This window comes from Bufo bufo, chromosome 9 (genome assembly GCF_905171765.1).
Source record: "Bufo bufo chromosome 9, aBufBuf1.1, whole genome shotgun sequence".
NCBI lineage: Eukaryota > Metazoa > Chordata > Amphibia > Anura > Bufonidae > Bufo > Bufo bufo.
This window is the reverse complement of record NC_053397.1, coordinates 211035081-211090411: the sequence shown is the minus strand read 5'-3', so window position 1 is coordinate 211090411 and position 55331 is coordinate 211035081. Positions and strand designations below refer to the sequence as shown.

Genomic DNA, 55331 nt, shown 5'->3' with positions numbered 1-55331 from the left:
CCACCAAACATGCACAACCATTTCACTTCCAAAATTTGGTGTCATTTACACATGCTGCAAACCAGTAAATAATCCCTGCACAAAATGCATTTTGCTCAATATTACAGTCCTATTTGTCAGGAGCTAAATATTATGCAACAGAAAAAAAAAAAATGGAGACAACTTCTGAAATGTCACTCAACTCAGCAATCATACATAGCGTAGAATATTGAAAAGAAGAAAAAAAAAGACAAACAATCTAAATTCTGTCTTCTCAACTGAAGAAATGCAATCAAATTCAGTGCACTTTAGAAAGAAAAAAAAAAACAATACAACAGTCCTACACTCAATTTCTAGAAAATACACGTCTCAGAAATCAGGCTCAATATTGATTATATAAACCATGAGAATATGAACACTACTGCACAAAAGGATAAACTTTTCAGGGCAAAAATATCAGTTGAAAAGCATCAACAGTGATAAAAGACAGTCTGCACTATAATGCATTATTACGGTGTTACCTTCTACATGAGCCCTTCTAGGTCCATGCTCATCGGCTCACCAATGGCATACACAGAAAGGATTCCGCCTTATGGGTGGGAACTACCTCAGGACCTGATATTAAGAGCTATGATTTGCAGCATCTTCAGCACTGTGTGTGAAAATGAAGGTAGGATTTTGAAACTTTAAAAAAAAAAAAAATTACAAATTATGCAGGACTAAATTGGTACAGTTTGTTTCAGAAATTACGAAACAAATGATCGTAGGAATGAAAAAAAGACAACAAGATCATACTTGGCTCGTTCGACAATTTGCATAAAAACCACGAACATCATGTCTGCCATCATGTACTGTATAAAGAAAGCTAGCAGGAGAACATTGCGGTGCCTTTACTACATAAAAAAAAAAAAACAACCCACAAACCTCCCTAACACATGACATTTCTTTTTTTTTTTGGGTGGAGCAGATTTTAGCATAGAAAAAGCACAAACCTTAAAATAAAAAAAAAAGGGACAACATGATAATGTGAGTTTTGCTTCCTTAGGTTGTGCTTACCTGACACATTGTGCAGCAGAACCTAAGGTGGAAGATCAGGGAAGGCACTGATGCAATATTATTTCAACTCTTTCCAACTATATAGAAATTTTAGACCTGAAATGAATTAGACAGCCTCCAGTTGTAAAGGTCATAAGCAGAATCTGAATGGTATAGAAATAAACTGGTGACTTATCAAGACAAAACGTTATGCAGAATGTCTTTCAACGCCCCACCTGTTTCATAGACAGAAGTGGAGAAATCAAAGGCAGGAAAAGTAAAAATAAAAAACCATTGCCTACACAGTCTAAACTGAAATATCAATACCGTTCTTCATTTTACGTCAAAAACAGACAGGTAATTAAAAAAAGGCAATGGACTACCTGAAATCATGCCTAGTAAGAGTCACGGTGCCTGGCAGCTAAATTCACATTAAGGTTTCCTGTTCAACTAAGCCTCTGTGCGCATTGCATTTGAGCCCTGTCTGAGGTACAGGCCAGGAAGATTTCCTGACTTGCACCTCCGATGGAAAGCTCCAATGTACGCCGCGTTATAGGCATATTCGTGGCAAACCTATTGACTCAAATTAGAAAAAAAAAAAAAAAAAGATTCTATGGCTCTCTGATCTAAAAAATGAAAAGTATACCCATGTACCCCAGCCCAACAGAGGCCAAAAGAATGCCTGTCGGGTGAACAGAGCGTTGTAAGGCCTCCTGCACACGAACGTCTGCTACCCGTCGCCGTATTGCAGACCGCATTTGCGGATCCGCAATACACGGGTGCCGTTCTGTGGGCATTCCGCATCATGGATGCGGACCCATTCATTTCAATGGGTTCGCAAATCCGGAGATGCGGAATGGTGAGGGACGGAAGCACGGAACAGAACTCTACAGAAGCACTACGGAGTGCTTACGCGGGGTTTCGTCCCGTACTTCCATTCCGCAAAAAGATAGAACATGTCCTATCTTTTTGCAGAACAGCCGGATCGCTGACCCATTAAAGTGAATGGGTCCGCGATCCGCTGCCCCACGGGGTGCACACGCTCATGCGCAGGAGGCCCAAATACGTTTGGTGGTTATGCCGGGAGCTATACTGGGTGTATTTGCCAATAGAGGGCTCAGATGCCATGTGCACAGAGCCTAAATTATGTATTACATTCTCAAATATGTTAACTCCTTTAGCTAAACCCACATGTAGATATTTACCTACAAAACAGAAAGCCACATAATTATGAGATAATATACAGCACTGTATATAAAATCAGTACGGTCCATTATAATACTTACAGTGCCGTATAACAGATGCAAGACCTGCTTTGTACCACTAGTACTTGGGCAAAATTATTTGGGACCCAATCAATCAACTAGAAATTGTGTAATATGAGCGCTGTACTACACACAGATGCAAGAAATAAATACATTTGCACTAGCCTGCAGCCCCCACCATCTGCAATTTACTGCACTATATTGCAATTTAGAAATAAGGGTAGACCCTATCAAAATACTTAAAACTACATTTTGAAAATAAAATAAAACAGCACACAGTCAAGTAAGTAAATAAGTCAATTTATGAAAAAACAAAAACAAGCGCATAAAAACTGAAACTGGTTTGAGGAGAGACACCTTTACAAGTGTGAACAGTGGTCACTAGATAATGCAGTGGAATTTGTCTGCTATAAAATTATATACATGCAAGTAGAGGCAATGCTGTCTACAAGTCATAATCGTAAAACTCAACTTTCTAAGGAAATAAGTCAATGAAAAAAATTTAACCATTGTTTTTAGTTATAAAAGACTTCAGACTCTTCCTATGCAATACGTCCTTTTTAAAGCATTCAAAAACGGAAAGAAAAAAAAAAAAAAAAAAAAAAAAAAAACAGGTTCTCATTTAAATACTCACATATCCAACTTACCGACACAGGAGGTTTCATATTATTTATTGTAAAGCACAAAACAGGCATTTTAAAAGTGATAAAGTATACATTGAAAAAGTACATTTGTATCACAAAGCATTGACCACATAATAATTGCAAATACATTTGCTGGAATGTGTACATCTACACTAATAGACTAAAAACAAACCAAATTTTTCATTTCTACACAGAAATATAGCCTCCTGTCAGTCAGTAGTGATAGTTTATGTACATTTTTCAAAACCTTTTTTTTTTTTCTTAAACCAAACAAAAATTAAGATCTTCATCAAGGCGTCTGCATCCAAACATTTAACAAAGGTTTTCCCCAACACAATGAAGCAAATACTGTACTGTCCGCTTCGCATTATTGGCCCTGTGCAGAGGAAATACATAAGAGATATACAAAGTGTTAAACTAGAAATTCCTTTGTAAGGAAGCCAGCTCAGGAGAGACCCTAAGGAGAAAGGGGTTAACAAATGTTGGCTGCTTCCTGCATGTTTTCATTTGCCCTGAAAGGGGAAAATGTTGTGACCACACAAACATTGTGCTGAACAGGAAAGCTTTGCAACAGATTTTGGTTTTGCAAGGGTTGATAGACTCTCCCAAAATACAAAATATGCAAAATAGTATTTTCAACTTCCTACCTGTGGTGCCGGAGGGTGCTGTGGCATTGGTTGTGGACTTGTCTGAGCATAATATGCTGCCTGTTGTCTGTAGTACTCTGCCCAAGCAGCACTGTAATCTGGTTGACCAGCAGGTGGAACAGCACCTGCAGCTGGAACCGCTTGCCCTAAAAAGTAACAAAAATACAAAGGGTTGTTTAAAGGGGTTTGCCCATTTCAGACACCGATGGCATACTGTTGGGATAATCCGTCAATGTCAGATAGGTGATCTCTCTCCAGAACGGGGCTTCCGAAGTGAAGGAGAGCACATCGCGTATGTGTGGCATGCTATCCATTCACAGTTATGGGAGTTCTGAAAAAGCAGAGCGAGTCCCATAGCTATGAATAGAGAGCGCACTGCACATGCACGGCTTCCTCTCCTTTCACCACTATCGAACTGTCGGAAATGGGCAGGCCAGCACACAGCTACTATTAAAATGGAGGGTGGCAGCATTTGATCCACAAAAACAAAAAATGTCCAGTATTTCATGTGCATAAACTGCCATGTGTTAGGGTCCATTCACACGTCCGCATCCGTTCCGCAATATCGGGAACAGGTGCGGACCCATTCATTCTCTATGGGGCAGGAAGAGATGCGGAGAGCACACTATGTGCTCTCCGCATCTTTTACAATACACTACGGACGTGTGAATGGACCCTTAAGCTGGGCATACACAAGATAACTGCCGGCTGAATGATCGGTTGGCTGACAGCCACCTCTCCCGATGCTCCCATACATATGAATGCTCAGCTGAGCATGCATCTGTAGTGAGTGGGGAGAGCAGAGAAAGTTTTTGCTAGACACCTCTGGCATTGGTTTACCTGCTAAGAACAAAAAGATCATGGAGCTAAAATCTTCCCCATACTGAATAAATTGTTTGCTGGCAGCAGATCATGATTAGACAGGTCTGCAAATAGTTATTTTTAAACTTGTTGAAAGATTTGGTGGCGGTATTACACTGCCAGATCACCGCTAACAAGTGTTACTACGAACAATCTGCCTGTCTAATACAGCCTTGAGAGGCCCCATACACACTATATGACCAGCTTAACACCTAGGTTCAGAGACTTCCCAACATACTGATCTTACAAATATTGAACATGGTTTCACTTGACCATTTAGACAGATATTTGTTAAGATGTGTGCAATTCTCATGTCCTTATTCCCTATAATATTCCCATATGCCGGTTACACATTAGAACTGTGGTGAGAAAGATTTTTAAGCATGGTCAGACAGCTTTTTGTTCAGCTGGCCATACCAAATCGAAAAAAAAAAAAAAAAACACTTTAGTCGAGGGCTCTCTTCGGATTCCCCCTCCCCCAACACACATGCATGCTTAGCATATAGGAAGAGGTGTGAAAGAGGTCGATAATGACATTTATCAAATGCGTACAACCAGTATTGGATGAGAGTTCAATCAGATCCACTGCCCAATTACACACCAATTTAGACAGCTGGTGTGGCTGGATAGACACTGAACAGATATCATTTACCAGTAAGGGTAGCCTGAGACTTTCAAGTTGATATTTAAATATGGGAACAAAATGTGACGCTGTACAATATACTTGCCTTGCTTTTTATAGTATTCTTCCCATGCTTTGGAATAATCTTGTTGTGGTGCTTGCTGACCTATTTAAGTTATTTGGTGAAAAAAGGGCAAAGTTATAAACTTTTCTAAGATATTAATACCCTAGAAACAAGAACAAACTTAATAAAAACCAATTCTTCCACGTAACGAAGACTGGTACGTAAAGCAATCACTTTTCACATACCCATTTTTTTGTAATACTCTTCCCAAGCTTTTGTGTAGTCCACTTGTCCAGCTTGAGGAGCAGCTGGGGGTTCAACTAAATAAAAAGCATTAGATAGAGATAAGCTGCATGAACATAACAGAACTTTAGAGCGAAAAAAGCAAACACGAGCAGTTAAAGTGCTCCACATGAGTGCATGCAAAGCATGTAAGGTGTGTGCAAGAAGGTCAACATGCCACCTAAAAAGGGGGCGATCCTTAGGCTATCCTTAGGATGCCTACATCAGAAAAGTGTGACGGATGGCGCAAACTATAAAATCTTCATGAAAGCCAAATAAAGGGAGATCCATGTATTAGGCCAGGACCTTGGCACACTGAGGCCAATTTAAAAAAAATATATATATCACAAAAAAGGAGTTTTGCTACCTTGTCCATTAGTTTGGGTTGCAGTAGGTCCAGCAGATGGAGCTGCAGGTGGTTGGGGTGCTTGCTGTTGGTAATAGTGAGCATAATAAGCTGCCCAAGCTGCAGAATTGGGGTCTGTTCCTGCTTTACCTAAGAAATTAAACATCACACTCTTAAAGTGTACTGTATAGCAATCTATGTCTGCATAAAATTACCTAATGCCCAGGGTCCCCGTTTGTAAAAGGTTGAGTAATTTAGTCATAATAGCTGAATTTATAGTATTCTCAGACGCAAGAGCTGAAATCTACCAGCACTCGACTCAAAACAGCTGCGTAAGAAACAGGGAGTTGTTGCCCAGGTCCTGCTGGTACCATTGGCAACAACTACACTTTTCTTTTGTACCAGTTTTGCTAAATCTCCCCCCCACTGCCTGTAGAGAGTGCGCTCTGACGACAAGCAGCAGTTCTGTCCCCAAAGAATACAGGATTCTCAGGACACTGCAAGGGAAGTAATTAAATGTATTCCCAAATGATTCCACCTTATGTGTTTTTTTACATTTCAGATGGGAATATACATTTGATTACCATAATACAGATATCAACTGTTAACACGGTAGCAGCCGAAATGAAATGCCTACGTTGGTATACAAGCACCTCTAGTTTTTATTGTAACATTTATAGGAAAAGGGGGTGGGGGGGGGGGACCAAAACATCTAGCGCATTTGGAAACCCTAAAGATCACTTGCTTGATAACCTTTTCCTTTACCAAGTGCAAATTTGCACTAAAACAGAATCTATAGAGCAAGAAGGGTCAGGTCTTACCAGTGGAAAGAGTACCTGCTATAATGTGAAGAAAAACATGCTCATCAAAGGGACGGCATTGAAGCATGTTAAGAAACATGTCAATGACTACCAGTATCCACCAAATGATGCACATGAAACCCATGAAAGGGTGAAAAAAGGGACATGATCACAGCAATGAAGCACATGCATTAAAATTATACTTCTGGCCAAACTCAAAATTTGACAAAACCAGAGTATCTGATGAGTGGGGGTAAAGAGGACCGTCAACATAAAATGCAGTGCAACCTGCAGGCATTTATGTTTTTTTTTCTGAACGTAAGACAGCCCCCGTGAACAGCTATCAGTGGCTGACCGCTATCTCTCTATACACACACAGAATACAATCACTGATCCCTCCCCCGGGCCACAGTTCAAAGTGTATGAAATACAAATTTTACTGAATCTTATCTCACAAAACTATATATCAATCTGCTCAGCTCCTCCTGCTCTATAAACTACTGCCTACAGATTGCACCACATTTTGTGGTGACAGGTTCTCTAAGAACACCCATTTATGCAACTTTGCATACATAATTTGTATTATGTCTTCTAATACCCACAAATGCTACCATTACAAAGCAAGGGGAAGACCAGAATACTTTAACACAACACTTACTTGGATCTGCTGGTGCTGGCTGCTGCCAGTGGGGGTATGTATTGCCCCAGCCTTGAGGTGCGTAAGGAGCAGGAGGACCACTTAAAACAAGAACAGAATAAACATGAACAAACAAATACAAATCCCGTATATAATGTACAAGGAAGGTCCCTCAATACTTACTGGGGTGCTGGTCCTGGGGGACCAGGAGTATATGGTGGAGGGTTGTAGGGTCCCATTGGTTGCCCGGGGCCGGGGGGTCCTGGAGGTCCATGGGGTCCAGGTACACCACCTGGTGGGCCATGAGGAACTGGAGGACCTAACGGATTTACTGGACCCTGACAAAATGAAAAAAAATATAAAACTTTGCAAACCTTTGACACAATATATCACAGACAAGAAGCCACTAAACTGAAATACTGAATAAAAAAAATAAAACGAAACGCATTACTTACGCCTATCTTTTCTTCAATAAGTTGCCTTGCATAATCTATCTGCTGTGGTGTGCCACGAATAGTAAACATCTTCATGTTTGGGTCAGAATTGGGTGGAGGGTTCCTTTGAAGCTCTATCCTGGCACCTGACTGTTGGCTTATACCTTTAATAGTTTCACCACCTGTGAAGTACATGATGCATAAATGACCATTAAATGCTGTCGTTTCCAACTTGCTAATTAAAAAAGAGTTATGAGTCCACTATGTGTCAGCATGTAGAGCACTGCCCGTTCTTGGGCTTAGGGTGAATTCACACGACCACATTCGTTTCCGCATTTTGCAGAACAGAATGTCCAGCCCTATGATAGAAATGCCTTTTCTTGTCTACAATTGCAAAGTGTGTGTGTGTGTGTGTGTGTGGTCGGGTCACAACAGAAGTATGGATGTAGACAGCACACAGTGCGGCCTAATTGAAATCAATGGGTCTGCATCTGTTCCACAAAACTGCATAACGGATGTGGACACAAACACGGCTGCGAGAATGCACCCTTCGGCCCCATTTACAACGGTATTTTTGGTCCGCATCGGACATGCATTTTTTGCGGATTGGATTCGGACCCATTCACTTCAACGAATCTGCAAAATAATGCGGACCGCATCCGTGGTTCTGCAAAAGATAGAACATGTCCTATGCTTGTTCGTTTTGCGGACAAGAAAAGGGATTATTACAATGGATTTGCAAAATAAAGGTAGACAACACTGACGCCATCCATATTTTTGAGTGCTCCGCATTTGGTGGACCGCAAAATACATATGGTCCAGTAACTGCACCCTTAGCTTGTATATATATATATATATATATATATATATATATATATATATATATATATATATATATATATAAAAATTTACAGTGCAGGAGTTTGAATATATATTTTTTTTTTTTTAAATCGCATTAAGTTGCACTGTTATTGGAGGTGAGTGCCTAGACACCCGTCCTGCACAGACTTCTAGTCTACGGTGCTCTGTGTGGGATCCAGCACAGTAGCCACTTGTGCAGTTAGAGTAATTATACTGCAAACTCCTGCACTACAATCATTTCTTTGTAACTGCAGGTCCTTCATAATTGGGGCAGATCTTACAGACAAGCCCTTTAATAGGGCATAGAAGTAAAACATTACAGGTATATTCTGATCTTCAAGGAAGTAAAAATAAGGAAAAAATGTCTAAATAAAAATCAGATTAAAACCTTTTCCAATGATGAGTCCAGTTTTTACTGTCAGGACAAAGAAATTAAATTCCTGAAGTCCGCCTGGAGGGCCCATGTTCCAGTTTCCTTGTCCTCTGCCCCTTCCCCTTCCACCTGGACCGGGACCACCACCATTTCCATACTGGAGGTGTAAAAGAAGAAAAACAGATCAATACATTTGATAGTGTGACAATGGGGGTTTGCAAGGGCATAATATTTAAAGGGTTATTCCTATCTTGGACACTTCTGGCATCTGCACAGTAGATGTCCAATGGATGTAGGTCCCACATCTGGCTCTTGCACACATCTTAATTGGGGTCCTCAAAGCTCACTGATGTTAACGGATTTGTGGGACAAGCGCTGGTCCCTTCATTCACTTATATGGGAGCTCAGAAAATATCGGACTAGGCATGCGACTTAACCATTAAGGTCCCAGATGGGAATAACCCTTTAAACACCAACTCCACTCAAGAGAGTCAACAATTAAAGGGGTATTCTGGTTATAACACGTTACCCCCTTTAATTACCTTGATAGGCGATATCATCAAGTTGGACAACCGTTAGTAAAAGAAAACAAACCTGGACATTACGGAGTAAATCTGTTATGATATCTGCTGCATGCTGACACCCGTCTGGAGGACCAGTAATTTGTGCTATTCTTTCTGGAGTTGATCCATCATCTGAAACAGAAAATAACCTGTTAGAAGACATGCGAGATCTAGATAACCTGACCATTGCCAAGAAATACACTTACCTGGTTTAAACTGTATTCTAACACCTGCATCGTTCTGAATTTTCTTGATCATTTCACCATTTCTACCAATAACAATTCCAACTGCAAATCGCGCTATTGGGACCTGAAAGAAAATAAACGCAATTACACATAATTGACTCAATTTTTAGACCCACTTCATACCAATCCCTGCTGTTATGTGAATTTTTTGCGGTTTTGGAACATCTCTTAAAGTGGTATTCCCTTTTGCATATTATATGCCCCTGTGTTATCCCCTGTCTCTTATACCAGGTAACTTCAAGGCTTTTACATTCTAAGCAGACTGATACATTTGTTATTACTAAAATATCGGCCATTTATGAAGGAGTTGGAGCCAGAAAAGGATGGAAAAAAATAAAAATAAAAAAGGGAGTCAGAACTTTGGCTTTCTGACTCCATAACCTTGGATACACCATAAAGGTTTCATAGGAGGGTGGGTGGCCGGCATCTGCTTAAAGCATATTTTTCAAGTTTCCCCAAGACAAAGTAAATATAAAGCATACTTACATCTATGCCTTCATTGCCACCGCCGCCGCCACCACCTAGTCTTGAACCGTACTCATTCCTTGATTCCCTGAAACCTCCTTGGTCACGAATTAATTCTAATACCATATCTTTTGCTTGCTGTGAAGAAAAATATACTGCTTCAAATCTGTCATCCAATGTTTCATGTCTTCTAGGTTAATTTTACATTCTCCAGTTGATTACCTGTACTTTGTACGGATCCCCAGTAATTCTTAATGGCTTATCTGCTCCTGTGTTCTGAGGTCCATCTTGAATCATCACCATTTTAACACCTGTGCGCTCCTGTATTGGGTTAAACCGTAACGTTTAATTCATGTCCAAAACAAAACCCCTCAAAAAGCCAGGAAGATGATACTATTATACTATTACAGTCGTACCTGCAGCTGCTTAATTGTCTCTCCTCCTTTTCCAATAACCAAACCAGCTTTACTGGCTGGAATCATAATTTCCTGAACTGAATTTCCTGGGCCGTCTCCGTGATGGTAAGGTGAAGGCCGTCCCTTTTCCACTATCTGATCCAGTAGTCTCTTTGCAGCTCTGGAGAAAAAAAAAAAAAAAGGCATTAAAAAACATTTAAAAAAAATGTTTTCCAACACTTCTATACCGATTCCCTATCCTTTGATTGGTGGGAGTCCGACACCAGGGACCTCCGCCGATCAGCGGTTTGAGAAGGCACCGTTGCTCCTGTGAGCGCTGTGGCTTTTTCTCTGCTCACCAAGCACAGAGCTGTACATTGTATGGCGGTTTTGCTTGGTATCACAGCCCAGCCCCATTCAAAAAGACGTGCGCTTAGGCCAAAGTACAGATAAATGTAACGTCACACAGTAGCATCGCAGCCAAGTGTCTTCTTAAACAGCTGATTGTTGAGGGTCCCAGTTGTCAAACCCACACTGATCAGATACTGATGACCTATCCAGAGGATAGGCCATCAGTATAAAACTCCCAGAAAACCCCATTGTGCCAAGTTCAATTGTGACCGATTGGCTGTGGATTTATGGTTGTAGATTTTTGTGCGGCAAACCTGCAGCATCAGCAAAGTGAATGAGAATTTCAGAATTCAAATCCATATGCTGCGTTAAAAAAAAAAAAAAAAAGAAAAGTTGCAGTATTGTGAATCTGAAATATGCATCGTGTTGATTTGTCTATGGCCTTCATATTTCCCATTGCTTTTCTGCAACAAAAATCACAATTTGTGAACGCACCCTGCGGTCTTTTTTCTGCCGCAGATTAGAAGCAGAAATGCTGCAGATTTTCTGTTGCAGAAGATCTGCAGCTAATCGGTCCTTAAGAAAATGGTGAGAGTTTTACTTACTGGACAGAATCAGGAGAGCCTGTTAACATGCAGGATCTGTCGGGCATGCCTCCACTATCTGAAACAAGACAAAAACAAGATTTTATTTATTAATATGTCAAAGGAGTTTTTCTATAACTGGATGTGAAGCAATTAAAGAATAAACACTGATAATACCGCTCACATCACATGGGTTTCAATCAATAAGCTATACTGAATCTTTCCTGTTCCTCTATACCAAGCTACCTGTGGCTCAGACGCCATGTTCATTGTGCCAGGATCCATTGTTGCTCCATAATTCTCATTTTAAGTGTGACTGTCAATGCATGAAGGCTGTTTACCATCATTTAAAGGTCCTGACTCCATGCCAGCAGGAGATAATGGGGGAGATTTACCAGGAAAACTGTTTTCGTAGACCATAGCAACCTATCAGATTACACCTTTTAGGGCTACTTTTAAAATTAAAGGTGGAATCTGATTGGTTGTTATGGGCAACTAAACCAGTTTTCTTTTACAAGAGTTTCATAAACGTCCCCCCCAAGTTCTTGACAAGTGTTCAATCGAACTTGAAGGAATGTCATTACAAATAACCCAAATGCTTAATAGAAATTTACAGCAGACTTAATTTTAACCATTTACAAGCAACCTGCACATTTCCTAACTTATATGGAGCACAAAAGCTCCAATAAAATAACTTCGCTCAGAATGCATCAGTTTGCCTCCGTTCAGTCTCCATTCCGCTCTAGAGGCGGACACCAAAACGCCGCTTGCAGCGTTTGTGTCCGCCTGACAATGCGGAGGCAAACTGATCCGCCCTGACACACAATTTAAGTCAATGGGGACGGGTCAGTTTTCACCGACAATAGAAAACGGATCCGTCCCCCATTGACTTTCAATGGTGTTCAAGACGGATCCGTTTTGGCTATGTTACAGATAATACAAACGGATCCGTTCTGAACGGACGCATGCGGTTGCATTATCTGAACGGAAGCGTTTGTGCAGATCCATGACGGATCCGCACCAAACGCGAGTGTGAAAGTAGCCTTACCTGGTGCAATCTGTATCTTGCATCCAGAATCTTGCTGAATGCGGGATATCTGTTCACCGCCTCTGCCAATGACTAAAAAAGGCAGAACAGAAAGTGTAAATCACAACATTTATAAGAATCACACAATTCGGTTAGGATGGGATACACAAACAGATATACGACAGTTTGCTGAAGACGACCTGAGGTATGGATATTAAGTGAGACCCATTTCAAGTCATGCCGCAAATTTCCACTGCCGATTGCACCCTTGCAGTGCAGAAGGCGTAATCCGCATAAAACCTGTGGATTTTACTGTAGGTTTGACAGAAAATCTGCCTCCTGAGACATTAAGATACAGTGCACTTACTGAATCCAACCATTCCATCTGGAACTTTGTACTCCTCTGTTAGAACAGCCCTAAAGTAAATAAATCAACATTTTACAACACGGGAAGAAGCAATTAAACATTTTATTCACGCGTGTGAATTATGCCTCTATGAGAGGTGCAAAAAGTAAGTTTGTTTAAAGTGTACTTAAACTTTCAATACTTTTTTTTTTATAACTGTTTCTTTGCTGATTTTAGAGTTTTAGAGCAGCCCTCCGCAGAATCCTCTGCCATAGAACACACTCTGCGCTGGTGTGCTATGCCTGGCTTTAGCAGAGGACGAGCCGAAGCAGCAACGCGGCTCCTGCCTGCTTGTAAAACTATAAATTCAATAAAGTATATTAGAAAATTAGGGAATTTGACAGTTAAAAAAATTATTGAAAGCCTAAGTTTCTCTACAAGAAGCTGCATTTATGATCGTAAGGCTGCAGGGCCATACAACTCACCTCTGTTGCTGGTGCATGGGAGGCATTGCTTGCTGGAACGCTATAAAGAGATGGGGGAAGGTTTACATTAAAATCTTTACTAAATAACAAATTAGTCTTCATAACAGGCAGATATATTGGACTTACAATCATTGGTAGGAGCAACTTTCTTTGCTTCTGGTTGATCTAAACAGGGAGGAAAAAACATTTAAGAGGCAACCTAACGGATGGAAATGTCTAAAACAATACATGACAAGTACCACAGCATAAAGCAAAGAGTGTGGCAGAATACAGCAGGGACCAAACACCAGGCCTCTGACTGTATGACCGACTATAGCTCAGGTTCACAAAGAACAGTTTTTTTCTTCTTCAACAGGAGACCAGTATTAAAGAAGTTCTATGTTGAGGATCCAATCCCAGTCCAGGGCTGTAAAAATACATCAAAATATCCACCGCATGAACACAGTATACATACAGAAAGCTGTAGGACTCCATACACGACGGGTGTTGGAGGACCTAATGACACCAGTTAGCGGAGATAAAGCTGGCCATACACTAGATAACTTAGCAGACAGCTTTCTCTGCCGATCCTCCCATACATATTAAAAGGGTTGTCTCATGACAGACAATGGGGGCATAGCGCTAGGACAGGGATCAGCAACCTTTGACACTCCAGCTGTTATGAAACTACAATTCCCAGCATGCTCTATTAATTTCTATGTGAATTCGTAGAAGAGAAGAGCAAGTATGCATGCTGGGAGTTGTAGTTTCACAACAGCTGGAGTGCCGGAGGTTGCCTACCCCTGCGCTAGGATATAACTTCCATCGTCTTATAGGTCCGGGTCCCACTGCTCTGACCCGAACCTTTTTTTTGAGAACTGAGCCCAAAAAGTGAAGGAGGGCGCACTGCGCATGGGCAGCTGCTTTCTATTTATTTTCTATGGGGCCGGCAAAAATAGCCAAGCCCATAGAAGCAAATGGGCGCGGTGGCTGGTCATGCGTGGTGCGCTCCCATTCAGTTTGGGGAGCCGGCCGGACCGGAGTCCTTCAGACACCACCTTGCAGGGCTCCATTCTCGATATAGGTGCGGGTCCCAGCGGTGGGACCCGCACTTATAAGACAATGGGGGCATAGCCTAGTGATATGCCCCCATTGTCCATGATGAAACAACCCCTTTAATGCTCGGCTGAGGCGAGAACGGCAACTTGCCTGATACATTCTCGTCCTCGAAAACGGCAGAGCTGGAAAACCCTATAGACAATAGATGACCGAGGGATTCAGCTGACAGATCTAATGTGTATGATCAGGTAAATGCCTCGGGGCACAAGCCATAAAACAGGAAGTCCAAAGAGGAACCTCATAACACAGACTTCCCTCTATTTTACCCAGTGCATTTTGGTAACCTACGTGAATATGAAGCAAGTTCCTCATCTAGAAACGCACCTCCGTCATCCAGTGGCCTCTTCTGCCCAGAAAAGCCATAGTCATTGGTGTTAGCTGGTGGTCCAGCTTCGCCTCCAATTTTTGCTGCAATCTGTGGAGAGAAAAACTGTCAGAGGTTTGGCAGTTTAGGAAACACATTTTAATATACCCTTAGGGGTGAATAGCTACCGAGGGCACTGCTCAGTCTGGAGGACCTGTCCGGCATTACACGGCCTGCCCCTGGGGCGGCGCTACACTGCTAGGTTTCCCAGCTAATCGTTGGGGGGGGGGGGGGGGGGGTAACCCTGGTGCTATCGGGGCATCTAATAGTATGACTGAGGTACAAGTGGGAAAATCCAGCCCAAAATGACCCAATCTGTTCTCAGGGACGTTTTAAAACTTCCATTGAACGCCAGCCGACCTCTAGCACAAAATGGCTGGGAAAGGGACTACTTTGTAGATAACAAGCAAAAAAAAAAAATTTAGGGCTCAGACAACCGTATGAACGGGTGCACGAGCATTTTGCGGAACGTGGGCGGGCCCATCCATTTCAATGGTGCCGCAAAAGACGTGTAGTTGCAACGCAAGAAAGATAGAGCAAGCGCTATTCGATCGTGGACAAGAAGTCATTTCTATCATAGGGCATTAACACGTCGTTCCTTCTCCCATACATTTCCCACTGCACATAGGAAGAAAAAGAACTAGATACATATTCTGTGGGGATGTGGCCCAAGGCTATATATAATATATATATATATATATATATCACTTTAAGGGTACTTTCACACTAGCGTTATTCTTTTTCGGCACTGAGTTCCGTCCTAGGGGCTGAACACCGGAAAATAACTGATCAGTTTTATCCCCCTGCATTCTGAATGGAGAGCGATCCGTTCAGGATGCATCAGGATGTCTTCAGTTCAGTCTTTTTGCCTGACCAGGACGGAGATAATACCGCAGCATGCTACGGTTTTATCCCCGGCCCAAAAAACTGAACACTTGCCTGAATGGCGCATTTTTTACCATATGAATGTATTAGTGCCGGATCCGGCATTCAAAATACCGGAATGTTGGCTCCATCCTTCCAGTCTGCGCATGCGCAGACAAAAAAGAAAAAAAGTGAAAAAAAATAAATGCAGGTTCTATTTTTCTGGATGACACCGGAAAGACGGATCCGGCATTTCAATGCATTTGTAAGGCTACTTTCACACTTGCGTTGTTCTTTTCCGGCATAGAGTTCCGTCACAGGGGCTCTATACCGGAAAAGAATTGATCAGGTATGTCCCCATGCATTCTGAATGGAGAGTAATCCGTTCAGTTTGCATCAGGATGTCTTCAGTTCAGTCGTTTTGACTGATCAGGCAAAAGAGAAAACCGTAGCATGCTACGGTTTTATCTCCGGCTAAAAAAACTGAAGACTTGCCTGAATGCCGGATCAGACATTTTTTCCCATAGGAATGTATTAGTGCCGGATCCGGCATTCAGAATACCGGATCCGTCCTTTCTGGTATGCGCAGACTGAAAAAATGGTGAAAAAATAAATGCCGGATCCGTTTTTGCCGGATGACACCGGAAAGACGGATCCGGCATTTCAATGCATTTTTTCGACTGATCAGGCATTTTTAAGACTGATTAGGATCCTGATCAGTCTTACTAATGCCATCAGTTGGCATACATTTTGCCTGATCCGGCAGGCAGTTCCGGCGACGGAACTGCTTGCCGGATCTCTCTGCCGCAAGTGTGAAAGTAGCCTAAGACTGATCAGGCACATCAGTTGGCATACGTTTTGCCGGATCCAGCAGGCAGCTCCGGCGATTGAACTGCTTGCCGGATCACTCTGCCGAAAGTGTGAAAGTAGCCGAAGGGTCCATTCACACGTCCGTGTGTGTGGATCCGCAAAACACGGACATCGCCGGCACTTAATAGAAAGTGCTTATTCTTGTCCGCAATTGCGTACAAGAATAGGACATGTTCTATATTTTTCGGGATCGGAACTGCGGATCCGAGCAGCACATCGTGCTGCCCCATAGAAATGAATGGGTCCGCAATTCCGTTCCGCAAAATGCAGAACGAAATTGCGGACGTGTGAATGGACCCTTACGCTGGGTTCACACCTACGCGTACTGAACGAGCGCTCTGTATGCGCGATTATTTTTGGCGTTTACTTAAGCGGCCTGCAAAACAAGCAAACGCCCATTGTCGCGCGTTCCCGGAAGTCTATGTACGGGAACGCGCGACACTACGCCCCAAAGAAGCTCCTGTTCGTCACGCGCTGTAAAACGCTCAGGTGAGAACCATGCCCATAGGGAAACATTGGTTCTTGCCTGTTGAGCATTTTACAGCGTGTAGGAACGCACTGTAAAACGCTCAGGTGTGAACCAGCCCTTAAGGCCACATGCACATTACAGTCTCCGTTTTGTGAACAAGTATAGGACATGTTTTATCTTTTTGCGGAACCGACCTACAGAAGAATATATGTCTGCAAAACGCGGACCATGGACCCACTGAAAACTACGTGTCCAAGAATAAAATGCGGACGGCGCACAAAATGGATGCAGTCATGTGCATGGGGTCTAAATGTATGGAAAGTTCATTTCCCACCATTTTAGCTCAACAAGTGCCTATACCAGTATAATATACCAGTATAACCCAGTCACAGAGAGGAGATTGTTCCTTATCAGCCATGGAGAAAAATGGTGGCATTAGGACAAAACTAGAAAAGGGGGAAATGTTAGATCTACTATAGGTGGTTTTAGGGGCAACCTACCCAAAAAAAATAAAAAAAAATTATATAAAATATAGGTTACTCCTAAAACCACCTATAGTAGATATAACCTTGTGTAATATAGAACATATATGTAGTGTGTGTGTGTGTGTGTATACACACACATTACACTAGGCTATATCTACTATGGGTTGTTTTCGGGGTAATATATATATATATATATATTACACTAGGTTATATCCGCTGTAGCCGGTTTCAGGGGCGCCCTACACTAGACGCAGACACACACGCGCACACATGATATATAATCCCCTCAGACATGTGACGATGAGCACATTACACACAATCCCCCTCACATTGTGTAGACGAGGCCTCCCCATGACCAGCGCCCTACCGCTACGTCCAGGCCCGGTTTCACCCTTGCGGCCTACCGCCGGCCTCCAGGCCTCGCCGCTCGCCCTCCTTCCCGCGCGCTTTTCCTTACCTGTCTCGCTCTCTGCAGCGCATCCTTGAAGGCGTCGTTGGCGACCGCGGCAGAGCCCGCGTTGGGCGGAGGGACGGTGGAGTAGTCTGCCATGTCAGCGGAGCTTTCAGCCTGGCGATCCGTGTGTGACTCGGCGCGCCGTGTACGTGTGTGTGAGAGAGAGAGGGCTGCACTGAGAAAATGGCGCCCGAAGTCCTCTCCCCCTAACCCCGCGTTGTCGGATCTCGCGAGAAGCCCGGACCCCGCGCACTTCCTCTCACAGGCGCCGAAGAGGAGATCTCGCGGGAACAGCCTAGTCACGTGACCTCCGCAGTAACGTGGGAGAGTGGAGGAGGAGGAGGAGGCAGGAAGATGGCGGCGCTGTGTCACGGGAACAGCCTCCTTAAGAGAAGGGGAGGGGGGGTTAAAGGGATTCTGTCATGAGATTTTACCTCTAACCTAAACATATGCTCATGTCCGGACCAATAAGAGGAATCCTAAGCTGGCCTTATTAAACCTCACTGAGGCTCTATTTGCCCAAAAAAAAATGGTTTTAATAACCTGTCAATCACTTACTTAAGGTGCCCAAGGGGAGGTCCGTTAATACAGGGTGCCCGGCCGCACCCCTTCAGTGCCGCCTCCACAATCCTCCCCGTCCCTCTGCCAGATCCCGCGCCATCAGGCCGGCGCATGCGCACTTCGCTCAACGAAGCCGCTGCCAGGAGTCCCGCACGGGCGCATCAGGCTGAGCCTAGTGCGCGGGCGCGGATCTGGCAGAGGGACGGGGAGGATTGCGGAGGCGGCGCAGAGCTGTAGAAGGCGGCGTTGGGCACCGGACGGCGAGGGGTGCCGCCGGGCACCCTGTATTAACGGACCTCCCCTTGGGCACCTTAATGAACTTTTAAGATTCTGTAAATGCGCTCTCTCAAGTGCCCAGGGCGGCGTCTCAATCCTCCGAGCCCCAGGCAGCACCTGCTCAACGGCTCATAACCCCGCCCTCCGTGTGCCTCTGCCCGCCCGTTTACTCCCCTCCTCAGTCCTTTTCCACTGCAGCTGCGCGGTCAAATTCGTAGCAGGTGCATGCGAGTAGGTATTGCGATGCCCTGCCAGGAGCGGGCATCGCATTGCGCATGCGCCCGCTACGAATTTGACTGCGCAGCTGCAGTGGAAAAGGACAGCTCGTAAGAGCTTTCACATATAATGTAAAGTTGAAGTGGCGGCGTGGACCCCTGGCTTTAGGCCACAGTCGGATATCTGGAAGCATTTTAACATCTGCATATCGGATGCAAATCCTGAAACCGACTATCGCCCTGTAGCCTCCAGTAGCTTTCAGCCAACCCCCCCCCCCCCCCCCCCCCCCCTTCTACACAGACGTCCTCGGTTCGGCCTAGCTCGTATGTATTTCAATGGGGAGAATACTGCTACTAGACGTTTCTGGCGGAACAAGAAGATATGGAGAGAAAATTAAATTCCCTCCCCTGATACAGTCCTGATCAAAAATTTAAGACCACTTGAAAAATGGCAAAAAATCTTATTTTACATTGTTGGATCTTAACAAGGTTCCAAGTAGAGCTTCAACATGCAACAAGAAGAAATGAGAGTGAGACAGAACATTTTTTGAGCATTCAATTTAATGAAAATAACGATTAAACTGAAACAGGCTGTTTTTCAGCTGATCCAAATTTTAGGAGCACATGCCTTTAAAAGGCCAAATCTGTGCAAAGATGTGGATTCATTGTCATCTTCTGTCAGGTAGTCGCACGTTGTGATGGCAAAGGCAAAAAAACTCTCCCTTTTTGAACGTGGTCGGGTTGTTGAGCTGCATAAGCAGGGTCTCTCACAGCCGCCATCGCTGCTGAAGTGGAAGACCCAAAAAAATTTCACCAGCACTGAGCCGGAGGATCCAATTGGCTGTCCGTCAAGACACTGGACGATCCTCGACCCAAATGAAGGCCCTTACTGGTGCTGACTGCAGCCCCATAACCATCAGACGGCATCTGAGACTGAAGGGCTTCAAAAACAAAAAACGTCTCCAATGACCTCGTCTCCTTGAACGCCATAGAACTGCTCGTTTGGACTTTGCAAGAGAGCACCAAACATGGGACATTCAAAGGTGGAAGAAAGTTTTATTCTCTGATTTTAACCTTGATGGTCCTGATGGTTTCCAACGTTACTGGCCTGACAAGCAGATCCCACCTGAGATGTTTTCTACGCGCCACAGTGGAGGGGGCGCCATAATGGTCTGGGGGGGCTTTTTCCTTCAGTGGAACAATGGAGCTTCAGGAAGTGCAGGGGCGTCAAACGGCCGCTGGCTATGTCCAGATGTTGCAGAGAGCATTCCTTATGACCGAGGGCCCCCGTCTGTGTGGTGACAGGACAAGGCTACAGTACACAATGCCCGCAGGACAAGGGACTTCTTCCAGGAGAATAACATCACTCTTTTGGCCCATCCTGCGCGTTCCCCTGATCTAAATCCAATTGAGAACCTTTGGGGATGGATGGCAAGGGAAGATTACAAAAATGGACAACAGTTCCAGACAGTAGATGGCCTTCGTGCGGCCGTCTTCACCACTTGGAGAAATGTTCCCACTCACCTCATGGAAACGCTTGCATCAAGCATGCCGAAACAATAACGGCGGAGCTACTCATTACTGAGTTCATGTTTGGAAGTTGGATTTCTGTTTTGGGGAGTTTAGTTTTTTTTGGGAGGTGTTGTCCTAAATGTTTGATCAGCTGAAAAACAGCCTGTTTCAGTTTATTCGTTGTTTTCATTAAATTGAATGCTCAAAAAATGTTTTGTCTCACTCCCTTTTCTTCTTGTTGCATGTTGAAGCTCTACTTGGAACCTTGTGAAGATCCAGCCATGCTAAATAGGATTTTTTGCCATTTTTCAAGTGGTCTTAAACTTTTGATCAGGACTGTATCATCTGTTTGGGGAGAGGTGGGAGCTCCCCATACACATCAGATTGCTGATCTGCCCTGACAAAAATGACGGATTTAGACGGCGATATGCTAATGTATATGGAGGCCTTCAGGACACATTTCGGATGTTAGGGGTCTAAGGTAATTATGGACACTGTGGGGTTTTGCTCTGGTAGACAGGCTAGCGGACGCAGTACAGAGGCAATCACAAAGTCTTTAACTTAAACAGTTCCGTGTTTATTCACACATAAGGAAACACAAAATGACCGTTCACAGTCTTGGTGTTTGTTCACACCATGCAATGTCCATAGAACAAACTCTTCTCCTGGTTAGCAGTCTTTCCCCCTGCCGTCCTCAGCCGGCTTTAGGTGCCCGTTTTCCAGCATGCGGCTTTCAATCCTTTAGCACGGCACCAATTCACAGATCCCAAACCAGAGTCTCCACAGCGTCCCTGTCAGATGGAGGATCATCCACACCCAGCTGAGACTGTTGGCTGGGTTTTATATAGGCCAATAAAGACCCGGCCTGGAGCGTGGGGAGAAGCCACCCACCCTGCACTTTGGCTTCTCCCAGTATGAGCCGGCCCAGATCGGCTTTACAGCCATACTAACAAATAATAGTGTCAGTCAGCACCAGCTGACACTTAAAACTACCGGCTCTTACCTCACCGAGGCAAGGAATGTCGGTGACACATACCTTCCATCAATGGCGCCCCCTTGCGGCTTCCTACAACACACAGGAGGAGTCATTTACGATCAGAAATAGGTCTATATTAGGCGTTTTTCTGGCACAGATTGCGACGCAAAGCTTATTTGCGTCACACGCTGAGACTTTTCCCCGTTTGCGCATATCTAAAAAAAAGGGTACACTCCGGCAGGCCCCTCTCATTTATTATTTTCTATGCCGGATTTAGGCGCAGGAAATTGTCTAAATGTAAGACAGCAAGGAAGCCGGCGTACATTTAGCACTGGATACGCCGACGTTATGTAGAGGCCTAAGGGGCTTAAGACCAGCGTCTAAATAAATGACCCCCATAATGCTCAAGTGAAACTGTTCTAAGAGCAAAGTCAGCCAAACTTGTTGGTTTTGGCAGGATCGGTTGACCATCTAATGTGTATGGGGTGTCCCAAATTTTTCCGCAGAGGCAAAGGTCAGGGGAAAGAAGGATCAGGCATGCTGGATTTTTACATGCCTGATCTGTTGTTTTTAAGATGGGTAAGCCTCCCTATTGAGAACCTATCCCCATTTAACCGAGCCGAGTGTGTATGTGGGTGTTGGTCGCACGAGCAGACGACCCCCAGTGAAGACATATGGGCAGCGTTAGGAGAAGGAACATTTCACGGTTTTGCCTTGGGGACACCATTCCTTGACAGCAGGCGAGCAGTATTTTGGCAGATACACTGACTATACCATATATTGAATATCCAAAAAATTTCAGTGTTTTAAAGGCCGATAGAGAGACATTAGGGATAATGCCACTGACCACAAAACCAAAAAAGACAGACCTTGCAGAATTTTTCTACAGACTAAAGGGGGCGTCCGCACAGTGCCCATACAGGACATAAATTGATTGGCAGAAACTGCAATGAATCAGTGATGGCCTTCGTGAGTTACATGCGGATTTGTGGCGAATTTCACCTGATGCATTGCAAAGGGCTTCTCCAGAATGTAACTATTGATGGATCATCAGATTGAGGGGTGTCCGACTCCCCGCACCCCCACCGATCAGCTGTTCGGGAGTAGGTCCGGCAGAGATCTGGTTACCGCAGCACTGCTCCCATTCACTTCACTGATTAAGTCAATAGGAGAAACCCAAAGCGCTCGCTCATTCACAAGAATGCACGGACTGTATGGCCGTATTGCGGACTTCAAATGCCGGGGTGTGCAATACACGGGCACCGTCCACGTGCAATCCGAATGGGTCCGCGATCTGCAAGATACGGCGGAGTGGAGGCACAGATCGGAAGCCCCATGGAAACACTCCGTGGGCTTTCGTGTCCGTGCATCTGCACCGCAAAAGATAGGACACGGCCCATTCAAGTCCGTGGGTCCTCTCTGCAATACAGGATTCACGCGGCTGCTGCCCGTGTATTGCGAGCTGCTATTTGCGGTCCACAGCAAAGGCACGGAGCCCTGGCGTTCATGCGAATGAGCCCTAACCTTGTAACCTTCTACTTTGGTCCTTGTATCTGTATCCATCAGCACCAGAGGTGACCCACAAATTTTGATTTCCAAACATAGGTAGATGGCGATGGACGATTCTTTCCCCAGTTATCGGCATAAAGTACTGGTGGAGATACAGAGGACCCTTTATGATGGAGAAGAGACTTTTTGTTAGAAGGAAAACAATAGTGTTTTTGTTTTTCTTAAAAAGCCCCGGGGTGGCCGTATACAGCAGCGGTCAGAGGGCGCGGGGCGTGTGCACGGCGTCTGTTGTCATGTAAAAAGGCAACGGGAGTGACCAGACATAGAAACAAACACGGCTGATAGAAGTCAGTGTGGGGGAAGACACGGATAGTGAAACCACACCAATGCTGCGATAATAAAGGAGTAAAATAATAAATAGGATTTTCTCTTTCATTCTGCAAATCACAGGGTGAATGTTGTATTCTTCGGGCTGATTGCGGCAGTGTGCGGGGATGGCAGCTGATACTAAGACGGGGGTCAGGAGGCTCTTGTTAAATAGGCCGCCCGAACTAGTATGGCAGGCCGGTGATGTCATCGTTGAGCGCACAGGACAGTGCGGTACACGTCAACCAGAATAGGAGGAAAAGTATAGATGTACCAATTAGCAGTAATGAACCTGTGAGCATGCAATTCCATGCACCTTGCAAGGGCTAAGGCCCTATTGCACACGACCGTATGGCTTTTTCAGTGTTTTGCGATCCGGTTTTTCACGATCCGTTGTTCCATTTTTTTGTTTCCGTTGTGTTTCCGTTTTTGTTCCGTTTTTCCGTTCCGTTTTTTCCGTATGGCATATACAGTATACAGTAATTACATAGATAAAATTGGGCTGGGCATAACATTTTCAATAGATGGTTCAGCAGAAAACGGAAGACATATGGATGCATTTCCGTATGTGTTCCGTTTTTTTTGCGGACCCATTGAAATGAATGGAGCGACGGAACGTGATTTGCGGGCAATAATAGGACATGTTCTATGTTAAAACGGAATGGAAATACGGAAACGGAATGCATACGGAGTACATTCCGTTTTTTTTGCGGAACCATTGAAATGAATGGTTCCGTATACGGAACGCAAAAAACGGGGAAAAAAAACGGCCGTGTGCAGGAGGCCTAACGCTGCGTTCACACCTGAGCGTACGGGATGGAGCGCTCTGTATGCACGATTGTATGCACGTTTACAATCGCGGCTCCGGAACAAGCGAACGCCCATTGTCGCGCGTTTCCCGGAAGTCTATTACGGGAACGCGCGACAAGACGCCCCCAAAGAAGCTCCTGTACTTCTTGGGGCGTCGGGCGTTTTACAGCGCGATCGTGCGTGCTGTAAAACGCTCAGGTGAGAACCATTCCCATAGGGGATCATTGGTTCTTGTCTGTTGAGCGTTTTACAGAGCGTAGGAACGTGCTGTAAAACGCTCAGGTGTGAACCCAGCCTAATATCGGTGACGAGCTACCGGTATCGCGCGGTTTCCACCACAGTAAGGCCATGTTCACATTTCAGCTATTTGGTCAGTTATTGGGAGCCAAAGCCATCAGCGACGCTGCTCAGAGATGAGGCGTAATGGAAAGATCTTCACTTCTTCTGGAGGTTAATAACTGAGGTGTGAACTTGGCCTAACACAGGTCAGTAGTCAATCAAAGATTTATGGCGGGAGAGACCGACGTCCCTGTGTGATTTGTAATCTTTCTGTTCGCAGGGGGTTTGCATGGCCGTCGTGCACGTGTCTTTATACTTGTCATTTGCAGCTGAATTCATTTTTGTTCATAGTGGCCCTTCTGATGTTGATAGAAGGTGCGATGGTGCAGGGCCCCCAAGGGGTCTGGGTTTGTGTCTTCATAGGCCTCACACGGATGTGCGCCGGCCGTGCCCGGGCTGCGGTCCAGACCACCCACCGTCTGCGGACCACGTTCCAGTGAATGGTCCGCACCACAAGAAGTAGTGCATGCACTGTGGACAGAAAACCCACGAAAGCACTCCATAGTGCTTCCGTGGGCTTCCCATCCGTGTCTCCACATCGCACCGCATCTTCTGGATTGCGGACCCATTCAAGTGAAATGGTGCGCACATGGCCGATGCCTGTGTATTGCGGACCCCACTGTTTGCGGGCCACAATACGGGAAAGGGCCACACACGGTCGTGTGCATGAGGCTTTATTGTGAGTATAAACAATGTGCAACCGAGGCCTCTTTCACACGACCGTATTTGTTTAACGTTTACGGGCTGTTTTTTGCGTTCCGTATACGGCACCATTAATGTACTCCGTATGCATTCCGTAACCGTATTTTCGTTTTTCCGTTCCGTTGAAAGATAGAACATGTCCCATTATTGCCCGCAAATCACGTTCCATGGCTCCGTATGTCTTCCGTATCCGTTCCGTTTTTGCGGAAACCATCTATTGAAAATTTTATGCCCAGCGCAATTTTTTTCTATGTAATTACCGTATACCGTATATATGCCATACGGGAAAAAAACGGAACAGAAACAGAACAAAAACAGAAGAAACGGATCAGTGAAAAAACGGATCGCAAAACACTGAAAAAGCCAAACGGTCGTGTGAAAGAGAGCCTAACGCTGTGAGGTGGACAGAGAAACAAGTAAAAGATGAAACAGAAGGTGACGCTATACGGATACGTTTAATTACGTTCAGTTACAAAGGTGTTCAGATCCAGGTGTCGGTTTGAAAAATGTAGAATATTTTTCATAGGACAACCCCTTTAATTCAGAGTCTTTGCAATGTTCCTGTTTGGTGGCGTCCCTGCTAGTGCAGGGATATATTCTATCGCTGTATACCTAGTGGCGACTTATTGTTACCAATTGAGGCTACAAGTCGTACAATCCAGAGAATACCCGGTCTCTGCTTTCTACAACCTTTCTGTGTCGCCGGCGTCACCCGCTTTATCCTGGTACAAAGGTTGGCATTCTGTCGCCTGTCGTCCAATAAAGCTTTGGCTTGTTAAAAAAAAAAAAAAAAACTTCTAGAAAGAGCTGGTGAATTCTGCAGGCAGCAGAGAGACGTACATGGGAGGCTGGGAGCCGATCTCTCTATATATGAGCAGGAGGGGATGGACTGGCGAGCACTCGGGGGGGACACGCTTTTTGCATCCCACTAGGAACAAGTAGCTCCGAGCATTCCAGTCCTGCTGTCAGAAGGGCTATGGGGAAAGATTACTATTCGATTTTGGGCATCGAGAAGGGGGCTTCGGAGGAGGACATCAAGAAAGCTTACAGAAAGCAAGCTCTGAAGTGGCACCCGGACAAGAACAAGTCCGCCCATGCAGAAGAGAAGTTCAAGGAGGTAGCAGAAGCCTATGAAGTGCTGAGCGACCCCAAGAAGAGGGAGATCTACGATCAGTACGGGGAGGAGGGTATGTATTATCCGAATACGGGGAGGAGGGTATGTATTATCCGAATACGGAGAGGAGGGTATGTATTATCCGTTTATATCTGCGGCTACCTTCCGCATGCTCTGGACTTCACTTTCAGTCTGTATCCCGTAAGGTTCCCAGACACAGAATAAACATAGGACAGGAAAATGACATTGACGGGAGGCGAATGTCGCACAGAAATCGCTTAGGATTGTCGGACGTAGCTGGGGACTTTTTGGCAGCTATCTATGAAAGTGACATCAACTTGAGTTTTTGGGGGATGTCGATGTTAGACTAGTTATTATCTCTTTGCATAGTCCCCCCCCCCCCTTCCCCTTTCCTCCGTGCCAGACCCCATGTTCCTTCTAGGATTTATCGAAGCAGCTGCTGCGATCATTCCGAAACTCCTGACGACTTTAATCACGCAGTGCCCTTTCTGTCTGCAGGCGGCTTATGTGCCTTGTGCGGATACAGCGACGATCTGTGAATAGGATTACACTCCGGGCAGGAGCCGTATATACAGTATAGAGAGGCGGTAGGCTGGGTCTACGCAAAACAATAAGTCGCGGGACGCATAGGGCGCAACCGCACTGCAACATTTGTCGCGCACGACAATTTTTATAACGATAGTCTATGGTGTCGCGCTGCAGAAAAATCCATTTCGAATCGCAGTCGCAGCGTGTCGCGGTGCGACACCATAGACTATCGTTATAAAAATTGCCGCGTGGACATTGGTGCGACAAAAGTTGCATCCTATGTGTCGCGCGACAAATGTCGTCATGTAGACCTAGCCGAAGGGATGTAATACAGCGTTATGTAGTGGGATTGGGAAAGGGCGATAGAGAGAGACGAGCGGTGTACAGCTATTAAACTTCCCCAACGCAGTAGAGCTGATACTCGGGTCATGTACATGTAGGACACTGTGTTTTATTGAGGCTGTTGTATATAGTAGGTGTCATGTCACTTGCCATTGCTATGGGTGCTTGAGCCTTACCCTCCGAGTCCTGACGTATACGTATCACCTATAACACCGTATAGGCATGCCACGGCATATGTCGCCCATTGACTGCCATTCTGTATAGAGAAATGCAGTCAGCTGCTATTTTCTATACAGTTGAAAAAAAATGTTTGCTGACGAATATCATCCTGACGAGGATACTTTTTGGACTCTGTCGGTCAAATGCAGCCCTATGTATAAATTATATAAATATATATATTCTGGAATCCATTAAGCGTATGGCTCAGAACTCAGACATATTCTCACAGCAGATTTTTGTATTTCGTGGCAAAATCCGCAGGACAACTGATCGATTGATCCTCAATGGGACTTTGTGCTGATGTTCATGTGAGCGCTGCCATATATGTATTTTTCTTTACATTGTTTTTATCTGCGACATTCATACTAAAAACCCTCGAAATTATTGATGACATATTTAGTAGATTAGATTTACCATCGTTGACTGATGGAACCACGGCCAATGCCCCGGGTGGAGGAGCCGGGGGCTATTTTCAGTCTGCTTTACAGAGCATCACAGTCTACGGTGCATGGGATCATAGTTGGTTCCAGGGGCCACAACTGCACCCATCTGATGGCATGTGTGATCTGTAAGAAGTGGAGTACGTGCCCCAGGGGACAATTCTGCCACTGTGAGGAGCTCTGCTGCATATTACTAATGGTCAGTGACATGTTAGCTTCCTATCAATATACAGAATCTACAATGATTTAGCCCCCCCATCAATATACAGAATCTAATGATTTAGCCCCCTATCAATATACAGAATCTATAATTATTTAGCCCCCTATCAATATACAGAATCTAATTATTTAGCCCCCCATCAATATACAGAATCTATAATTATTTAGCCCCCCATCAATATACAGAATCTATAATTATTTAGCCCCCCATCAATATACAGAATCTACAATGATTTAGCCCCCCATCAATATACAGAATCTAATGATTTAGCCCCCCCATCAATATACAGAATCTATAATGATTTAGCCCCCCCATCAATATACAGAATCTATAATGATTTAGCCCCCCCATTAATATACAGAATCTAATGATTTAGCCCCCCATCAATATACAGAATCTATAATGATTTAGCCCCCCCCATTAATATACAGAATCTATAATGATTTAGCCCCCCATCAATATACAGAATCTATAATGATTTAGCCCCCCATCAATATACAGAATCTACAATGATTTAGCCCCCCATCAATATACAGAATCTACAATGATTTAGCCCCCATCAATATACAGAATCTATAATGATTTAGCCCCCCCATCAATATACAGAATCTATAATGATTTAGCCCCCCCATTAATATACAGAATCTATAATGATTTAGCCCCCCATCAATATACAGAATCTATAATGATTTAGCCCCCCATCAATATACAGAATCTATAATGATTTAGCCCCCCATCAATATACAGAATCTATAATGATTTAGCCCCCCATCAATATACAGAATCTACAATGATTTAGCCCCCCCATTAATATACAGAATCTATAATTATTTAGCCCCCCCATTAATATACAGAATCTATAATTATTTAGCCCCCCCATCAATATACAGAATCTATAATGATTTAGCCCCCATCAATATACAGAATCTATAATGATTTAGCCCCCCCATTAATATACAGAATCTAATGATTTAGCCCCCATTAATATACAAAATCTATAATGATTTAGCCCCCCCATCAATATACAGAATCTATAATGATTTAGCCCCCCCATCAATATACAGAATCTATAATGATTTAGCCCCCCATCAATATACAGAATCTAAAATTATTTAGCCCCCCCATCAATATACAGAATCTAATGATTTAGCCCCCCATCAATATACAGAATCTATAATGATTTAGCCCCCCCATCAATATACAGAATCTACAATTATTTAGCCCCCCATCAATATACAGAATCTATAATGATTTAGCCCCCCATCAATATACAGAATCTACAATGATTTAGCCCCCCATCAATATACAGAATCTATAATGATTTAGCCCCCCCATTAATATACAGAATCTATAATGATTTAGCCCCCCCATCAATATACAGAATCTACAATGATTTAGCCCCCCATCAATATACAGAATCTATAATGATTTAGCCCCCCATCAATATACAGAATCTATAATGATTTAGCCCCCCCATTAATATACAGAATCTATAATGATTTAGCCCCCCATCAATATACAGAATCTATAATGATTTAGCCCCCCCATCAATATACAGAATCTATAATGATTTAGCCCCCCCATTAATATACAGAATCTATAATGATTTAGCCCCCCATCAATATACAGAATCTACAATGATTTAGCCCCCCATCAATATACAGAATCTATAATGATTTAGCCCCCCCATCAATATACAGAATCTATAATGATTTAGCCCCCCCATTAATATACAGAATCTACAATGATTTAGCCCCCCATCAATATACAGAATCTACAATGATTTAGCCCCCCATCAATATACAGAATCTATAATGATTTAGCCCCCCCATTAATATACAGAATCTATAATGATTTAGCCCCCCATCAATATACAGAATCTACAATGATTTAGCCCCCCATCAATATACAGAATCTATAATGATTTAGCCCCCCCATCAATATACAGAATCTATAATGATTTAGCCCCCCCATTAATATACAGAATCTATAATGATTTAGCCCCCCATCAATATACAGAATCTATAATGATTTAGCCCCCCCATCAATATACAGAATCTATAATGATTTAGCCCCCCCATCCATATACAGAATCTACAATGATTTAGCCCCCCCATCAATATACAGAATCTATAATGATTTAGCCCCCCATCAATATACAGAATCTACAATGATTTAGCCCCCCCATTAATATACAGAATCTATAATTATTTAGCCCCCCCATTAATATACAGAATCTATAATTATTTAGCCCCCCATCAATATACAGAATCTATAATGATTTAGCCCCCCCATTAATATACAGAATCTAATGATTTAGCCCCCCATTAATATACAAAATCTATAATGATTTAGCCCCCCCATCAATATACAGAATCTATAATGATTTAGCCCCCCCATCCATATACAGAATCTATAATGATTTAGCCCCCCCATCAATATACAGAATCTATAATGATTTAGCCCCCCATCAATATACAGAATCTATAATGGTTTTGCATGTGTAATATGTATCCAAAAGCAAATTTTTTTTTTTACATGTTTTTGTATGTTTAATTTTTTAATTGTTTTGCAGCTGTTGGTAAATGGTCAAAGGTGTGTAGACCAAATACTGATGTAATCTCACATATACATGAAAACACCTATAAAGTGATGTCACTATAGGGGTGCTTAGGACCAAAGCGATACCTAAGCGCTGGCAGCATACTTAGCATCAGACCAAATAACACAAAAGAGGATGAGGGGGAGTGATGACATCACTGCTACAGTATTTACAGTCCACAGGAAGTCATAGAGCAGGGATGGCCAACCTGAGGCTCTCCAGCTGTTGCAAAACTACAACTCCCAGCATGCCCACACTGGCTACAGCTATCAGCCTACAGCAGGGCATGGTGGGAGTTGTAGTTTTACAACAGCTGGAGAGCCGCAGGTTGGCCGGCCCTGTCATAGAGGAAGATGTAGTGATGTCAGCGCTCCTATATAATCCATACATGAACGGCCGCTCTCTGGCTCCCGGCCCGGGAAACCGAGAATGTTACATGATGTCATCAAATTCCAGGAGTGATACTTAACTCTAATAGCAAACAGCAAATCTGAGCCAAGAGAACGCGCCTGAGAAATATCCAAAATAAGCTTGAAGGAGGCACAGTCACTGATTGCTGCCAGGAGGCCGAGCCTTCACAGCTTGCAGAGCCGCAGTCTTTCTCTCTGACGCTTCGTCAGATCCCACTGGATCTCTTTGGCTGGTTAGTTCTTGCAGGATCTCTTAACTTGAAAGCAGATTTAGGCTGGGGCTACACGACGACATGTATCGCGCGACAATTTTTATAATAGTTGTCTATGGTGTCGCACTGCGACATGCTGCGACACGACAGTCGCAAAAACCCATCCAAGATGGATTTTTCTGCGACACCATAGACTATCATTCTAAAAATTGTCGCGCGATACATGTCGTCGTGTAGCCCTAGCCTTAGAATATAACCATATGAAACAGAACTCGTAGGGTGTGTGCTCATGGCTGGATTAAGGTGGGTGGTGGTCCCTGGGCATAACATTTGGTGGGGGCCACCTCCTTCAGTAGCAGTATAAATAATTTTAGATGGCGTAGTGCAGGGGTCAGCAACCTCCAGCTGTTGTGAAACTACAAGTCCCAGCATGGACACTTGTTGAGCTGTTCTCAGAACTCCCATAAGGGTGAATGAAGCATGCTGGGAGTTGTAGTTTCACAACAGCTTGAGTGCCAGAGGTTGCTAATCCCCGGCGGGGTGAGTGGCCTTTGAATAGGCAGATTGAAACTGCATCGGGGATGAATGATCGCACTGACAGACCCGCACCTACAAGGATAACGGATGGGGGGATTTCCCGGGGTCCGTCCATCACCAAGCGCTGCTCCCATAGAAGTGAATGGGAGCGCACCGCACGCGCGCGGCCCCTGCTCCCATTAATTTCTATGGGGTAGACGGAAATAGCCAAGCTATTTTCGGCGGCCCCATAGAAATGAATGGAGGGCGGCTGCGCATGCACAGTGCACACCCTCCGTTCATTTCCCCACTCTGTTCTCATTGTAGGTGTGGGACCCTCACCCATCAGACAATTGGGGGCATATCCTAGCGATATGCCCCCATTGTCTGAGATGGCAAAACCCCTTTAAAGAACATATCTCACAACGGCAGCATTTTTGTAACAGAAATTAAATTGCCAAAGTAACTTTTTTTATGCTGGAGTATATATAAAAAAAAAAATATTTAGGGTACGGATAAACAGGGATCTCTGTCGCGCGACACATGTCACGCCCAAGGATTGCAGCGTAAAGGTGCCAGCATAGAAATGAATGGGGCAGAGCACGACTCGTACATGTGCTGCGACCACAATCCCAGAATCGCAAAAAACTAACACTGCTGGATTTTTTTTTTGCAATTCTGGGGTCGCGGTCTTGTATGCGCTACGACCCGATTAATTTCTATGCAGCCAAGATCGCTGTGTAGCCGAACCCTTGATGGTGATACGACCCCTTTAAACGGGAATTATCCAAAGTAGACAACCTCTTTTTCAGATGGATAAAAGGTCCGTGAAGTGTTCGCGGCACGCAGCTGTCACAAGGATTGCGAAGTTATCAGAGTGTTTTATATGCAAGATACAAAATCTTGCATTTTTATATCCATGGCAACGTTCATTGTCGCAAATTTGGAATTACGCAGCCGTCATAAAGATCGGCGATCTCCTTGACAACTACCTTTCGAGGCACCTCACCCACCTTAAGGAAAAGTGCCATTTTTGGCAGATCCTCTTTGTATAAAGGCTTATTATTATCCACAAGTGTATCGCTAACGCTTGTATGTAAGATTGGAAGCATTTCCCCCGCAGAATAAATGCAGGTCATTCAGGGAGATTTACTAATTCTGGTGCAAAAGAGAAGCGGATTAGTTGCCTATGGCTTTCATCAGCAAGTGATATGAGGGAGGGGGGGGGGAGGATATCGTGAATTCCCCACCAATGCTTATAATTAGGCCCCATGCGCACAATTGTATACGGTTTGTGGTCCAAAAAACACAGATAACCGGCCCGTGCACGTACGCATTTTCCCGTTGTTAAAAATGTTCTATCCGGTTTGCAGAAGGGACGTACGGATGCAGACAGCGTACAATGTGCCGTCCGCATTTTTTGCAGTCCCATTAAAATCTCATCCGGAAAAAAAAAAGAAGCAGGTCAGATGTGCAGTGGCGAGGTTCGGGTGGATAATATTCTGTATTTGCCGTGACGCCAATTGCAGCGTGCGCACCAGGAAAGGTTAAAGGACCTTAATATGTATAGTTTGGAAGAAGAAGAGACAGAGGGATATGATAGAAACTTTTAAATACATAAAGGGAATCAACTCGGTAAAGGAGGAGTAGAATATTTATAAGAAGAAAAACTACCACAAGAGGACACAGTTTTTAAATTAGAGGGGCAAAGGTTTAAAAGGTAATATCAGGAAGTATTACTTTACTGAGAGAGTAGTGGCTGCATGGAATAGCCTTTCCTGCAGAAGTGGTAGCTGCAAATACAGTGAAGGAGTTTAAGCATGCATGGGATAGGCATAGGCCATCCTTCATATAAGATAGGGCCAGGGGCTATCCATAGTACTCCGTATATTGGGCAGACTAGATGGCCAAATGGTTCTTATCTGCCGACACATTCTATGTTTCTATGTACTATCCAGGGCCCCGACTTCCAAGGTGTTATAATGCACGTCCCAGTTAGGAATGCCAGAGTGGTGTAATGGCCTATAATGTCTCTGTAGTGTTGTGGTAGTTGTGTCCACGCTGTCTCCTACCTGGGTACGGCCTGGACTCCTGGCTCACTTTGCAATAAATTTGAGTGTAGTGATAGTGGGAGTAATAGAGGAACTTTGCAGAATAATGATGTCCAGACCTTTAGATGAAGTTCAAACTTGCTTTACTTGAAATAACTTGCATCCAAAACAGTATACAGCTTTTGGTCTCTTGGTCCCAGCAGGTGTAGGCAATATTTGGCAGGAATGTAGACTTCTGCTCTCTATGTGTGGTTTGCAGGATAGTACGTCTGCTTCTAGCTATGTTACATTGTGTAAAAAAAAAACGATTTGATACATATGCAAATTAACCTGAGATGAGTCCTGTACGTGAGATGAGTCAGGGACCGGACTCATCTCAGGTTAATTTGCATATGGATCAAATCAGGTTTTTTTACACAATAAAAGCACACAGAGCTATGGGGACTGGGTATTGCGGATGTGCTAGCGGCCATCTAGCAGCCCATGTCCTCAGCTCTATACACAAAATCCCGGTGACAGGTTCCCTTTAAAGTCTTGCCTCTGCCAGACACTTGCACCCTTGGGTCTTCCTCGATTCTCGGCCGTTGTGTGCGCCCGTTCTTGTATATATAAAGCCCGGTACAGTCGCTGTGAGCTCCAGGAATGTAATCTTTCCGTCAGCACCGCCCATTCAGTGTTTACTCTAGGAAATGCCAGCGCCACATGTTTCATTTTGTCTCCAGTTTCTTTGGCATTGCCAGCGAGTTGCATTTACGTGGTCCTCGGCCTTACAAGTCGTATAAAAAGCTGGAATTTGCTTCCATTCTGGACACCTCCCAAATAATGACCGGTCGCTGCTGTCATCCAGACAGTGATCCAGCTGCTGAATATAATGGAGCTTGTACAGTGAGGGTCACTGTAGTGGTTGATATTTCAGCAGTTAGGCCGTCAGATCTTATTTGCATTTTCATGGTGAACATTTTTTAAGACCTGTGACAAAAAAGAAAAAAAACCTCCTACTGCGCGTGGGAGACAAACAGATAAAATCAGCATTCAGCGAGCAATTGCCATGTTTGCAGCCAGGGGTAGTAGCTAAACTAAGGCTCATGGGCCGGGTGTAGCTAAACTAAGGTTGGGGGCCCCCCTTCCCTCAGTGCTTTGTGGCCAGGGGCAGGGGGGCACATAGCCTTTGTGCTGTCTGAGGCAAAAATTGAAACAGCACCTCCCCCCCCCCCTTCCTCGTTCACATCTCCGTTAGGATCCACGTTGTCGCCGGATTCACGTTGCTTCACCCCGGATCCCCATTGACTGCAATGGCGGGTGTCGGCAACGTTTTTTTTTGACCGACAGCTGCCATTTGCGCTGGATCTTCTAAACGGAGAAGGGAACAAGGCCTAAGTGTACAATGAGCTCCCATTTTGCAGCTCTCGGAATTTGGAGATGTAATTTTGTCTGGCATCCAAAGTGAAAAGGCACACACGCCCCTTTTGTTGCCTACAGTCCTCCCCGTCATGTTTTTTTTTTTTTTTTACCTGGCTGCAGCAGTGACATCCCATACACGCCGCATCACTGATCTAGCCAATCACTGGCCTCTGCAGTGACGCGCCGAACGCTGCTGAGGCCAGTGATTGGCTGCATGGTGACGAGATGCGTATGGAATGTCGCGCTGCAAATGGGAGGGTTAGAAAAGTGGTCATAAGTGGTATGACTTAATTTATTATTTTTCTACTTTTTCTGCTGCCAAGGAAGTATTTCCATAACTTGGACCACCCCTTTAACACTCTAAAATCCATGCCCTTTTTCTTTGTTAAAGTGCCCGTTCGATGACAGTGAGCTTTAAAAGGGGTTATCAAGAATTAGAAAAACACGGCTGCTTTTTTTTATTTTTAAAAACACTTGTCTACAGGTTGTGTGTGACATTGCAGCTTACTCCCATTCATTTCAATAGAGCTGAGCTGCAATACCAGACATGACCTGTGGACAGAGGAAAGCAGCAATGTTTTTCAAAATCCCAATTGGGCACTACGTCTGATCTTTAGTTGTGTAATTCACCTTGTCCAAATTTTATTGCGGCTCCTTTAATTAGTAGCACTTGACAATTTGGCTCCTGGACCAAAAAAACAACAACAACAACAAAAAACCTTGTGTGCTCCAGTTCTGGATGAGCGAGGTATTGCTATATTCACATCACCATACGGATACTTTGATCGGTGTTCCTCACTCACACCTTCTGTTCCAGAGCTGCACACACATGGATTTCTGTGCGGAGTTCCTCGGTCAGATACATAAGTGAAGGATGTGACCACGCAGGTAGCGGTCCTAATAAAAATCAGACCTGGCGTGCTGGGAGCTATTGTTTTGCAACAGATGAAGAGCCATAGGTTGGAGACCACCGCTATACATTAATATGCAGTACAGCAGACCGTGGCGTATTGTACAAGCTCAGGTGCGCATGTCGGCTTATGCAATACTTCTCTGATTGTGAGTGGAGAGTAAAGGTGGCCTCGCACGTACATGGCCGGGTTCACATCTCCATTTAGCGTCGATCCATCAGAAGAACAGAAACATTAAAAAAGAAGACGGATCTGTTAGTTCGAGCATAAGTTATGATCAGTTTGTGTCACTTACGTCACAGATCAATTATTTCGGACTTGAGGAAAAAGTGCTTTTTCTCCCGCCAAAAATAACGGATCTCTGACGGAAGATTAAGATTCACACCAGAGTAAGGGCTCCGTGGATTTTGGTGCAGAAGCCATGTCAAGTTCGACATATGCATGGGCCTGTAGTGTCCGTAGGGGAATAAGCCGCTACAGGAGGGGCCTTGCAGTGGCTTCTTTCCCCATTCCAAAATGCATGCATGTTTGGCTTGGGGTGCATGTGTTTGGGAAGTCGGCTGGAATCACTCTTGGCCAAAGCTTAAAGGGGTTGTCCCACTAAAGATATTTTACAGTTTTCAAACCAGCACCTGGATCTGAATACTTTTGTAATTGGGTGTAATTAAAAATATTGTATAGCCGCTGAGTTATTCACTTAAATCTATCTGTATAGCGCCACCTGCTGTTTGCTCTTTGTCCTGCTCACTGAGATGGCCGCACATGCTCAGTTTCATTCTTCAACTGCCTTCCTGAGCTGTGATAGGCAGAGCATGGACACGCCCCCTGAGCTGTAATAGGCAGAGCATGGACACGCCCCCTGAGCTGCAGCAGAAAAGACACTCCCCTTGAGCAGATCTAAATCTAGCAGAGCAATGATTGGGGAGATCTCTGGACCCATGTGAGGTACAGGGCTGGTTCTAGCTTTGTTAGAAAGAGATTGTCACGGACTGTATGATGTCTGATTCTCATTAGTCATGGGATAATCCCTTTAAAACACAAGTTATGTATGTATTATAGCATTACAGACATCATAAAAAGTAATATTTAGTAGGAAACATAAAGCTGTAGATTTTTATCTCTCCATAAACAGAATTGGGGAGAAAGCCTCATCTTGTAAAAAGTGACACCCCGCGTTTGCTTTGAAACAGTACAAGGAGTAAACCTGTGGGGTGTCCAGAAATGACATTGTATGAAAGTCTTGTGGGAAACCTGCTGTAATGTGTTTCTGTTATTAATTCTAGGGCTTAAAGGAGGACCTGGAACACAAAACGGACATGGAGGAAACTTCCACTACACGTTCCACGGAGATCCACATGCCACCTTTGCTGCATTTTTTGGTGGAGCAAACCCATTTGAAATGTTCTTCGGAAGAAGGATGCCCGGAGGCCGAGACGAGGAGGACATGGAGTTGGACGGCGATCCCTTTAGCTCATTTTCTAGCTTTGGCATGAATGGGTTTCCAAGGGAAAAGAATCAAGTCGGTCAAATCCGGCGTAAACAGGACCCACCGATTATTCACGAGCTAAAGGTATCTTTGGAAGAGATTTACCACGGAGGCACCAAAAGGATGAGGATCTCCAGGAAGAGGATGAATCCCGATGGAAGATCAGTACGGACTGAGGATAAGATCCTTACAATCGAGATAAAGAAAGGATGGAAAGAAGGCACCAAAATCACATTCCCCAAGGAGGGAGACGAGGCACCCATGACCATTCCTGCCGATGTCGTTTTTGTTATTAAGGACAAGCCTCATGCACATTTTAAGAGAGATGGTTCAAACATCGTGTGTCCTGTTCAGATCAGCCTACGAGAGGTATCAGATTTCTGCCTTTTTTTTTATTTTTATTTTTTTAGGCCTCATGCACACGACCGTTGTTTTGGTCCGCATCCGAGCCGCAGTTTTTTTGCGGCTTGGATGCGGACCCATTCACTTCAATGGGGCCGCAAAACACACAACGGTCGTGTGCATGAGGCCTTACAGAACGATTACCCTCTGCCTTTGATTGCTGTCACTGAATAGAAACATTTACTTTAAGATATGGATAGCGTAGGTGAAGATTAGACCGTCTCAAGACGCAGCAGATTTATCACAGTGGCCAATGCTGAATGACAAATCCGGTTGTCTAGTCTTAGTTCATAATGCTTATTAAAGGGGCTGTGCAGTGATTGTATATTGATGACCTGTCCTCAGGATAGGTAATCAATATCAGATAAGCGGGGGTCAGACTACCGGCGCCCCCGCCGATCAGCTGTTTATAGAGGCCGTGGCGTCTTCAAGCAAATGGGATGAGGATTTGTACACCGCCGCCACAAGTTAGGGCTCATGCACACAACTGTTGTCAAAAACTGCGGCTCGGACGTGGACTCATTCACTTCAATGTGGCCCGTGTACTGTCTGCATCCATTGCTCCGATCCGTGGCTCCCCACCCCCCCCCCAAAAAAAAATAGAACATGTCCTATTCTTGTCCGTTTTGCACACAAGAATAGGCATTTCTATCTTGGGTCTCCCATTCCGTTCCGCAAATTGTGGAACGCACACGCCCGGCATCCGTGTTTTGCAGTCGTGTGCATGAGCCCTTAGACGGCTTGCAGTTATATGGTGAAGGGGCCACAGTATTTGCATGAGCGCTGTGGCCTCTTCAAACAGCTGGTTGGTGGGGTGGCGGTAGTCTGATCCGATATTGATGACCCGCCCTGCCGATAGGTCATCAGTCTACTAGCGCTGCTCAACCCCTTTAATTGGCTGGTGAAATTTTGTTGCACTTTACCACATCTTAAAGAGGTATTCCAGGATTTTAATGTTGATGGCCTGTCCTAGGATAGGTCATCACATCGTTATCTGACACCCCGCACCCCTTCCAATCAGCTGTTTCCGAGTAGCTACGGCGCTGGAACTACACAGCTTCTTTTCCATTGTTTAGTGGGCCTTGCTGGTAACTTCATTGATGTGAGTGTCATCAGCGCTGCAGCTACCAGCTCTGTCTACTACACAATAGATGGAGCTATGTAGTACCGATGCTCTAGAGCAGGCATGGCCAACCTGAGGCTCTCCAACATTTGCAAAACTACAACTCCCAGCATGCCCAGACTGCCTACAGCTAGCAGCCTACAGCATGGCATGGTGGGAGTTGTAGTTTTACAACAGCTGGAGAGCCACAGGTTGGCCATGCCTGCTCTAGAATAACTGATAGGTGAGATACCCTGAGCATAGACCATCAGGATTCAAATTCTGGAATACCCCTTTAAGATGCCACACCCCTGCCCACCGAACCACATCTATTTTCTAAGCCACGCTCCCTTGTCAGAGGCAAAAAAACACCTGAAACTCCTAATAAATGTAGTGTAGAGCATGCATGCCACTATAACGGCTCATTTGCAATTGTAAATCTCCCCCATTGTTGTTTACATTCAAAGGCTGAAAATCTGTTCAGACCCGATACTTCTAAGGCCTCTTTCACACGGGCGTCATGTTTTTTGCCCGGATAAGGTGCGGGTGCGTTGCGGGAAAATGCACGATTTTTCCGCGCGAGTGCAAAACATTGTAATGCGTTTTGCACGCGCGTGAGAAAAATCGCGCATGTTTGGTACCCGAACTTCTTCACAGAAGTTCGGGCTTGGGATCGGTGTTCTGTAGATTGTATTATTTTCCCTTATAACATGGTTATAAGGGAAAATAATAGCATTCTGAAAACAGAATGCATAGTAAAATAGCGCTGGAGGGGTTAAAAAAAATTAAAAAAATTATTTAACTCACCTTAATCCACTTGATCGCGCAGCCGGCATCTCTTCTGTCTTCTTCTTTGCTGTGCACAGGAATAGGACCTTTGATGACGTCACTGTGCTCATCACATGGTCCAATCACATAGTTCAACACCATGGTGAGGGACCATGTGATTGGATCATGTGATGTGACGTCACCACAGGTCCTTAGCCGGCAGCTCAACATTACAGAAGAAGACAGAGATCCGCAACTACGCGATCAAGTGGACTCGGTGAGTTAATATTATTATTTTTTTTAACCCCTCCAGCGCTGTTTTACTATTCATTCTGTATTCAGAATGCTATTATTTTCCCTTATAACCATGTTATAAGGGAAAATAATAAAGATCGGGTCCCTATCCCGATCGTCTCCTAGCAACCATGCGCAAAAATCGCACCGCATCCGCACTTGCTTGCGGATGCTTGCGATTTTCACGCGGCCCCATTCACTTCTATGGGGCCTGCGTTGCCTGAAAAACGCAGAATATAGAGCATGCTGCGATTTTCACGCAACGCAAAAGTGATGCGTGAAAATCACTGCTCGTGTGCACAGCCCCATAGAAATGAATGGGTCCGGATTCAGTGCGGGTGCAATGCGTTCAACTCACGCATCGCATCCGCGCGGAATACTCGCCCGTGTGAAAGGGGCCTAAGGCCTCTTGCACACTAACGTGGGCGCCCCGTGGCCGTACTGCGGACCGCATTTGCGGATCCGCAATACACAGGCACCATTCCGTGGTCATGGATGCGGACCCATTCACTTCAATGGGTCTGCAAATCCGGAGATGCGGAACGGAAGCACGGAACAGAACCCTATGGAAGCACTACGGAGTGCTTCCGCAGGGTTTCGTCTCGTACTTCCGTTCCGCAAAAAGATAGAACATGTCCTGTCTTTTTGCGGAATGGCCGTATCGCGGACCCATCAAAGTGAATAGGTCCGCGATCCACTGCGGCTGCCCCACGGTGGGTGTTCGTGCATTGCAGCCCGCAATTTGCGGGCCGCAGCACGGGGAGCACATGTTCGTGTGCAAGAGGCCTAAGAGCTGAGGGTTTGTTACAATTGTATCCAGTTTAGACAATCCTCTCAGGGCTCAGTGCATCACCAGTAGCAGTTTGCTACAATGTGTCATTTTAGATAACGTTTAGCATTCCAGTCTGAAGTGTAGTTTGGGGTTCACGGAGGATTGTCTAGGTCGGGTACTGTTAGGCTCTAGTTCCTGATGCATATGCCAAACGCATCCAGGGGCGGACTGGGGACTTAAAGTGGCCCTGGAGAAAAAAAACTAAAACGTGTTGTAGGCGAGTTCAAATTGACAGAAGGCGGTCACGTGCTCCACCTGATACTACTAGTGCTACCTCACTTGTACTAGTACCTCACTAGTACTACCTCACTGTGAAGCTTGGGGATTTCACACATACTTGCAGATCAGATCTCCACACACGCGTTTCTAGCTACGAACCAACAAAACAGCTTCTCCTGTTTGGGCCCTAAGGACTTACAAACATAGCTGTTTGAAGGCCCATTTTTGCGGGCAGAGTTGTATTTTACGGATCCGTTTTCTATTGTGCCAGATTGTGTCAGTGAAAACGGATCCGTCCCTATTGACTTACATTGTGTGTCAAAACGTTTGCCTCAGTTTTGTCAGACGGACACCAAAACGCTGCAGGCAGCCTCCAGAGCGGAATGGGGACGGAACGGAGGCAAACTGATGCATTCTGAGCGGATCCTTTTTTTCCGTCCAGAATGCATTAGGGCAAAACCGCTTGTGAGAGCCCTGAACGGATATCGCAAACGGAAAGCCAAAACGCCAGCGTGAGAGTAGCCTAACTCAGGAATACATGCCTAGCTGTAATAAAGTAGCAAATAAAAAAAATATAGACAGTTATTTTTTAACTGTTTATTTACATATGGATTAGGCCTTGTGCACACGACCGGTGCTTTGGTCCACATCCGAGCTGCCGTTTTGCGGACAAAAATAGGCAGTTAGATTAATGGCTCTAGTAGCGCTTCCTCTAGTAACGCTCCCTCTAGTAACGCTCCCTCTAGTAACGCTCCCTCTAGTAGCGCTCCCTCTAGTAGCGCTCCCTCTAGTAACGCTCCCTCTAGTAACGCTCCCTCTAGTAGCGCTCCCTCTAGTAGCGCTCGCTCCCTCTAGTAGCGCTCCCTCTAGTAACGCTCCCTCTAGTAACGCTCCCTCTAATAGCGCTCCCTCTAGTAGCGCTCCCTCTAGTAGCGCTCCCTCTAGTAACGCTCCCTCTAGTAGCGCTCCCTCTAGTAGCGCTCCCTCTAGTAACGCTCCTCTCCCTCTAGTAAGCTCCCTCTTAGCGCTCCCTCTAGTAACGCTCCCTCTAGTAGCGCTCCCTCTAGTAACGCTCCCTCTAGTAGCGCTCCCTCTAGTAGCGCTCCCTCTAGTAACGCTCCCTCTAGTAGCGCTCCCTCTAGTAGCGCTCCCTCTAGTAACGCTCCCTCTAGTAGCGCTCCCTCTAGTAGCGCTCCCTCTAGTAGCCCCTAGTAGACGCTCCCTCTAGTAGCGCTCCCTCTAGTACGCTCCCTCTAGTAGCGCTCCCTCTAGTAACGCTCCCTCTAGTAGCGCTCCCTCTAGTAACGCTCCCTCTAGTAGCGCTCCCTCTAGTAACGCTCCCTCTAGTAGCGCTCCCTCTAGTAACGCTCCCTCTAGTAGCTCCCTCTAGTAACGCTCCCTCTAGTAGCGCTCCCTCTAGTAACGCTCCCTCTAGTAGCGCTCCCTCTAGTAACGCTCCCTCTAGAAGCTCCCTCTAGTAACGCTCCCTCTAGTAGCGCTCCCTCTAGTAGCGCTCCCTTACGTAGCGCTCCCTCTAGTAACGCTCCCTCTAGTAGCGCTCCCTCTAGTAGCGCTCCCTCTAGTAACGCTCCCTCTAGTAACGCTCCCTCTAGTAGCGCTCCCTCTAGTAGCGCTCCCTCTAGTAGCGCTCCCTCTAGTAGCGCTCCCTCTAGTAACGCTCCCTCTAGTAGCGCTCCCTCTAGTAACGCTCCCTCTAGTAGCGCTCCCTCTAGTAGCGCTCCCTCTAGTAGCGCTCCCTCTAGTAACGCTCCCTCTAGTAGCGCTCCCTCTAGTAACGCTCCCTCTAGTAGCGCTTCCTCTAGTAACGCTCCCTCTAGTAGCGCTCCCTCTAGTAACGCTCCCTCTAGTAGCGCTCCCTCTAGTAACGCTCCCTCTAGTAGCGCTCCCTCTAGTAGCGCTCCCTCTAGTAGCGCTCCCTCTAGTAACGCTCCCTCTAGTAGCGCTCCCTCTAGTAGCGCTCCCTCTAGTAGCGCTCCCTCTAGTAATGCTCCCTCTAGTAGCGCTCCCTCTAGTAGCGCTCCCTCTAGTAGCGCTCCCTCTAGTAATGCTCCCTCTAGTAACGCTCCCTCTAGTAGCGCTCCCTCTAGTAGCGCTCCCTCTAGTAATGCTCCCTCTAGTAACGCTCCCTCTAGTAGCGCTCCCTCTAGTAGCGCTCCCTCTAGTACGCTCCCTCTAGTAATGCTCCCTCTAGTAGCTCCCCTCTAGTGCGCTCCCTCTAGTAGCGCTCCCTCTAGAAACGCTCCTCTAGTAACGCTCCCTCTAGTAGCGCTCCCTCAGTAGCGCTCCCTCTAGTACGCTCCCTCTAGTACGCTCCCTCTAGTAGCGCTCCCTCTAGTAGCGCTCCCTCTAGTAGCGCTCCCTCTAGTACGCTCCCTCTAGTAAGCTAGTAGCGCTCCCTCTAGTACGCTCCCTCTAGCTTCTAGAGCGCTCCCTCTAGTAACGCTCCTCGTCTCTAGTAGCGCTCCCTTTAGTAGCGCTCCCTCTCTGCTTGAGAAATGTCTGTAACGTGCATTGTTCTCTATATTTCCAGGCTTTGTGCGGCTCTTCAATCACGGTGCCCACCTTAGACACTAGGAACATCCCCATGACAATAAATGAAGTCATTAAACCTGGAATGAGACGAAGGATTATTGGGTACGGACTCCCTCTTCCAAAAAACCCAGATCAACGTGGAGACCTTCTGGTTGAGTTTGAGGTCATTTTCCCGGACAGCATTCCACAGTCGTCAAAGGAGATCCTGAAGCGGCACCTGCCCGTGTCCTAGAGGCCGGGGGAGATGAGAAGACAGTATAAGCACATTCATACGGCCTAGGAAGGTCTCCAGACAAAGGACAAGATCGTAAACCGTGTGCCCAGCAGTATTACACACCACTCCAGTGTATGGGGGGCTGCATATGTTCAGTATTATAATTCTAAGCCATTTTTTGGTTTCACAGGCTTACTAATGATGAGTGTTTACTATACAAGCATTTCTTTTATTATAGAGCTGATCATTTTATTCAGGAAGCTTCGACAGCATATTAATGATGCAGTAGTGTTAGTTCTCACGTATTAGACACGGGCGGTATATTCAGCATTGGACTTCAACCCTTACAGTGTTGCTGAGGTGTTACATGAGTTTTATAGTTTTTAAATCAAATTTTGCCCCTACCCCCCTCAAACGTAATCCTATTTTCCAAGACTTTTATACTGATGACCTATGCTCTGGATAGGTCATCGGTATCTGATCAGTGGTCCGACACCCGGGACCCCCATCAATCAGCTGATTAAGAAGACACCGGCGCTCGCAGCTTAGCCAAGGTCATGGGTCACATCTGATTGAAGTGAATGGGTCTGAGCTGCGATACCAAGCACGGCCACCATGCAATGTATGGCGCTGTGCTTGGTATGCTCTGAGGACACCGCAGTGCACTGCAGCTCTTTCAGCAGGGGTGCATGGAGTCTTACCCCCACCGATCTCATACTGATGACCTATCCCTTAGCTGACAATGAAGTAAAATAACAAACAGTCCTGTGCTGACACCTCCCTGGTTCGCTATGTGACCATTGCAGCCAATTACCGGCTCCAGCAGTCACCTCGGTGGCATAGACACATCTCTACAGTGATGTTGTCACGTCGTCTCACCACTGAGGCATAAACAAGCGTCAGCTCGGGAGTGACAGAAAGGTGAGTATACTGCTCTTTTATTTTATACCTCTGCCAATTGTTTGTAATAAATAAATAAATAAAATTAAAATAAATAAAATAAATATTAGGTGTGGAAACCCCTTTAAAGAAATTGTCTCACATTCAGGAAGTGGCATTTATCACGTAGAGAAAGTCAATACAGGGCACTTACTAATGTATTGTGATTCTCCATATTGCCTCCATTGCTGGCTTGATTCATTTTTCCCATCACATTATACACTGCCCGTTTCCAGGGGTTATGACCACCCTGTGGTCGTGCTTGCACACTATAGGAAAAATCGCCGGACCCTCTGGTGGCCGGATCCACGTATGGTACCTATAGGCTGGCACGACCACCTCTGATAGATTACAGGGTGGTCGTAACCCCTGGAAACGAGCAGTGTATAATGTGATGGAAAAATGAATCCAGCCAGCAAAGGAAGCAATATGGAAAATCACAATACATTAGTAAGTGCCTTGTATTACCTTTCTCTACATGATAAATGCCATTTGCTGAAGTGAGAGGACCCCTTTATGATAATATGCAAATAATGGTTATTGTTTATCACTGGTGAAAAATAGTTCATCCCATTCAGTGGACAGATTGTGAAAATGCAATGAAGTTGCTTATGGTACTGTAAGTAGCAATAGTGTAAACATCCATCGAATGGTTATAAGAATTCATTAATGGCAGACCATGTAGGTGCTATGGGGCCCTTGGAGAGAGGGAGCCCAGCTCTTGTTGGCCCTGTCCCCTTTGCTATTGAGCGACGAGAGCATGATCGGGACCTTCCTTTCCAGAGGGACTACATTGTTAGCAAAGGAGGGAGCAGAGAATTGACCCAAGGGTCATGGAGACAGCGAGGGAGAGACAAAGTACCCCTATACACGTCAGATGGTCGGCCAGTCTTGTCGAAATTGGCGCTTGGTCACCTTAACAAGAATGGAACATGTGGACACGGCCTCGCTGAGTCGGTCTTATTGTTGCCTGCGATTTTGTTAAAGGGATTGTATGAGATTAGAAAACATGGCTTATTCTATAAACAGCGCCCCACCTCGTTCCTGGGCCGTACCTGGTATTGCAGCATTCATCTGAATGGAAATGCAGTACCAGACATAGTCCATGGATAACAGCGGGGTTGTTTCTAGAAGGATGACGTGACCTCTCCCAACTGCACCTCAAAGGTGTCTATTTTGAGAATTTTAAGTATACGGCCTGCATACTAGTAGTCACCATTTTTATTTGAAGGGCTTGTCCTGTCTGGGACGTTTATAGTATATGGATAGGATATGTCATAAACGTCCTATAGGTGCGGGTCCCACCTCTTGGACTCGCTCCTGTCTCAAGAAGGGGACCTTGCCACTAACGGGGAGCACACCGCGCAGGTGCGGCTGCTGCTCCATTTACTGCTTTGGAACTTGTGAAAACAGCTGAGCTAGTGCGCAAGCGCCATAGCAGTGCACGCGCGGTGTGCTCTCCATTCAGTGGTGAGACCCCCACCTATCAAACGTTTATGGGATATCCTATCTGTATGCCATAAATGTCCCAGATGGCAATACCCCTTTAAGGCAGACAAGCCTGTCTGTTGGACTAGGCAGGAGCTGTTTTAGGCCCCTTTCACACGGGCGAGTATTCTGCGCGGGTGCAATGCGTGACGTGAACGCATTGCACCCGCACTGAATCCTGACCCATTCATTTCTATGGGGCTGTGCACATGAGCGGTGATTTTCACGCATCACTTGTGCGTTGCGTGAAAATCGCAGCATGCTCTATGTTCTATATAACTCACCTTAATCCACTTGATCGCTCAACCCGGCTTCTCTTCTGTCTTCTTCTTTTCTGTGCACAGGAAAAGGACCTTTCATGACGTCACTGCGATCATCACATGGTCTGTCACATGATCCATCACCATGGTAAAAGATCATGTGACGGACCATGTGATGAGCGCGCAGTGACGTCATCAAAGGTCCTATTCCTCACAGAACAAGACAGAAGAGATGCCGGCTGCGCGAACAAGTGGATTAAGGTGAGTTAATTTTTTATTTTATTTTTTTTTAACCCCTCCAGCCCTATTGTACTATGCATTCTGTATTTAGAATGCTATTATTTTCCCTTATAACCATGTTATAAGGGGAAATAATACAATCTATACAACCTTGAACCCAAACCTGAACTTCTGTGAAGAAATTCGGGTCTGGGTACCACATTCAGTTTTTTATCACGCGCGTGCAAAACACATCACACCCGCGCAATAAAAACTGAACAACGGAACGCAATCTCAGTCAAAACTGACTGCAATTGGGTACCTACTCACGCGGGTTTGTGAAAGAGGCCTTACTGTTTTGGTTGTACTCGGGGACGTCACTTGCTCTGCTTGTAGCTCACACCCGTGAACTGCTGGCAGCAGCGGTGTCCTCTGTACCTGCACCCGCCGTCATTTCCAGCATTGTCGCACCGATTGATGAATGCTCATCCCAAAGGGAATACATTTCTTAAGGCTGCTGTAATGCACTTTAAAAGATGAAAAATATATATATTTTGTTACATTAGTAAAAAAAAAAAGAAAAAAAAAAAGCCTTGACGGTCAATGTACAGTATACAGTATATGTCGAGGGTTTCTAGGTCATACAAGCTGAGAATGAATTTTTCTGTGCCTTTTATTTGTTTTTATTAAAAGTATTTGCTTTGTGACTGTTTTACTTTATTTAGGGCTGTGTTATATTGTCCTGCATTAACCCGGAGCGGAGAAAGTGAACAGGTGTCAAACCCCCACCGATCTGATATTGACCATTAGTGTTGAGCCAATCGAAGTCCTCGATTCACCGCAAATTCGAATTTTCTCGTGCTTCGTGGTAACTAATTGATTTTCCCTGATTGGCAGTAAAAAAAAAAAAAGTAAAAAAATCATACTTACCTCATCCGTTTGAGCGCAAAGAGCTGGCCACCGCCATCTTGAATGAAGATCTAGCACGAAATCCCGTGCACGGGACCGAGGGAGATTTCGCGCTAGATCTTCAATCAAGATGGCCACGGCCGCTCATGATCAAATGGAAGAGGTGAGGATGATTTATTTATTTTATTTTACACTGTATTATTACTATCAGATGCGGCGATCAGCTATGAATGCTGAGGGGTACAATGACGGGGGGCTGCGCAATCGGCAATCCCTGTCTTTGCACCCACCACCTACAAAGAAATGCGCTTTGCGATGAAGTACATCGTCACCAAGCAAATTATTTTTTCAATACTTCGCTCACTTCTATTGACGACTTATCCCCGACTTATGTAATTATCTTTATTAGGCCGCATGCACACGACCGTGGTGTGTTTTGCGGATCCACAAAACACGGATGGCTTCCGTGCGCGTTCCGCAATTTTCGGAACGGCACGGACAGCCTTTAATATAAATGCCTATTCTTGTCCGCAAAACGGACAAGAATAGGACAGGTTATATTTTTGTGGCGGACCACGGAACGGAGCAGCGGATGCGGACAGCCCACGGAGTGAAGTGAATGGGTCCGCGTCCAAGCTGCAAAGCGCAGACAAGAATAGGACATGTTAAAAAAAAATTGCGGGGCCACGGAACGGAGCAACGGCGTGTGCTGTCCGCATCTTTTGCGGCCCCATTAAAGTGAATGGGTCCGCATCCGAGCCGCCAAAACGGTGGCTCAGATGCGGACCAAAACAACGGCCGTGTGCGTGAGGCCTTATACTGCAGTAAAATAAAGACATGGATTAAAGCCGCTAGCTCCAGTTCATTGCCTCGTGTGAACATGCCCAGGGATCAGGTGACACCCCTCCTCATGCTGTCAACATGCAAACTGTGTGGGGACCGAATGATCGTATAAATGATCATTCATCCTCATACGGTTCAATCATTGCTCTGTACAAACAAGCGCAAGTTGCTGATCAGCACTCATTTACAGGCAGATTATTGGTCCTTATAATCCGTCATGAATTATAGGTGACGGATTATCGGAAGTTCTGAATTATTGCATTGATTTTAATAAAATATTTCAAACTTGTAAAGGTAGAGAACCTTCATAAAGAGAGTAAAAGGTTAAAAGGATTGCTAAAGCGACCCTCCGCTTCAAGAAAATATAATCGCGTTAACTGGGAAGGTCTGCTGATTCCTGGACTCCTCCTCGGTCATCCAAGATGGCCCCACCGCTTCTCAGACCACCTGGTGGACACTGTGTGTCTGATAGTCTAAGATGCCTCCAGGTCTTCTCTGACAGCACCAGGCTTACGTTACTAAAGGTGAGAGCAGATATTAGATATCTCGCTGATCTGTACTAGTGGCTGGTTGCCCGTCTCTCAGGACACTTAATAGCTCTACTTTTTTTCAGAACAATTCTTAGTGAAGACATTTTGTCCTCGTCTTGGTTCTATCCTCTAGAAGCCTGTGGATCTTTGGATCTCTACTACCTTTTAAGGCCAATGTTTACAGGATCCCTAGTAACACCCTGGAAATATAAAGGCAGCGCGATGTAATACACGACTAAACCGGTGGGGGTCCGACTCCCAACACCCCTGGCGATTAGCTCTTTGAAGAGCCATCTTCAACTCTTTGCAGTTTTTTTTTTTTTTTACTTTCCATCTTAATTTTTCTGTTCACAATAGCCACATGAGGGATGTTTTTTTGCAGGACAAGTTGTACTTTCTAATAGCACCATATCATTTACCTTATCATGTATTGGAAAATGGGCAAAAAATACTTTGCGTGGTAAAACTGAAAAAAAAAAAATATATATCACAATTCCTCCTTTGAGTTTTAGGTTTTATTTTTTTTTTTTTTTTTTAATTCTTTATTTCTTATTTTGTAATAATAACAGCATTATTGCATGTTGAATCACATACTTTAGAAAATAATAGTCGAGACCATGCCGACTGATATCATGAAGCATAATCCAACAGTTTACAAACAAATATAACACATACGTCTGTGTTTGGTGTTCAGCCCATGGTGACAATAAGGCACATCGATTCATCAACAAGAACCATACAAAAATCAAAAAGAAAAGAGCCATAGAAAATGTAGCCATAGCATAAAAGTAAAAGGAAATTTAACTGACAATGACATGGATGGGGGGGGGGAGGCACAAGACGAGGATACAAAAGGAAGAATTGAGGGGGAAAGGATTTAAGGGGGGGCAGGGGTGGATAAGTGAGGAGTATAGTAGTGTCCGGCCTAGACTCTTAGGACAGCAAATTCTGATATTCCGCGGATTCCTGAAAAGTGAACCAAGGAGACCACATATCTACAAAAGCTCTGTTACCACCTTTCAAGGATGCTGTGAGTTCCTCCATTCTCCGAATCTCTTCTACTTTCTGAATCCACATTCCCACAGAGGGAGGCGAACCAGACTTCCACCTCGCAGGGACACAAGCTCTAGCTGCTATAACCAGATAACGCAGACAAGATCGTCGAAGTAATATCAACGGCAAGTCCGAAAGAAAGAGTAAGAAAAACTCTGGAGTGTTAGGGATTGAAAAGGGAAAAATTGAGGCCAGGGCCTTTTGGACCGCCTCCCAGAATGGTTTGACTTTGTCACATTGCCAGAAAATATGCAGAAGGGAACCTTGGTGGGCATCACATCTCCAACATAGAGGAGAAGCCGACGGAAACATTTTTTGAAGACGGGTAGGAACATAATACCACCTCGATAGTAATTTGTAACTGGCCTCCTGATATTTACTTGCAATGGAAGATTTATGAGTAAACTGGAATATTCTAAGCCACTGGTCGGAGGAGATATCCCTCTGCAAGTCCTGAGCCCATGTTGCTGAGTAAGGTGGGAGATAGTCCGAACCCGGCGTTACCAATGCCTTGTATAATTCTGAGAGAGAGTGCCGATATAATCCAGAACCTATACAAATCTTTTCAAAAGAAGTGAGTGCCCTATCATATCCATGAGTGGATGGGATAGAAGAAAGGAAATGATGTAGCTGCCTTGATCTCCATGGACCTAGAGGACAGGGGTCTGTCCTACCTAATAGTTCAGAGTAAGTGAGCCATCTGCCAGAAGTTCTGAAGAATGGTGCCCTACACCTACCACTCGACCTCCACTGTGCGAACGTACCCCCTGAGCAACCCGCTGGGAAGTCCGGATGTCCTAAGATAGGGAACATTGGAGATGGTGCAGGGGAGATTGTAGATATCTGTTGGTACTTACGGAATTGAGCTAAGGTAGGGCCTATGAGAGGATGGGAAGAAAGGTCACTCGGGACCTTCCTATCCGTCCATGGAAGGAGGGCCAAAGGAGTTCGTGATGTGGATTGCTCAATTGAGATCCATTGCTTGAACTGAGTGTCGGGACCAATCTACCACACGTTGAAACATAGAGGCTGCATAATACTTTCTTAGATCCGGAATCCCCAGGCCCCCCCTTTCCTTCGGCACATGTAATAAGGATCTAGACAGTCTCGAATTTTTCCCTGCCCATAGAAATCTAAAGAGATCCCGATGTACAACAGAGAAGAAACTGGCTGGAATGTGGATAGGAAGGGTCTGAAACAGATACAGTAAGCGTGGGAGGACGTTCATTTTAAAAATGGCGCACCTGCCAAACCACGTATATAGACCTTTGGACCATCTCTTTAGGTCATCTCTTATCCGATTTAAGAGAGGAGTAAAATTCCTGGAGAAAAGCTCACGCAAATCCCTGGGAATCATTGTGCCTAAATATTTAATGCAACCTGTCGCCCAACGGAAAGGCAAGGAGCCCGCCAGTTCGGCTTCTAGAGCCGGTGGAATGGAGACATTAAGCGCTTCCGATTTCTGGAAGTTAATTTTCAGATTGGACAAGTTATGGAATACTTTGAATTCCTCAATTAGGTTAGGGAGGGCAACTTGAGGCTTGGTTATCATGAACAACAGGTCGTCTGCATAGGCCGCTATCTTAAACTCCTTTTCCTTTACCATAAGACCGAAATGTCCGGGTTGTTCCTTATAGTCCTCAGGAGTGGTTCTAGGGTGAGGATAAAAATTAAAGGGATAGAGGGCAACCCTGGCGTGTACCATTCCTGATCTCAAAGGGAGGCGAGAGGACACCATTAACCTTTGCGGCTGCCGAGGGAGAGGAGTATAAGGAGCGGATCCACGTCAATAAGGAACCCTCCACACCCACATGGTTTAATACTGCAAATAACCAAGGCCAACCTACCCTGTCAAAAGCCTTTTCGGCATCTGTGGACAGGAGACATAGATTGGACCGTTGAATTTTGGCCAGATGTACCAGGTTTAAGACTTTGTGGTGTTATCTCTCGCCTCCCTTGAGGGAATGAAACCCACTGATCTAGTGAATAAGGTCTGTCAGGTATGGGTCAGGCGGGTGGCTAAAATCTTTGCGAAGAGCTTAATGTCCACATTAAGTAGAGAAATAGGCCGGTAACTGGCGCAGCGGTCGGGTCCTTGCCCTCCTTATGGATAACAGTTATGTGTGCATGAGACATGTCTTTAGGGAGAGGACTCCTGAGCTTAATTTATTCAAGGCATTGGTAAGGGGAGAACACAGGAGGGGAAGGAATCTCTTATAATAAGAGGCTGGTAGGCCATCTGGGCCTGGGGCCTTACTAGGTTGCATTGATTTCAGGGCCTCCCCAATCTCATCAGCTGTAAACGGACTGTTCAAACTCTCAATGCCTCACTCGGTAATTTCGGTAAACCTGACTTAACCAAATAGGAGCTCATGGCCGAATTCAAGATCTGACTAGATTGACTGGGTTGAGGAAGATTGTAAGGTTCTGATAAAATTGAGAAAAAGCTTCTGCAATCGAGTCAGGATTATGTAACACTGGTCCCCGTGGTGGAGCAATGCGTGGAATATAATTCCTTGCCCTTTGTTCACGTAGGGATCTGGCCAAGAGTCTACCACACTTATTGCCATGTTCAAAGAAGTATCTCCTACCCTGTGAAGGAGGATTTTAGTCGGGTATCTAGTTTATCTTTAAGCTTACACCTTGCCTGTGTGAGCTCAGCTCTAACAGACTGTGCGTGGGAGCGTTTATGGATCTGTTCCAGATCGAAATATTCTTCAGATCTGGGAGATTTCCAGGGTCCTTCCTTTTACGCCGTGCTCCATGTTTGATGAACTCCCCTGATCACACATTTATGCGCAGCCCATACCGTAAGGGGGGAAGCGCATCTACTAGGTTTTCCTCAAAGTAGTGAGAAAGGGCCGAGTCAATACTCTGCGCAATCCATATCCTGAAGCATGGATCGTTGAGACGCCATCTCCAAGACCGGGTGAGGGCAGAGGGGATTTCAAAGACACATGCAGCATGGCGTGATCCGAAAAAGTAATTGGGTCAATAGTGGAAGAGGCAATAAGAGGTACTGCCGAGTGTCTAATCAAAAAATAGTCTAATCTGGAATAAACATCTCTAGGAGTGGAGTAAAATGTAAAGTCTTTGACTCCGGGTTAATCACTCGCCATACATCCACCAACCGATGAGAATGAAGGAGGCCCCTGAAACGCCTAACGTAGAGTAAGGCAGGTGAGAGGAACCCTTAGGACATCCACCAATGGGTCTAGGGCCACATTAAGATCCCCCCCGACCAGTAGCGTGCCCTCTGCAAAGCCATCTAATTTAGATAGGATTACCGTAAGGGCTCTCAATTGCTTTGTGTTGGGTAAATACACATTAGCCAGAGTATACAGTGGCCCCCTATTCTCCCTTAACAAACAAGTATCTACCATTATCATCAGTGCAAGAGTCTAGGAACTCCCAGGGGGATCTAGCAATGAGGATACTAACCCCTCTCGATTTAGAATCGCTATAGCAACTATGATAAACATCTGGATAACGTGGTGAGCTAAACTTCGGCATAGTGTCCCTACGAAAATGTGTCTCCTGAATGAAGGCAATCTGTACCTTTTTACTCCATAGGAGCCGGAGAATGGAGGAACGCTTCTCAGGGGTGTTCAGCCCGTTGGCGTTAATGGAAGAAAAGGTAATCTCCGACATGGTCCGGGCCTGTTAAAATTAGAAAAAATAAAGATAGGGGTAGGGAGGATATGTGGGAAGGGGGAGGAAGGAAAGGACAAACACAAGGATGGGTAAACAAAAACACAAGGTTAACAAACAATTATAGACACGCCTATCAGGCGAAATATCAGAACCAGCTAGTCTGGTTCAGATGTAATTCAAAACTCAAATAAACCAGTGGAGAAGGCAATCCACTATGCGAATCTTAGGTTGCTCAAAAAACAAGAGCCAGCCAAGATTCACTAACCTAGTGGGGGGTGAAAAAGAGCACTCAAAATAGCAACCCTTTCCCTCGGCCCAGTGACTATAGCAACAACAATACTTAGTAGGGGGGGGTACAGGGAGCCGGCCACTGACCTGAGTCACTGAGTACCATCAACAAAAGCGTCTAGGCCGCAACCCTCTCCCTGCACCCCCACCCGCTCTGGCACAGCATCAGGTACCACGGTCAAAAAGCATGGGTTGTATATAACCATCTTAATTAGAGCCAAATCAGCCATGTAGTCCTCTATCCAGGTGAGTGCGGGGCTGGTGGACGAGCTTGACGGGAATCCTCAGACAACCGTTGAGGGGGCCCCCCCATTGGGGTTGAAGAGATTGGGATATCCTGCCAATCCGGTAAGGAGATGAGTGGGCAGTCCAGAAACCGGCTAAGCTCATCCGCTTGGTCTGGGGAGTGTAGAGCAAACGAGACACCGTTCTTGCGGATGATTAGGTGGAAAGGGTGGCCCCAACGGTATGTGGCTCCGGCATTAATGATTATCTGTAGGAGAGGTTTGAGCGTGCGCCTCATGAACAAAGTCCTTCTTGACACATCAGGTAGAAGTTGGATCTGGCATCCTCTGAAAGGGATAGGACCCTGTTTCCAGGCTCTCTGTAGAAGGTCCTCTTTCTCTCTAAAAAAGTGAACTCTGCAAAGGACATCACGAGGCATGGAGTTTTCTGAGCGTCTAGGGCCTAGGACTCTATGAACCCTGTCGAGTTCTATAATAGATTCCTCCGGTCTGTCCAAAAGTGAGTTAAATACTGCTAACACCACCTTTCTCAGATCGGCAGGCGGCACCTCCTCTGGGATCCCACGGATTTTGATGTTGTTACGCCTGCCTCTGTTTTCTTGGTCATCCATTTGAAGCAATAAGTGCCTGTTTAAGGCCTGTTGTGATGTGACCACCTTTTCCACATTAGATAGGCGGGTATGTAGATCCGAAGTAATTTGGGCTTGCGAGGTCACTCTTGTAGAGATGGATGTTAAATCTGCCTTGACTTCAGCAATAGCCTGATCATGTTTGGCCTCTACCCTCTGTATGATCACCTCAAGGTCTGCCTTAGTTGGAAGCGCGTTTAGCAATGACCAAATGTCCTTTAATTTAGGACGTTTAG

The 55331-nt window shown here is 45.2% G+C and overlaps 2 protein-coding genes across 6 annotated transcripts; one reads left to right on the top strand and one right to left on the bottom strand.

Moving 5' to 3' along the window:
- Positions 1 to 2562: 2562 nt before the first annotated feature.
- Positions 2563 to 18126, bottom strand: FUBP1 (far upstream element binding protein 1). Of its 5 annotated transcripts, none has more exons than XM_040406779.1 (21): positions 17919 to 18126; positions 14698 to 14824; positions 13438 to 13476; positions 13312 to 13351; positions 12848 to 12897; positions 12502 to 12573; positions 11475 to 11532; positions 10540 to 10699; positions 10346 to 10444; positions 10145 to 10261; positions 9620 to 9722; positions 9445 to 9545; positions 8866 to 9007; positions 7638 to 7798; positions 7366 to 7520; positions 7204 to 7283; positions 5767 to 5895; positions 5363 to 5437; positions 5160 to 5219; positions 3571 to 3716; positions 2563 to 3299 (listed from the first exon to the last, which is right to left on the bottom strand). In XM_040406779.1, the coding sequence occupies exons 1-21, from the start codon at positions 18009 to 18011 to the stop codon at positions 3291 to 3293; spliced, it is 2016 nt and encodes a 671-aa protein (XP_040262713.1). In that variant the 5' UTR covers positions 18012 to 18126; the 3' UTR covers positions 2563 to 3290. The 5 variants fall into 5 exon arrangements, with proteins under 5 accessions (XP_040262713.1, XP_040262714.1, XP_040262716.1 ...); XM_040406780.1 differs by having other exon boundaries at positions 14734 to 14824; XM_040406782.1 differs by lacking the exon at positions 5767 to 5895.
- A 7875-nt stretch (positions 18127 to 26001) lies between these two features.
- DNAJB4 (DnaJ heat shock protein family (Hsp40) member B4) lies at positions 26002 to 45037 on the top strand. The gene is made up of 3 exons (XM_040407673.1): positions 26002 to 26368; positions 37452 to 38023; positions 43823 to 45037. The coding sequence occupies exons 1-3, from the start codon at positions 26158 to 26160 to the stop codon at positions 44054 to 44056; spliced, it is 1017 nt and encodes a 338-aa protein (XP_040263607.1). The 5' UTR covers positions 26002 to 26157; the 3' UTR covers positions 44057 to 45037.
- The last annotated feature ends 10294 nt before the right edge of the window (positions 45038 to 55331 follow it).

Excerpts from the sequence above, each read along its gene's own strand:
- FUBP1 (XM_040406779.1), bottom strand. The coding sequence starts at position 18,011 with ATGGCAGACTACTCCACCGTCCCTCCGCCCAACGCGGGCTCTGCCGCG. Across the intron at positions 10,700-11,474 it reads GGCTCTCCTGATTCTGTCCA|AGCTGCAAAGAGACTACTGG; the intron begins GTAAGTAAAACT and ends TTTTTTCTCCAG. Across the intron at positions 9,546-9,619 it reads TAGAATACAGTTTAAACCAG|ATGATGGATCAACTCCAGAA; the intron begins GTAAGTGTATTT and ends TTTCTGTTTCAG.
- DNAJB4 (XM_040407673.1), top strand. The coding sequence starts at position 26,158 with ATGGGGAAAGATTACTATTCGATTTTGGGCATCGAGAAGGGGGCTTCG. Across the intron at positions 26,369-37,451 it reads CGATCAGTACGGGGAGGAGG|GGCTTAAAGGAGGACCTGGA; the intron begins GTATGTATTATC and ends TATTAATTCTAG. Across the intron at positions 38,024-43,822 it reads TTCAGATCAGCCTACGAGAG|GCTTTGTGCGGCTCTTCAAT; the intron begins GTATCAGATTTC and ends CTATATTTCCAG.